Genomic DNA, 72089 nt, shown 5'->3' with positions numbered 1-72089 from the left:
TTTTTTTTTTTTTTTTAAGATTTTATTTATTTATCTGACAGAGAGAATGAGAGAGAGAGCATGGGAGAGGGGAGGGTCAGAGGGAGAAGGAGACCCTCCGGCTGAGCAGGGAGCCCAATGCGGGACTCCATTCTGGGACTCCAGGATCATGACCTGAGCTGAAGGCAGTCGCTTAACCAACAGAGCCACCCAGGCGCCCCCCAAGGTTAGTTGTTTAAAATGGAATGAGACACTTGGCATCTCTTGCCTCTTGGGGTATTAGCACCTTTCCCCAGGTTGTGTATTATTTCACAGGTACCTAAATAGTCCCTGTTTGCCAAAGCCTGTAGGATTATCGGGTAAAAAGCAGCCATATGAAAATGGTCCTTAGAGGGATCTATGTTGTAAACTGTGGAATAAATGACTTAGGGACAACTTTCAGAGTTTTTGGAGCATTTTGGGAAGTTGCCCCAGCCAAGGGGACCTTTCCTGGTGAGGAAGCAATAACAGGAAATAGTTAATTGAAACCTTTATGGGTTACTTACAAGATAAAAAGGATTGTGGCAGAGTCCCTGTGGTTTGAAGGAAAGCGCGTCTGTGTTGTCTACACTGGATTTCTCTGTAGTGATTTGTAAAAGCCAGATCGCGGAGGGCGGTGAGTCCCTCGGATGAATACAGGCCACCAGAGAGGCCAGCCCTGAGCAGTGTGCACCGCCAATGGGGCGTGAAACAGACACATCTCCAGGCTTTTGTTCCATAAGTAGACCAGCTTGGGCAGGAAATTCATCTGAGGCTGCTCCAAATTGGAAATTACAAAATTATGAATGGCCCGTCTGCTCACAGGCCAGAGCCGTTGAATCTTTTGAGTCCTCTTTTTGTAATTGCTTCAGTACATCCAAAAACAACAAAAAACAAACAAACAAAACAAACAAAAAACAAATGACACAAACCCCAAAAAGCAAAACCCCAAATCAGATTTTATTAGGCATTGTTTTCAGAAGAAATAATTAAGGAGAAGGCCTGGAAAAAGAGTTGCTTTACTTAATTCCTATTTTGAGCTATAAATTGCTAGAGAAGGGTTTGTAAAGAACTAACAAAATCTGTAAGTCTAAAAATCCATTAAAACTGACACAAGAAAGGGAGAGATTGTTGAAAAATGACAAAAATCTAACTGGAAGGGAAGTAGTCTCTCTAAGGAGGGGGAGCAGTGTTTGGTGTCCCATAAGCAGCCTCCACCTCCGGATCATTGGCATTAGGGGGGTGATAACCAGCCTGTGTGGTGCTGCTGGGGTTCCAGCACTGATTTCTGCATTATTTCATTTAGTTCTCATAGCAACCTCTGCAGGTAGCTGTTACCCATTTTATAGATGAGCAAACTGAGGACCAGAGACGTTATACAATCTGCCCAAGATCTTAATGGCAGATGTGGATTTACTGTAAAGCAAATGAAGCTTAAGCTTTAGGGCCCCCACTTGCAGGCCCCCTGTGAGTTCAGGAGTCACATAGTGTGCAGGGGAGGAGGGGAAACCAGATTATAATCAGAGAGCATTTCTGTATAAGCATTTCTGGTAAATTGCCTGCAGAGAGCTCAGAAGAAAAGATCGAAATCTCCACGTCTCCAGAAATGTGTTGTGATTTCCTTTTCCATTCCAAAAGAATATTTAATCCTACTCTGAATTTTGTATTCTTTAAGAGCCGCCCCCCCAACTGTAAAAGCTTTGAGCCCTGTAAGGTCTACAACTGCCCTTGTAGATAAATGGTAAGTGTAGAGCTACATTTTGAATTTGGGGCTTCTGATTCCAAGACCTGTTCTATTTTTAGACTATGTAGAAACACAGAAAAGGATGAATAGAATATCAGGTGAAAAAAATCAAAGCAGAGTATGAGAACTATAATTATAATAATATAAAATGTTTGTGTCTGGTAAAAAACTGAAAGGAAACGTTTTCAAGCTAGCAGTGTTATGTCAGAATTTGTGGATTATGAGAGGGTTTTTTTTCTCCCAATTCTCTGAAATGCTAAGTTACTTTAATAGTATGAGACAAGACTGGAACTACAGAAGAATTACTTGCATTTGAATTTTTTACTGGCTTAGTGAATTACAGGGTTACTTGTTCAAATTTTAAGTGTTAATAAAGCAAGGCCAATTTACCAACAGTTGAACATATGAATTCAAATAAATTGCAGCAAGTGGTTTATTTTTTCTCAAGGCCCTGGTATATGATTTACGTTATCTTGGTGGAAGAAGTAATATTGAATTTGATTTCCAAATACCACTAGGTTGCATTTCTTTTTGCAGCATATCCTGACATCCACTATGCTTAAATGAGTTTTCTCATTTACGATGTAGGGCTAATATTGCTTATCCCTCCTCCACATCTGGTTTCTGGAGGTGGTGAAACTGGACAGGGGGTTGGAAGGCCAGGATTCTCATCTATATCTGACACCAGCCTTGGTCAGTTAACGTAACCTTTCTGAATTTGTGTGTCCTCTTTCATAAAAGGGGAACCTCTGAGGTAGCATAAAATGAGATAATGAATGGGTATATGCCTATCCGCCATCAAACTGCCTACAAAGACAAGGCATTCTTGTTGGCCAAATGATGAACTGTTGTATTATCACATCAGGAAAACAAAGTCATTCTAAACAGAAATCCTGCTCAAATTCTCAGAATATATTGCCCAACTAGCAGAGGCAAGGATGATGAGGAGGGCAGGAAACACTGTCTCGTTCACTGCTGTAGTTTGAGCATGTAGTGTGTACCTGGCATAGAGTAAGTGCTCAATAAATTATTGTGGAATAAATGTGCTGTGCGTTTATGGATGAACAATTCAATTTTGCTCTATTCCAGTGTTGGGCTCAATGCTAGAGGGTAATTTTGATCAATGATGATGAGGAATTGCATTTTAGGCAGAGATAATAAGAATGAGTAAAGGGTGGAGAATGGAAAATTGAGGACATTCATAGGGAATGACAAGTGGCCCACTTTGGTTCAAGTGTGGAGCGCAGAGTAAGTAATAATAAAAAAATGCACATTAGGTTCAGATCCTGAAGGGTGTTTAAAATCCTGGAAAGAGGTTGAACTTTATCCTGAAGGAATTTGGGAGCTTATCCATCTCTGAGCATGATCAAAGAAGTTTTTTGTTTTTGGTTTTTTTTATTATTTATTTATTTATTTATTTATTTATTTATTTATTTATTATTTATCAGAGAGAGAGCATGCACAAGCAGGGAGAGTGGCAGGCAGAGGGAGAAACAGACTCCCTGCTGAGCTTAACCTGACTGAGCCACCCAGGCGTCCCACCAAAGAATTGTTTTTATAAACTAGAGCCTCTGTGTGAATAAGATATGGTATGTATTATTCCCATGGAACAATGGGAAAATTTGTTCTGGCAACAGAATGAGAGAGGCCACTGAGGTGTGGTTCATTTAATGACCATTGGCTCTAAGCCATAATGCAGCTAGTAATTAAAACTTATTCCCATTCAATTAACTGACAAATATTCATGAGTACCTCCTGTGTGCAGGACCCTGTGGAGGCTGTGCGTGGCAGTCACAGATGTGTGAGACAAAAGCAAAGATTCACATTGCTTAAAGCTTCCCCAGGGAGATGAACACATACATGTGAAAAGTTTAGCAAAAACTAATGGCAGTGCTTCCTGTGTAAAGGAAGGGGTAGAGATAAAGGGCTTTAAGAGTTCTGGGAAGACTGGGTGCTGGGCAAGAAAAAAACATTGTTACAAAGGTCATTGGAACCATTAGCGTATTAGTCTGCTTAAGCTGCTATAACAAACTACCATACAGTGGGAGGCTTGAACAACAGAAGTTTATTTTCTCATAGTTTTGGAGGCTGCAAAATCCAAGATTAAGGTACCTGCAAATTCATTTCCTGGCTTGTAGAGCACCACTTTCTCTTGTATCCTCACATGACCTTTCCTCTGTGCTTGTGCTCAGATAAAGAAAGGGAGAGAGGTCTCTGGTGTCTGTTCTAATAAGGATCAGGGCCCCATCCTAATGATCTAATTTAATCTTAATCGCGTCCTAGGAGAGCCCATCTCCAATAGAGTCATAATGGGAGTTTAGGATCGCAACATATGAATTTTGGGGAGATACATTTGGTCTATAACAATTAGCAACACTTGAATAAAATTCATAGATTAGATAACAGTATTGTACCAGTGTTAAATTTCATAATTTTGACTATTGTACTATGTTGTATACATGAATATTTTTGCTCTAGCAAATAGTCACTCAAGTATTTAGGAATAAAGAAGTATAATATCTGCAACTCTCTTAGATAATTTAAGGAAAAAGTGTGTGTGTGTGTGTGTGTGTGTGTGTGTATACACATACAGAGAGGGGGGGAGGAGATAGAATGATAAAGCAAATATGGCTAAAATGTCAGCAGTTGGTGAACCCAGCTGCTTGGTTTGAAGGGCTTTATGAAAGTCTATTTTTGTTACTTTTCTTTCAGTGTGAAATCATTTCAAAAGGAAAAGTTAAACAGAAAATGTCTGGGGCAAGCAAAAGAAGGCTTGGATTGTGGAAGAGATAGGAACAAATACTTTCCTCCTTGTTGTTCCCAAACACTGTCCCCTTAGCCTTTGGTGTTGAGGGCCTGTGCTTTGTGTCCATGTCTTATCTCCCTCCTTAAGGACCGCATCGGAATTTGTCTTTGCCCCTCACAGGACCAAGGGAGGGCAGGCAGTTGATTGTAGGTGGTTGATAAACCTCACTTAACTGACTTGAGGTAGTAAATTTAATTTATACTTTTATATGGTTTACTGTTCACCTTCTGAAGGACAAAGTGTATGATGTCACTGGGGAGTCATAAATGAATTTGGGGACTAGGTATGATGATAACATCTAAATTTACTGTAATTACTGAGCACTTTAGATCTAGTGGTAGCTTATTTGTGTGGTGTGAGCCCTTTAATTGGTTTCTTTCACTGAAATTTGTACAATGTGGTTATAAAGATGAATGTTTTCTCAGGTTTGCTGATGGAGAAAGAGTGGCATAGGAATAGTTTCCCTAGGCCATAATACAAATTAAAGGGTAGCAGGAACAGGATAAGAACATAGATTCTTTGGAATTCATTAGACCATTGCAGCACCATATTATATTGCCTGAATTCTAGCATTCAGTTTGGGATTGCTTTGATTAATTTTTTGATCTGAGTAAAGAATTATAAAATGTCTTTCTAATTCCATTGTCTATATGAAAGATGATTCTATCTTGGATGAGGATATGCTCTTATTTGAGAAAAATAGGTGGGCATAATACATTTTTAAGTAAAACAAAATTTAATTTATAGAATAATCATTCTGTGAACACGTTCTTTTTATTTAGGGGTATTCAAATAATAATCCTTCTTTTTAAAACAATGAAGGAGGGCACCTGGGTGGCTCAGGTGGTTAAGCGTCTGCCTTCACCTTGGGTCATGGTCCCAGGGTCCTGGGATCGAGTCCCGCATCGGGCTCCCTGCTCCTTGAGAGGCTGCTTCTCCTGCTGCCTCTCTCTATCTCTCTCTGTCTCTCATGCCTAAATAAATAAAATCTTTAACAACAACAACAACAACAAAAAACAATGAAGGAATCTTTATTTGGCAAAATATACCAGATTCCAAATGTATCTCTTCTCCAAACCCCCAATATTTTTGAAATCTTACATCTAAGTGTTTGGGAACCACTCCTGGGGCTCTTGGATCAAAAACTCCATCTCCAGAGCTTTTTGCTGCAGGGTTCTAGAAAGATCTCTGACTTTTACTCTCTTCCAGACACTTGCTTCTATTGTCAATGTTCTTGGATGGCTTGATAAGAAGTTAGGATTTAGCCCTTGTTGCTATTTTCTTGGCACACTGATATCAGAAACTGCACTCATATTAGTTGGCAGGGTAGTTGATTCTACAATATTGAATGTGAAAGAACATGGTAGTGATAAGTTTCAGTGCACCATGCTGGCGTCTTTCTAGGGTCTGTGATAAAGGAGAAGTTGGTCAGCAATTTCTAACCCCAAATCCTCACATAGAATGTGAGCTGTGGGAAAGAACAAAGGGTCCGTGGGAAACAAGGCCCATTGCACTCTCAGCTGCCACATGGATTTTCTTCTTTGATAATCCAGAGAATATGGCAAGTCAGGATATCTATTTAGTAACAACCACAAGTGCGAGTAGCTGGCTGAGACGATGGAATGGTTGGGTGAGCCGGAGCAGAGGAACCCAGAGGCAGAACGTTTCTGGGCCATGTAATTAATCATCAGTTGTCAGCTACTGTCTTTCCCCTGCAGAGTGAGGAGAGAGAGATGTTCTCATTTGTGATACTTCCCCCCTCCTTTTTGTGAAAACATAAGATGGATTGTGTCCTGGGAAAAGAATACCAAAGTTTTATCATGCTCAAGAATATGATTGTTGTTACAATTCCCATTTATTATCTTAAGAGTTGAGATGAAGTCATTTCCTGAGAGATATAAATTATTACAAAATTGAACCAATGAGAGAGAGAGAGAGTTACAGAGTGTATATTTGGGGATGGAGTTGTGTACATTAAATAATTCATGTTAATAGAAAGCTTAAGATATACATGATTTCCTACCTATAAATAAAATTAGTCCAATTATTATTGTTTGGTTTCACAGCTGTGAATTTACCAAAAATTATTGAATTGGACAAGTAAAATGAGCAAAGTTCGTGGTATATCAGTTACACCTCAAAAAGGCTGTAAAAATGAATTCAGTTTTCTTTGGTATGTGTAATCAAGAAAATATTAACAAAATTAAAAAATAGCAAAATATTTTTAAACAGATATAGCTCAGTTCACACCCACGTGTAATACACTGGGGTTGTGGAGGGATGGTCAAAAGTGAGAATCTGATACTGATCCATATGAAAACCATGAAAAAGTTTTGAATTTTCAGTTTGCAGATTGTTCTGAAAGCTTTCACTCAAGTAACCAGCCCCAGTCTGAACTCAGTGTCCACTGATGACTCCATTAATAATTATACCAGGACAATTAGCATAAGCATATCGTGCGCCGGGTCCCTCTAGCTCAAATCATGTATTTGATAATATGACCAATATTAATATGTAACTCTTGGTGTTTTATAAGCAGGGTTTGAAATCAGAGTTTTGATTTCCTCAATTCTAAAACGGGGAAAACTTTTTCCTCCTTGCCTTCCTCTCTCCCTCCCTCCCTCCTCCTTTCTTCCTTTCCTTCCTTCAACACCTATTTATTGAGCGCCTACTTTTTAAGTTCTGTACCAAGAATTCAGGAAATAAAGTAAAGATAACCCACTCCTAGCCTTCAAGGAACTCCTACTTTAATTTTAGAACAGATACCTAATTACAATTCATGTGCTTAGTGACAGCCCCTCTCTCAGCTCTTTGAAGCAGGCAGACCCCTAAATGAAGTCTTAGAGTCGGTAAATAGGCTTTGGGCAGGCCTGGGAGAAGCCTTTGCCAGCAGCGGGCTGAAGCGCACCGGGAAGGGATGCTTGGAGGTGAGAGACTCCCTGCAGGGCAGCATTCACCCACGCCCTGGCCAACTCCTCCCTCCCCCTGGAGAGCCCCCTTGCTCACAGAGCACCGAAGCGGGGGCTGGAGGCAAATGCACAAGGGTGCCAACCGACCTTCTGTGAAAAGTGCATGGATGCCACAAGCCTCAAGCAGTCCCTCCCTCAGGGTTGCTGCACAATCCTACCCCCTGCACCCCTGGACAGGTGACTCTCCCCCGTCCGAGGAGGTCATGCTCATCTCTCTCCTCAGACTTCCCTTCACGCACAGCTTGCTGCTTTTTATTTGTTTATTTAAAAAAAAGTCTAGAACGGCGTGGAAACACCTCATCTTTGCCCGGCCACGCCTCCCAAGCTGCCTGCATCGGGCCCACCTGTCGCGGTGCTTTTTCCTCCCGGAGGAGGGCGAGCTGGGGGCCCCTCGCCACGGGCTGGACCCTGCGCCTCTGGCTCAGCCAAGCTTGGAGCACTCGCAACCCTCCCTTCTCTCCCCAGAATCCCTCCCTACTTGACCCTTCTTGTCATCCTTACCCCAGTGTGGAAATATCTCCCACCTTTAAAAAAACCAACCCTCCCTCAGCGGACAACACTCTCCATTTCCCGTGTTTCTGCCTTTCCTTCACAGCAAAACTCCACTTCCTCAACTTCCCTCTTGTCCTGATAAAATTCCATCTTGCCAACCATTGTCCAATTTGCTGTCCTAATCTTACTATCTGACCTCTGAGGGACATGTGACAGTGCCTGAGCCTGAGCCACTTCGTTCACGTGGCCTCTGGGATCCTTCTGGTTTTTCTCCTTTCGTATACTGGCTACCCCTTCCTGGTTTCCTTTCCTGTGTCCATCTCCTCCTATGCCCAACTTCCAAATATTGATGTCGCAGGGCCTCTGCCCTGGAGCCCCTTCTCTATATTTTCCTTCAGATGACTTCATCGAGTCCATGGTTTTAGATAATACTCATAAGTAAATAAGAGAGCTGACTCCAGCATTCATTTTTAAACCTCTTTATTATACAATTCTGGAAAATGTGTAAAAGTCAGAAAATACAGATAATCAAAAATAGGAAGAAAAAATCAGCCATAAACTCAATATCCAGAAATAATCAGTTAACAGCCTGGTACATATATTTTTTTCTACATACAGAGATACACACAGTCGTGCATGTACATATAAATTTACATAAAAATATTTTATAAGGAAAGAGGATGATATTATGTATATTATTTTGTAACTGGCTTTTTAAATCTAAGAATGTTTTTCTGGCTATCCTTTGATGCCAACACATACAGGCCTCCAGCATCACCTTTCATCACTACCCAGTATTTTACAGTGTGTGCCTTCCAGTTTCTGCAACCCAACCCATTCTTAATTGTTAGAGTTGCTCCCAAGCTTTTGCTATTTTGCAAAAAGGCGGTGCTGGGAACCTTTGGCAGCTTTGTCTTTGGGCCCTTCTGAATTGCAGTCTGGGATGTTCCTAGGAGCTGGGAATTGCTGAGTCAGAGGCAAGCGCATTTTAATGCACACTGCCAACGCTCCATGGGGTCCCGGGGCTGGTCCGTCCGCTTTCTCTGGCTCAGAGCCAGTCCCCCCGCCTGTCAGGCTTTGGCTGACAAAACGTGCACAGTGCTCGCCTCGAAGCGCAGGCCCTCCGCACCAGGCGCGGCCTTTGTCCTCCTCGCCCGAGCTGTGCGCCAGCTCCGAGTGCCTGGGAGGCCCCGGGCCTGGCGCCCGCTAGCCGTGCGCCCCGTCGGGCCTGGCGGGGTGCGGCCCAGCGCAGGCTGCAGGAACGCACCAAACGGCCGGGAGAAAGGCTGTGGGCGGAGCTGGGCCGGTGGCCTTTGTGTGTGCCAGACACCAGATGGGACGCAATTAGGGACCTGCCGAGCAGGTCAGGTGGCAGGCTCTCCACGGACCTGCTACTGCTGCTGGTACAGACATTTTGGCGGGAAGAGAAAATTCTTTTAAAAACACACGCACACACAGAAAACTTCTCTGTGACAGGCCTTTTGGACAAATGTCTTTTTGACTTTGTGTGTGCTTAGGGGCGTGGTGGCTGCTCAGAACTGGGCTCTTTCCTTCTGAGATAAAAGCCCTTTGCTCTGTCAGATGTGGGCCAACAAATGAGGGGGAGTTTCCATATGGCCTTTCAGGGAGCAGAGAGCAGAGCGATGTTTGCACTCCGGTGAGCGCGGGGCTGGCCATTGTTCAGAGAACTGTTTGAAGGCGAAGGTCGTCAGTGAGGGATGAGTTTGAGCTGGGTCCAGGCTGTGTGCACGTGCAGAGACAGAGGGTGATGGGGAGGAGGGAGGGACACTGGGACCTCCCAGAGAGAATCCCCCGATTGATATCTTAGCCCAGAGTTCATGGGCAGAGCAAGACTTGGCAGGAAGGAGATGTGGCCAGCTCCTTGACCAGGTGTTGGTTTGTAGAGTGTTTGTGTGTGGGGGGGGGGGGGGGGGGGGGGGGAGGGGGCTGGGGAGTAGGAGGAGGTAGAGAGGAGATAAGTGGACAGAGCCTTAGTCTGCAGCCACATGCCCCATGGTCCTGCCACCTGGGCGGGTGGGGGTGGGGGGATCCTATCTCTAAGTCTGCAGCAGAACTGATTACAGTAAACAGGACTTACCCAGGCCTGAGGCTGGGGCACTATTTAGATGAAATGGTAAATGCCCTGTTGTTTAGGTTTGAATGGAGCATTCATTTCTGGAACATTACTGACCTGGACCAGTAGATGTGAAGGGAAATGATATGAAAGTCCCTCTCTATCTTCTGAACATCTGCTCTGCTGATTTGCCCTCTTCAACTCTAGGCGTTCTCTCCAGAAGGCCGCTGTTTGATCTGCGGCGGTGACCCTGAGTCTAACACAAGAGCACACCTCATCGTTTAAGCAGAGAGCAGTGCATGCAGGTGATGACCCTCAGCCCAATGACCAGGGGGACATGAGGCGCTGGGAGGGGTCCGTACTGAGTGAGTCCAGGATAAGAGCCCAGCAGAGGGGTGAAGGGAGAAGGCAATCCAGAGGGACTCCAAAAGCCCCTTCTGACATGTTTGCCCATGGCCAGCCTGCTTGAGTCCACCTTCCCACCTAACCCCACATTTCTATTTTTTTAAAAAGATTTTATTTATTTGAAAGAAAGCACAAGCAGGGGGAGCGGCAGGCAGAGGGAGAAGGAGAAGTAGACTCCGCTCTGAGCGCAGAGCCCGATGTGGGGCTCCATCCCTGGACCCTAAGATCATGACCTGAGGCAAAGGCAGACGCTTAACCGACTGAGCCACTCAGGCGCCCCACTAAACCCACATTTCTAAAAACCATCCTGGGTAATATGCATGGATGTGCATCTCTGTTGGGTTGATGTGTCATTGGTCTTCTAAAAAGAGGGTGAAATCTGTGTGGGACCAGACAGAATGATGTCACCGAGCGTCCTCTTGAGTTTCAGAAATTGTCTCCTGGAAGTGGGGCTCTTCCAGAACACTGCATGGCCGGCATGAGGAGTCAGGAGGCCTGGGCTTAGATCCCATATCCACTTCTTCATTGTGTGACTTTGGCCTAGCCGTTAGACTACTGATCCAGTTTCCTTATTGTTAATCAGGAGAGAATAATATCCAGGTCACAGGGTCAGGGAAAAGATGAAACAAACCCCGTCAAGACTGTGATGTGGCCTTTTCCCAGAGAACCTAACTTTTGCCCCTCCTGCAGTAGGCAGGCAGGCTCTTTTCAGAATACCGGTGTCCTAAGATTATCTTTTTCATTGATTTTTTAATTCTCTGACTCTGAAGGGTTCCACACGGTGGCCATTAATCACATGTGGCTGTTCATCACTTGAAATGTGGCTGGTTTGAAATGAGATGTGCTCTAAGTGTAAAATACATACCAGATTTTGAAGACTTACGACAAAATAGAATGTAAAATCTCTCCCTAATCATTTTTGTATTGGCAACATATTGAAATGATAATATTTTGGATACACTATGCTAAGTGAAAATATTAAAATTAATTTCTCTGCTTCTCTTTGCGTTTTTAGAATGGAGCTTCTAGAAAAATTAAAATTCCATATGTGGAATGCATTCTATTCAATTAGACACAGCTGACGTAAGTATCAGGCAGAAGACTACTTTCTTACTGTCCAGCCCTCATCCTCCCTCATGGCTGCTTGGGTGACACAGTTGTCTGTCTTTGTCTGACTCTCAGGAAGCCCAGTCTTTCTGGCTTCAATGTTTTCTAACACGAGGTTGTTTTGAGGCTGGGAATCTTGCCTTGTTTCTATAAATCAGGAGCCAAAGCAAGGCTCTGCCCTCAGGTTGACTGACACTATTCTGGAAATGGAAGGTCTGGCTCCAAGGCCTTGTGTTTTAGCGCAGGTGATTAGACAAAGCCCAAGTCCAAGGAAAATCGGCCGAGAACTTCCAGTGTTCCTTGCCTTAATTTATCTAGCCATCTCTTTTCTCCTTTGTAAGTTTAACTCAAAGCACAAAACAGTTAAGGCCTGAGGGGATGTTTTGATTTGGTGAGGTCTGTGGCCGTGACTTGGAGAAGGTGTCTTTGAGCAGCGATAAGCCCTGAACACTTCATCAGCAGGGACTTTACCCGACGTGTGGTGGTTCTCCACAAGGACTGAGAGAGAGAGAGGAATAACACTTTCTCACCTCCGCTGGGAAGCAACTGAGCGTGTCTCACTTAGTTCTCATTGAGGAAGTGATTTCACACCAACCTCTTTGTATTTTGGTGTAGGCCAAGCTGAATAAGTTGCATTTTCTTAACGTTACATTCCCGTCTAAACAGTTTAAAATTCCGTTACATTTCTGTTTTTAAGAGGAGTGAAAATGGGAGTCAGGCCAGGGGTGGGGCCATCCAGGCCACGCCCTGCGGGCAGGTCGCCTGCTTCTGCGTCAGGGGTACCGTGGACCTTGGCACCTGGGGAAGAGGCGCTTTCCCACTGGGCAGCTCACACTGAGGCTGGAACTGCTCCCTCCTGGGCACCCAACAGCCTGGTGGACGTGGACGACAGGGAAGCCTCCCCACCCCCACTTCCCAGTGTGTGTGGGGGACGCTAGGGACCCTCCTCCAGCTTTTATATTTTATATGTTTTTAAAAGGTTCTGTTCCAGCTTGGCAGATCGCAGTTGGACAAGTCATTCTGCCTCTCCTTTAAATGAGGGAATTGGCAAAATGGCTCTGCCGTTCTATCGAGCTCCCAAGTTGTGTGATAACGAGAAAGAAGAATCAGCTGGCTCAGGGGAATCAAGTTCACCGAAAAAGGGACCAGATGTTCTTCTTAGAACAGCACATACCCAGAAATAATTACAGGTGAAAGGAGATTGTTGTCAAGTGGGTTTTCTTATCTGATCATCTTCTCCTTTCTGATGGTGAACATGCCCAGTGATAATCATCACCACCCCAGACTTTGATAAATCGGCAGCTTTCATACTTCCTATCATAACACACCTGTGCTCTGTGGCCATCTTCCTGGGAACAGGGCTCATTCCTCTTTGCAGCCTTCAGGAAAGTCTCCGTGGGGGCTGGACTCCGCTCCAGCCCCTGTCAACATCGAGATGTTAAGCATCCATGGACTGCATGGTTTGCGGGAAGCAGGGGCGTGGGGAGAGGGAAGAACACGAAGAAAGGGGATAACATCTGTCTACCTTCAACTGGGACTCATAGGAAGCAGTGGGACTTCCCTACATTCTTACCCTCGCCCATTCACTCCCTCCTCTGCAAAGAATGCCCTGGTGTATAAAAACTCCAAGACACAGATATGGTCATGTTATTGCTCTACTCAGAAATCTTCAGTGACTTCCTGCTCCCACACTTGGGCATTTGGGACCATCTATGACCAAATTCCAGGTCTTCTTTTCCGGCTTGCTGCCTCACACGTCTCAGTCAGATTCTCTCATCTCCTGGGAGAAATCTTCATCTTTGTGCCCCCACCCTTTTTCTGGGCTAGATGTTCTTTCTAAAATGCTCTAATTCCATGTCTGCCTCTTCAAATCCTGACCATCATTTAAGGCCCAGCTGGTTCTGAGGCCTCCTTCCCAAAATCTTCCTGGATTTCTTGAGCCAGGAATTTTCTCTCCCATATCCGAACATTCATTCTCTTTGGTTTGTATCTCTCTTTTGGTATGACTTACTTTCTACCTATTCTTGTAATTATTTCTACACATCGTTGGCCATGCCTTTATATACCTGAGAGCACTTAGCCCCTGTTATGCACTTCATAGGTACTCCGCAAATGCTTCCGGATCCATGTAAAAAATGAGATCAGCACAAAAGGACATGCAATGATGCTGATGAGACCGCTCAGCAGGACAGCTAGCAGGCCAGGTGAAACAGAGACCTGAGAGCGAAAGGCCTCAGACCACCTCCAAGCACAAAGGCTTTATTTTCTAGAACTGAATCTACTGGGAGTGTGCCAGCCCTGCCCGTCTCACAGAGAGGATCTATTTTTTTCTCCTTCTCTTTTCTGTTTTTAACCCCACACACCTGCATCCCTCTCAGATTGAATAAAGGAAGAATGGGAAATATGAGATGCACTTAAGGAAGAGAAGTATGAATTTTGAAAGATTATGTTGTGGTCAGGCTAATTTCACAATACAGGGAGTTTAGTTCTGCGTATTGTTTACTTAAAAAAAACCAACAAAACCCAAACCATATTTAAAGCAAGCTTTAGAGCCGTTTGGACTCTAAACCAGTGCTTCTCAGGGCTGACTGCGTAGACACACCACCAGAGGATTTTACTCCGATGCAGATCCTGATTCAATGGGTGTGGGTGGAGTCTATAATTCTACATTTCTTACAAGCTCCTGGGTGACATCAATGCTCCGGTTGCGTGGACCACACCTCCAGAAGCAAGGATCTACACATAATTTTCAAATTGTGCGTAGTAACTAAGTTTCTCAAATCACTTTGTTCACTTTGAATCCCCATAATATCTGCTTTGTGCTGTTCTTAAGGCACATTTAGCAGATTGCATCTTATTATAGCTATGGTATACATCAAAAGAAATCTCCCTGAAGACAGAAGCCCCAGAAAATACTAGTAAGTCCTCCTCACCCCACCCTCATCTCTTTGCTTTTCATCTGTTTCTATGTTTACCCCATTGCATTATTAAAAGAGCGCTAGGTCTGTCCCACCTGCCTTCTCCTTGGTGTCTTCAGTAGCCAGTGGGCACTCAGCTCATGGTTGTTGAAGAAATGAAGTCAACAAGGAAACTAAATCACTGAAAGCTTTCTGAAGATTTTGTCTGCAGATTTGGGGCCCAGAATTTAGCCATATGCTAAAAATTGGGGCTCTAGAAGCCTGTGTCCTGTTAATCATGCCCGGAAAGCATGTGCCTCCTTAACAAGGCTGATTGGTTGGGCAGGGAGTCTGTCAGTGGCATCTGAGTCACTCATTCCTGAAATAGGACTTCCGGTGTCGAGTGGAATTTCCCCTCTTTCCTGTCACTGGTACATTCGTATGACTCAAGGGGAGTGCACAGGGAGTAGGGAGCTCACTGACTTGGTAGCCATGACATTGAGGGTGGGGCAATATTTCTTAACTACAAGTGGCCAAATTATTTCCCCTTTCAAGAGGAGTTATTGTTGCTCATGTTCATGGAGCCATTGTTTGAAAACATTTTCAAGAGATTTTTTCTTTTCCTACTAAATTTAAAGACAAGCGATTTCATGCTGGCTTGTCTAGTGCTTCAGATACACTACAGCTGTGGGGTAATGGGCCAATCTAGGATGGAGGCAGACACAAACACACTTAGGGGCTGTGTGACCTTGGGCAAATTACTGAACCTCTCTGAGCCCACGCTTCCTCATTTAGAAAGTGGGATTGCTGGGAGGACTACCTGAGAGTACCCGTTTGTGAGAACAGATGCTGGACCTATAGTAGCCGAATGTACAATATCGAGTGAACCCTAATGTAAACAGTAGACTTTAATAATTTACAAATATTGGCTTATCAATTGTAAGGAATGTGCCATACCAGTGCAAGGTGTTAATAATAGAGTGTGAAGGGTTGGGGGAGTATGTGAAAATTCTCTGTACTTTCTGCCTATTTTAGTGAAACTAAAACTGCTAAAAAATAAATTCAGAAAAAGGTTTTTAAAGATAAAGTAAAAGATGCATATGGTAAAAAAAATATTTGGAGTTCAAAGGATATCTTGTGAGGAGTGAGGTTCTCCCGGTGCTTGATCCCCAGCGCACTACATCCCACCCCAGAGGTAATGGATCATTGCCCCTTTAAAAAAGATCCTTCCAGAGATCCGCTGTCCAAGTACAAGCACATATAAATGTAATTGCCTATGCTTTTTTATACAAATGTTGCATGTTATATATGATTTTTCATTAAGAAGAAATAATTTGTAAGACTAATATATATCAGAAAGCAATAGAGTAAGCAAAAATCCTCCAGAAATGGTGGTGACAGGGACAGGGCAAGTGTCAGGGCTGCACACTGGATTTGATGATGGGATGGTTTTGATGCGGCTTTGTCAAATAGTTGTCCTGTCAAAACAGCTGCCTCACAAAATCTGCATGCAAGCAGTCGCTTCGGCCTCTGATCACACAGTAACATGGCAATCATATGAAAGCTGGACATTCTAATGCGGGGTGTTCTCTTCAAAACCTTGGCAAGCAGTTGTTGATTCCGGTGATGTCATCTCCCAAATATTTTTGGAACATCTCCTTTGTAATTGCCCTTCAGAGCCTGTGGGACAATTTGTTTTCTTGTATTTTTTCATAGTGAGAAAAGGGGTCATCTGGTGCCTGAACCCTGAGGGTGTGAGCCTGGGCCACCCGATGGAGCCGCCTGAGCACCTGCATTTGCCAGTGTAGTCACTCTGTTGTTCACTTTTTCTCTAACAGGAGAAGCAGACAAGCCAACAACCCCAGTTTATTTCCACCACCTGCATCGTGGTATTTGTAGATGCAGTGGGTTGCTTTGCATTTGAGAAAATGAATACTAATATGGCAGCTTGATTTGTTTCTGACATTTTTCCTGATGAAATTAAATGAAATCCAGGGAATTAAGGCATTAGACCTACACTGTCCAATATGATAGTTACAAGCCACGTAAAGCTGTTAAGCATTTACTACTGACTCATATGCTATAAACAATTTACCTGGTTATTAGTTTATTGTTCATTGTCTCTCCTTGCCCCCTCATCTCCCCACCCCATCCCACTAAAATATTAGCTTCATGAAGTCAGGGATCTTTGTTTTGTCTGTTTATGTATCTAAAACAGTATTTGCATACAGTCGGCTCTCAATTAATGTTTGTTGAATGAATGCATGAAAGACCTCACCTCTACTTGAAGAGCTTGTACTCTGGATGGGAAGGAGCAAATGTACATATATGAAATGTGCAGAGAACATAGGATATATATTTTTTAGATTGTGTGTGTGGTTTATAAATGCTATTAGAATTCACAGAAAGAAAATAGTGAGGTCTGGGGCCAGATTTGAAGAAAGTGTAAGAATTGGGGGCCTGGAGTTTGGGTGGGTATCAAGAAAGGAGATGGACCTTCAGTTACATGGATTGTAGGTAATGCTCCAAGAGGGTAATTGTAAAGCAGGAGGAACAAAGGGCTGAGGCCTGATTTTGGGGCGACACCTACAGTTACAGCATGGGGGCAGGAGGAGAAACTAGCCAGGAAACTGGGGAAGAGAATATAAGGAGATGAGGAGAACCCAGGGGAGACTGGCCAAGGAAGCCTAGAAGGCAGAGTTGGGAGAAAGGGAATGTGTGATCACGAGGGTTCTGTGCAGAAGCAGGTGTGGAATACAGTCAGGATAAGTTTTGGCCCGAGGGGAGTCAGTATTTGTGATCACTTACTAGCTTTTAAATTACCAGGCTGGTTTTTGGTGTAGTTATTGCAATTTGGATTGTTGCCAGTAGGTGTTGCCCTGCTTAGGTTTGATTGGTTCGTGAATAACTGAGACATCAAAGATCACCCTACAATCCATTCTCTTAACATTTTCCTTGAAAATGTATATCTCCTTTGTAAAATAAACTATTACGAATTTATTCTTTTTTTTTTTTTGAGAGAGAGAGAGCGCGCTCTCGCGCAAGTGAGCAGGGGTGCGGAGGGGCGAGAGAGAGAAGGGAGGGGAAGAGGAAGAATCTTAAGCAGCCTCCATTCCAGCACAGAGCCTGACTCAAGGCTCGATCTGCCGACCCTGAGATCATGACCTGAGCTGAAATCAAGAGTCAGACACTAAACCTGACTGAGCCACCCAGGTGCCCCATGAATTTATTCTTATAAAGAGATACATAATAATCTAGAATAAGTAAATACAGGTTAAATTCCATTGTCATTAACCTCGATTATTAATTATTAGCAGCTGCTTAGGTAAATCTTGCTTTTTCTCTTTTTTTCTAATTTAAAGGAATGTTAACTTTTCTTTCACTTATTAGAGTAAAACCACAGGTCCAGGTTGGCTCAGAACAGTCTCTATGGTACCTCTTATTCTAGCATCCTGTCTGGATTAGCATTTGTCCCAAATTTTCCTTTTTTAAAAAGGAGGTAATAATATGGCCAGTAACGAGATAAGCAGGGCTGGGTTTGGTAGCCTCTGCTGCTGGCTTCTTGTCTTGGCCAGCCGTGCGCGAGACGCAGCGTGGCAACCAGAGTTCTTCCTCCAATGCATGGTTAAATCTGAAAGACAGCGAGGCACACCAGTCCTTTTCTTGAAGTTTTCCAGATGCAGCCTAACCATCGGCTCCTTTTCGAGGAGAGTGTGCGGGATGTTTGCTGATAAAATGAAGTGTTCTTGGACGGCAGCTGTGAGGGATCACGAACGCCCTCTCCTCCTAGGTGGGTGGTAGTTGCTGCTGGACCAGCTGCTGATCACCGTCGGTGACTTGGTGTACCAGTCAGTTGTGCCGGGACCCACGTTTTGGCCTGTGGGATGCTAGAGGCTCAAAGTGCCAGGCTGATAGTCAATGTGGCCAGTGTGAAATGTGGGAAGATACAGGCTAATAGAAGTGGACTGGAGACATGTTCAGGAAATAGGGGCTAAGAAGTTCCTCTCTGAGCACCGCTGCATTGTCTGTGACATTGATTGTACCGTGTGAACCTACATTTAGTTTCTACATCGCTTAGTGTGGTAGGCTGAGTAATGCCTTCCTTCTCCCGAAAATGTCCTAAACGCTGGAACCTGTGAATACATTGCCTCACATGTCAAAAGGAGTTTTGAAGATGTGACTAAATAAGGATCTCGAGATGGGAAGATTATTCTGGTTTATCCAGGTGGGCCTGATGTACTCAAGGATCCTTCTATGAGGGAGGCAGGTCTGAGTCAGTAGCTGATGTTACCACCAGAACGAGAGATTGGAGTGATGTGAGGAAAGGATCGGGAGCCAAGAAATTCAAATGGACTCCAGAAATAGAAAAATGTAAGGAAAATGATTCTTCCCTCAGAGCCTCCAGAAAGAACCAGTTTTTTAAATTTTTAAAAAATTTTGATTCCAATATAGTTAACATTATTATATTAGTTTCAGGTGTATGGTATAGTGATTCAACAATTCTATACATTGGGCGCCTGGGTGGCTCAGTTGGTTAAGCGACTGCCTTCGGCTCAGGTCATGATCCTGGAGTCCCTGGATCGAGTCCCGCATCGGGCTCCCTGCTCGGCAGGGAGTCTGCTTCTCCCTCTGACCCTCCCCCCTCTCATGTGCTGTCTCTCTCATTCTCTCTCTCTCAAATAAATAAATAAAATCTTTAAAAAAAAAAAAAAAAAAAAACAATTCTATACATTACTCAGTGCTCATTATGATACATGCACTCTTTAATCCCCATCACCTGTTTCACCCATCCCCCACCCTCCTCCCCTCTGGTACCCATCAGTTTTTTTGTAATTAAGTCTGTTTTCTTGGTTTGTCTCTTTTTTTTCCTTTGTTCATTTGTTTTATTTCTTAAATTCTACATATGAGTGAAATCATATGGTATTTGTCTTTCTCTGACTTATTTCACTTAGCTTTAGATTCTCTAGACTCATCTGTGTTGTTGTAAATGGCAAGATTTCATTCTTTTTTGTGACTCAGTAATATTCCATTGTATATATAATCATATTTTCTTTATCCGTTCATCTGTTGATGGACACTTGGGCTGTTCCCATAATTTGGCTATTGTAGATAATGCTGCTGTAAACATAGGGGTGCATATGTCTTTTTAAATTAGTTCATATTTGGGGTGCCTGGCTGGCTCAGTTGTTAAGTGTCTGCCTTCGGCTCAGGTCATGATCCCAGGGTCCTGGGATCGAGCCCCGCATCGGGCTCCCTGCTTGGCGGGAAGCCTGCTTCTCCCTCTCCCACTCCCCCTGCTTGTGTTCCTGCTCTCGCGCACTCTCTCTCTGTCAAATAAATAAATAAAATCTTTAAAAAAAAATAAATTAGTTCATATTCTTTGGGTAAATACCCAGTCGTGAAAATACTGGATCATATGGTATTTCTATTTTTAATTTTTTGAGGAAACTCCGTGCTGTTTTCCACAGTGGCTGCACCAGCAGGCATTCCCACCAACAGTGCGCAAGGGTTCATTTTTCTCCACATCTTTGCCAACACTTGTTTCTTGTGTTTTTTATTTTAGCCGTTCTGACAGGTGAGAAGTGACATCTCATTGTGGTTTTGATTTGCATTTCCCTGATGATGAGTGATGTTGAGCATCTTTTCATGTATCTATTGGCCATCTGGATGTCTTCTTTGGAGAAATGTCTGTTCATGTCTTCTGCCCATTTTTTAATTGGACAGAAGGAACCAGTTCAACCAACATTTTGACTTTCACCCAGTGAGACTTATTTTGGGCTTCTGACCTCCAGAACTACAACATAATAAATTGGTGTTGTTTTAAGCCATGAAGTTTGTTGTAATTTGTTATAGCAGCATTGGGAAACTAATACACTTAGAATGCTTTTTTTTCTTTTGCAATAAGTCTTTCTGCCAACAATCAGCTAAGAAAATTAAAAGTTCATGTTTAATGAAAAATTAGATGCTCAGATTTCTGTGTCTCAAGATAGTTAATAATGAGCGTGTAACTTGAACAAAGCGTTTGTCAGCTTTTATTGTCCACTAATGGAGGGCCATAGTGGCCACAGGGAAACCAGAAGGCACACGTCTGCTGAGGATACATCAGTATCTACTTCCAAAGTTTGTTTTAATTTTTTTAAAGATTTATTTATTAATTTTAGAGAGAGAGTGTGTGTGCAAGTGGGGAGAGAGGCAGAGGGAGGGGGGAGAAGAACAGCCTCCCCGCTAAGCACAGAGCTCCACCCACGGCTTGATCCCATGACCCCCGAGATCATGAACCGAGCGGAAGCCACGAGTCGGAAGCTCAACAGACTGAGCCACCCAGGTACCTCAAAAGTTTGTTTTAATTTTAATAAGACTGGGCAGAAGGATGGTACAGCTGCAGAAGATGCATTTATGTATCATTCAGTGAAGCATGACTTTTCATTAGATCAAATGCCATTTCTTCTAGATGAATTTCACTCACTTTTAATTCCAAGTTTTCTTGCATATATTCAAAAAGTGAAACCATTGATATTAATGTGGTGGCTTCGTTGGTAGCAGAAGAAACGTTTTTTGGTAAGCAAGTCCTTTGACTGCATTTAGATTAAAATCAGTTTTAAATGTTTAATCAAGGTACTCAATGAAGGACCAAAGAACTTCAGTATTGAAAATGTTAACAAATTGCAGCTATTGAAAACAAAGTTGCAAACAGGAAGATAGTGAAATTTACCCTTACAAGGCAAAGAGAAATTGAACAGTTAAACATGGAGGGCTTAAGTGTTGTAGAAGTTTTAATTTAAAAAAATCTATAATTATGCTTATGCTTTGGAGGATATTGACTTGTGGGGTCTTTTGACAAAACCCCTACTTTTAATTGAATGAATTTAGATTCTGAAGTGGAATGGAATAACAACTAGAAGGCCGATAATTTTGCAGCATTTATAAAAATATTTGTTAAAGAAATGTACTTTGACCTTAGGAAAAACAATAATATCCACGAAAATATTTGGTCTGAATTATTTACACATTTCAACATAGAAAAAATTAAAACTATGAATCTTTATATTTAGCAGAATTTGTTCTCAGTGTACCAGGTACTTTGGCACATGTAGAGAGTATTTTCCCAACTAAAAATATTGTTGTCCGTAGAGGAATCAATTGAAGATGTACACCATTTAAAATTTATTAATCATAAAATACAACTGCAGAAAATTGCATGCAACTTCATAAAATAAAACTTATAAAGTGTGATAAAAATACACTCTTCAAAATATTTCAATAAGAAAGATATGACTAGGGGCGCCTGGGTAGCTCAGTCATTAAGAGTCTGCCTTCGGCTTAGGTCATGATCTCAGGGTCCTGGGATCGAGCCTCGTGTCGGGCTCCCTGCTCCGCGGGAAGCCTGCTTCTCTCTCTCCCACTCCCCCTGCTTGTGTTCCCTCTCTCGCTGTGTCTCTGTCAAATAAATAAAAATCTTTAAAAAAGAAAAAGATATGACTAACTGATTAAACTACATAAATATGTACCAAGAATTACTTTATTCTTAATCTTCAGATAATCCATATGAATAAATTTTTTTTCTTATTTTGCTTGAATATACATGGTAATTGACTATTTTTTTCTTTTAAAGATTTTATTTATTTATTTGACAGAGAGAGTGAGAGCAGGAATTACCCAATGGTATTTGACTACTTTTAAAGAAAGAATTTTATGGGACTCCTGGGTGGCTCAGATGGTTAAGTGTCTGCCTTCAGCTTGGGTCATGATCTCTGGGTCCTGGGATCCAGCCCCACATCGAGCCCCATATCAGGCTCCCAGCTCAGCGGGGAGTCTGCTTCTCCCTCTCCACTGACTCTCCCCCTGCTTGTGCTCTCTCTGTCTCTCTCTCTCTCAAATGAATAAATAAAATCTTAAAAAAAAAAAAAGAAAGAATTTTACTTTGGAGTAGAATTAATATATAGGTCCACTCATATAATACATTCAATTTATCCATTAAAATACATATTTCAAAGTTTATATAATTTAAATTTATTTTTGTGTTCCCTTTTACTTCCAAAAGTGTGTAGGTCTGGGAGATAAATCAGGTGGTTAGCTAGCTATGATTTTTCTCATTGCCTGTAAGTCCTGGGCCATTGGCTGCCTGTGACCTCTCCGCAAGTCACATGGATTTTAGCCTTTGTGTTGCTTTCCTTGAGAATTGTTGATGGTCTTCCTGCTGCATTACTGCACTTGGGGTTTCGCTTCCTCCAACCCCCTAATGCTACTCTTGATAAAACTAGTCTGCTCATCTCAAGGAAGCCCTTAAATTCTCTTCCTAGGTGTAGTACTTCACATTTCCTCTTCTGGAGGAGAACACACACACACACACACACCCCACACACAGGAGCCTATCTCTTGACTTGGTTCCAATGACTATTTTTTTTTCCTAGCCAAAAATTATTTCCTTGGAAATCATGTCTCTACTAATTTTGGCATGTCTGTTTCCTGTAAGAGTTGTTTTGTATCAAATCATTTGCTTAAGTAACCCAGCAATTACCCAATTCTTTAAAACATGTAAAACAAGTTTTATCTTTCCCTCCTGTGAATATTTAAAAGGTATTTAACAAATTGCCATCAGCAGGGGAATGAGCTTAAATTCTGTTGTCAGCGTCTCGGTGAGCAACAGCTCTGGATACTCAAACACAACAATCAAAGCAAAATAAATTGCTCAATTCTAAAATGTGGTTTTAAGGAGACCTGGTCCAGTGAATTGATCTGTGAGAAACCAATCATTGGAAAATGGTACAAATTTAGAAAGATCTTTTGGATAATGTTTGATAGTAGTTACTTGTTGATGTAAATTTTAATAATTTCAACATGTTTTATAAAATTTTATTTTATGACTATGTATTTATTAAGAAAAATACTTTAAAATATAAGGTCAAATGCAAATGCATGTTTATCCACTATTTAGTTTAGGTATTCTAAAGTCCTTTGCCTAGATTTATGGTTAATGTGGCTAAAATAAATCTGATATGAAAAGTAGTTACTAACTGAGCACTTACTATGTGCCATGCAATGTATTAGTGATTTTTTTTTTAACATGAATTATTTAATTGAATCCTCAAAACAATCCTTTGAGGAAGGTAAAACTATCATTCCTATTTGCAGAGAAAGAAGCTGAGATTTAGAGAAGCCAAACTACTTCTTGTGTTTATGGGAAATTATGGGACTGAAATCTGTCTCAGAGGTGTCTGATTCAACCACATGTTCTAACTGCTGCTTTATAATACGATGGTTAGGATAAATCCAGAGGTAGTCGTAGCCAAAACCAAACCCCAAACCATCATTATCTTCAATAATCAAACCAGGTAACTTTTGTTTGTTTGTTTTTTCTCTCCATTTACGTCCCCCAACTTATTTCAATTCCTTCTGCTCTTTTTTGAACTTTTTAAAGGCCCCCAATCATAGTCTTTTGCTGCTTTCTTTTTAAAGTTTCCTCCAACTTTGTTCTCCACTTGAGTTTATTTTCTCTGGTAGTAGCGCTGAAGAAACTGAATAAAAGTGTCTCAAACTGGAGCTCCAACAGAGTTATCAATGAGAATTTTAAACTATGTGTTTTCATTTGTGATAATCTAACATCTCCCTGGGGATCGGGGTAATTGCCTTGTTACTGAACTTACAACCATCGCTTCTCAGTGTCAGGGTTCTGTCGATGATGCTTATAATGGCTTGGGTGTCATGGCGGTCAGAGCGCCGCCTGCTCACATTTCTCCAGCGTGATAACTGCTGCGTGATCAGCCCTGCATTCCTGTGCCGTGCAGTGAATTAGCTTCAGCAAAACAGTTCAGTCTGTCACATTAAAGTAATGGAATAATTTGGATTTTATTGGTATTTATGTTTTCTATATTCAACATACTTTTCCATATTTTAAGCTTATTTTCCTACCTAATTGTATGTTTGTACATATTTAAGTTGCCCTAGAATAACAATAAGTTGAGTCAGTACTGGGGATACAAGCGATTTTTTTCCTTTAAAAGGGGTCTGTGCATTGCTCATGGTTAAGAAAAACTATGATAGATACTGCTCAACTTCTTCCTTGTATCACGATGTGGAATGCCTTCATCTCAATCCCTTGGGACTCTTTCTGCTGAGCGCCAGTGTGCTAATGGATTAACAAGCTGTTTGCCTTGGATCCTTCTGTAGGTAATGCTTGACCCTATGGGTGGCTTCTGGCAGTGGGGATTTGAGGGCTTCTTGTTGGATCAAGTAAGAGACCGTTTTGGTTGGAGGGTCTCTGGGCCTTTTATGTTACACTCTTGGGTTGAATTTGCCCAAGAGTGAGCTGAGGTCTGCGTAAACCTTTAACGTGTTTCTTGGGAGACAGGGTGACCAAATCCTTATGAAGCTCCATGAATGGACACAGGCCTCATCTCCCTGGACCACCCAACATGAATGTCTAGAAAGCTTGTCTACGGCCTCCAGGGCAGGCACCACCCAGGCCTTGGTGTCAAATTCCCTGCTCCCTCTCAGCCTATCTTGGATACTGGATGTTCTTTCCACATTGCACGACTTGGGGCGGGCAGATGATTTGGGGACTTTATTCTAAGTGAAAGCACCTGGTCTCAGGGGGACCAAGGGAGAAGTCCCTGTGCCTCAGGTCTTCCCCAGGGTCCTTCTTTTCCTCAAGGTGCCATCAGCAAGGGAATGAGCTTAAATTCTGTTGTCAGCGTCTCAGTGAGCAACAGCTCTGGATACGCAAATACAACAATTAAAGCAAAATAAAATATCCCCTCTTTTATCTTATTATAATAGTAAGAATTTATTGTGGGAGGTAAAGAAAACACTGATGTAAAAGTAACAAAAGTTAAATCATCCATAATCCCATATTCAAAGATCATCTCTATGAATGTTTTGGTGTATATTCTTTATCTATTTCTAAATATAAAGTTAGATTACGTCCTGTTTCTATTTTTCATTCATATATCCAGCAAATACTGGTTGAGAGACTCCTGTGTGCTCTTGTTCACAGCAGAGTGAGACACAGTCCTGACCTCTCAGGAATTATGGCTTGGTAGGGGAGATAAGACATTTTGACAAATACCCAACCCCGATTTCAACAACTCCCGAAGCAGCCAGCATGATGCTCTCTGCAGGGTGGTCGGACACCCACCCACGTCATGAACAAATAGTGTGCTGGGGGATATTGGCTTGGAGAGAGATCATTTGTGTGTGGGGGGGATTAATTTGCTAGGGCTGTTATAACAAACCACCACAGACTGGGTGGTTTAAACAACAGACATTTGTTTTCTCACAGTTCTGGAGGCTAGAAGTTTGAAATCAAGTTGTCAACAGGTTTGGTTTCTCCTGAGGTCTATCTCCTTAACTTTCAGATGGCTGCCTTCTCACTGTGTCCTCACATGGCCCTTCCTCCGTGCCTTGCAGCCCTGGGTTCTCTCTTCTTGTAAGTCCTATTGGATGAGGGTCTGAGCCTTACGACCTCATTTAACCTTTAATCACCTATGTAAAGACCCCATCTCTAAATAAGGCTAAATTCTGAGGTACTAGGGTTTGGAAGTTCAACATATGAATTTTGGGAAAGACAATTCAGCCTATAACACATGGGGTACTTTAAAAATTACTTGTCGACCTACTTATTTATTCTGTTAAACCAAGCTTGTGAATCTGCTACAAAATAGGCACAGTGAATATGGAGGGGGACAGGCACACCTGGGGAGCCTACCTCCATCCCAAATATGTCCTCTACAGCCTCCTACTTGCTCAGAGTTTCAACATTTGACTACAGGCCCTGAGCTGTGGGAAGCTATCAGTTTCTTAATATCTAGAAGATTCTCTACAGAGGAATGGAGAAGTTGTTTCCTTAGAGACATACCAGCGTTAATGCACAATCCAGGTGTCCATCTGGTTCTATGATTCCTGGGACTTTTCACTGATGACCACCCACGGGCATTGCTTTATGGTGACACAGTCTCCCCAGCGTATAAATTCTTTAGGGTAGTTTTCCTCGAAGTGAAGCCACCAACATTGTCACAAGAATTTTTTAATTCTGTAATTTTATTTCAACGGATAATTTTTTTTGATTGAAATTTTAGATAGTGAACATACAGTGCAATATTGGTTTCTGGAGTAGAATTCAGTGATTCATCACTTACACACAATACCCAGTGCTCATCACAACAACCGCCCTCCTTGATACCTATCACCCTTTAAGACCATCCCCCACCCACCTTCCTCCATCAACCCTCAGTTTATTCTCTATCATTAAGAGTTTCTTATGGTTTGTTTCCCTCTCCTTTTTTCTTTTCCCCTTCCCATATGTTCATCTGTTTTCTTTCTTAAATTCCACATATGAGTGAGATCATATGGTATTTGCCTTTCTGACTGACTTACTTCACTTAGCATAATACACTCTAGCTTCATCCATGTTGTTGCAAATGGCAAGATTTCATTTTTTGATGGCTGAGTAATATTCCATTGTATATGTATATACCACATCTTCTTTATTCATTCATCAGTTGATGGATATTTGGGCGCTCTCCATAGTTTGATTATTGTTGATAATGCCACTGTAAACATCGGGGTGCATGTACCCCTTCAAATCTATATTTTTGTATCCTTTGGGTAACTACCTAGTAGTGCAATTGCTCGATCATAAGGTAGTTCTATTTTTAACTTTTTGAGGAACCTTCATACTGTTGTCCATTGTGGCTGCACCAGTTTGCATTCTGACCAACAGTGCAAGAGGATTTCCCTTTCTCCACAGCCTCTCCAACACCTGTTTTTTCTTGTGTTGTTAATTTTAGCCACTTTGACAGGTGTGAGGTGGTATCTCATCATGGTTTTGATTTGTATTTCCCTGATGATGAGTGATGTTGAGCATCTTTTCATGTGTGTGTTAGTCATCTGGATATCTTCTTTGGAAAACTGTCTATTCATGTCTTCTTCCCATTTCTTCACTGGATTGTTTGTGTTTTGGGTGTTGAGTTTGATAAGTTCTTTATAAATTTTGGATACTAACCCTTTATCAACTATGCCATTTGCAAATATCTTCTTAACTGATAATTTTAATACAGAGGACATTCAGTTTTGATTTCATAATTCTACAAGAGCAAAAATCTAAAGTTATGCTTGATTTTATGTTTGTAACTAATTATACTACTTTAAAAATAATTTTAAATGATTTGAATTGTCATGGGATAGGTGTGGAGTAAGAGGATGTCCTTCTTTCCTGAAAAGAAATCTACACATTATTGAAATTTTAGAAACACTGCTTGAAGGGGACCACAGTGGACCACAGTAGGGTGGACATCTGTGTTAGTTTGCTCAGGCTGCCATAACAAAGTGCCATAGGCTGGGTGGCTTCAACAACAGAAACTGATAGTCCCACAGATATGGAGACTAGAAGTCTGAAATGAAAATATCAGTAAGGTTGATTCCTTCTGAGGGATGTGAAGGAAGGCTCTGTTCCAGGTCTCTCCCTTTGGCTTGCAGATAGTGGTCTTCCTTCTACATCTCTTCACACAATCTTCCCTTCAAGTGTGTCCAAATTCCCCTCCTTACAAGGACATTCTGTGTTGAAGTAGGGCCCACCCTAATGACCTCATTTAACTTGATTACCTCTGTAAAGACCCTATCCCCAAATAAGGTCACATTCTGAGGTACTAGGAGTTGGGACTTCAATATGTGACTTTTTTGGGGGACACAGTTCAACCCATAACAGCATCATTCCCCTGAAATTGGGCTCCATGTTCTTTGCCCAGAGCTTCTTCTACTAAGAGCACAACCAGCCATGGGGTCACATTTTTTTCCTGGGCCAGGATGTCACAGAGTGCCATGCTCTGGGCAAGGGCCTCCATCACTGCAGCTACAAGTATGAAGCCTTCCAGCTACCTACCCCTCCATTCAGGAGATCCCTTAAGTGAAGAGAGAGCCCAAAAGTAACATAGACCTCTGTTCCAGAAAGGAACAGAGGCAATATATACAGAAATTTTACAGGTAATACAGTGGCACTAAATCCATATCTTTCAGTAGTTACTCTGAATGTAAATGGGCTACATGCTCCAATCAAAAGACACAGAATAAAAAAGTAGGACCTATTGATATGCTGTCTGCAAGAGACTCATTTTAGACCCAAAGACACCTCTAGATTGAAAGTGAGGGGGTGGAAAACAATTTATCATGCTAATGGACATGAAAAGAAAGCTGGGGTAGCAATCCTTATATCAGACAAATTAGATTTTAAACCAAAGACTGTAATAAAAGATGAGGAAGGACACTATATTATAATTAAAGGGTCTATCCAACAAGGAGATCTAATAGTTGTAGATATTTATGCTCCTAACATGGGAGCAGCCAATTATACAAACCAATTAATAACAAAATTAAAGAAACACATTGATAATAGTAGGGGACTTTAACACCCCACTCGCTGCGATGGACAGATCATCTAATCAGAAGATCAACAAGGAAACAAGGACTCTGAATGACCCATTGGACCAGATGGACTTAATAGATATATTCAGAGCATTCCATTCTAAAGCAACAGAAGAAACATTCTTCTCAAGTGCTCATGGAACGTTCTCTAAAATAAATCACATCCTGGGTCACAAATCAGGTCTCAACTGGTACCAAAAGATTGGGATCATTCCCTGCATATTTTCAGACCACAGTGCTTTGAAACTTGAACTCAATCACAAGAAGAAATTTGGAAAGAACTCAAATACATGGAGGCTAAAGAGCATCCTACTGAAGAATGAATGGGTCAACCAGGAAATTAAAGAGGAATTAAAAAAATTAATGGAAACAAGTGAAAATGAAAACACAACTTCAAAACCTTTGGGATGCAGCAGAGGTGGTCCTAAGAGGGAAGGATATAGCAATACAAGCCTTTCTCAAGAAACAAGAAAGGTCTCAAATACACAACCTAACCCTACACCTAAATGAGCTGGAGAAAGAACAGCAAATAAAGCCTAAACCCAGCAGGAGAAGAGAAATAATAAAGATCAGAGCAGAAATCAATGAAATAGAAACCAAAAGAATAGTAGAACAGATCAAGGAAACTAGGAACTCGTTCTTTGAAAGAATTAATAAGATTGATAAACCCCAAGCCAGACTTATCAAAAAGAAAAGAGAATGGACCCAAATAAATAAAATCCTGAATGAAAGAGGAGAGATCACAACCAATACCAAAGAAATACAAACAACTATAAGAACATGTGGGCGCCTGGGTGGCTCAGTCGTTAAGCATCTGCCTTCGGCTCAGGTCATGATCCCAGGGTCCCGGGATCGAATCCCACATTGGGCTCCCTGCTCGGCAGGAAGCCTGCTTCTCCCTCTCCCACTCCCCCTGCTTGTGTTCCTGCTCTCGCCATCTCTCTCCCTCTGTCAAATAAATAAATAAAATCTTAAAAAAAAACAAAACGAAACTATAAGAACATGTTATGAGCATGCCAACAAATTAGGCAATCTGGAAGAAATGGATGCATTCCTGGAGACTTATAAACTACCAAAACTGAAACAGGAAGAAATAGAAAACCTGAACAGACCCATAACCACCAGCAAGGAAATTGAAGCAGTAATCAAAAATCTTCCAACAAACAAGAGTCCAGGGCCAGATGGCTTCCCAGGGGAATTCTACCAAATATTTCAAGAAGAATTAATACCTATTCTTCTGAAACTGTTCTAAAAAATAGAAATGGAAGAAAAACTTCCAAACTCTTTCTATGAGGCCAACATAACCTTGATCCCAAAACCAAAGACCCCACCAAAAAGGAGAATTATAGACCAATATCCCTGATGGAACATAGATGCAAAAATTCTCACCAAGATACCAGGCAATAGATCAAACAGTACATTAAAAGGGTTATTCACTACAACCAAGTGGGATTTATTCCTGGGCTGCAAAGGTGGCTCAACCTCCGCAAATCAATGTGATACACTACACATTAATAAAAGAAAGGACAAGAACCATATGATCCTCTCAATAGATGCAGAAAAAGCATTTGACAAAGTACAGCATCCTTTCTTTCTTTTTTTTAAAAAAGATTTTATTTATTTATTTGAGAGAGAGAGAGTGCACGAGCAGGGGGAGGTGGAGGGGCAGAGGGAGAAGCAGACTCCCCACTGAGCAGGGAGCCTGATGCAAGGCTCAATCCTAGGACCCTGGGATCATGACCTGAGCCAAAGGCAGAGGCTTAACCTACGGAGCCACTCACGCACCCCATACAGCCACTCAGGCACCCCATTCCTTTCTTTCTTCTTTTTTTCAATTTAAAAATACTTTATTGCTAAAAAAAAATAATGCTACTCATCATCTGAGCTTTCAGTAAATCATAATCTTTTAAAAAAATTTTTTAATTAACATATTATGTATTACTTGTTTCAGGGGTACAGGTCTGTTATTAATCAGTCTTACACAATTCACAGTGCTCACCATAGTAAATACCCTATCCAGTGTTCATCACCCAGCCACCCCATCCCTTCCACCCCCCTCCACTCCCGTAAACCCTGTTTGTTTCCTGAGATTAAGAGTCTCTTATGGTTTGTCCCCCTCTCCGGTTTTGTCTTGTTTCATTTTTCCCTCCCTTTCCCTATGATCCTCTGTCTTGTTTCTCAAATTCCTCATATCAGTGAGATCATATGATACTTGTCTTTCTCTGATTGACTTACTTTGCTTAGCATAATACCCTCTAGTTCCATCCATGTCATTGCAAATGGCAAGATTTCATTTTTTGATGGCTGCATAATATTCCATTGTATATATATACCACATCTTCTTCATCCATTCATCTGTTGATGGACATCTAGGCTCTTTCCATAGTTTGGCTATTGGACATTACTGCTATAAACATTGGGGTGCACATGCCCCTTCAGATCACTACATTTGTAACTCTGGGGTAAATACCCAGTAGTGCAATTGCTGGGTCGTAAGGTAGCTCTATTTTCAACTTTTTGAGGAACCTCCATACTGTTTTCCAGAGTGGCTGCACCAGCTTGCATTCCCACCAACAGTGTAGGAGGGTTCCCCTGTCTCCGCATCCTCACCAACATCTGTTGTTTCCTGACTTGTTCATTTTAGCTATTCTGACTGGTGTGAGGTGGTATCTCATTGAGGTTTTGATTTGGATTTCCCCAATGCCAAGGGATGCTGAGCACTTTTTCATGTGTCTGTTGGCCATTTGGATGTCTTCTTTGCAGAAATGTCTGTTCATGTCTTCTGCCCATTTCTTGATTGGATTATTTGTTCTTTGGGTGTTGAGTTTGATAAGTTCTTTATAGATTTTGGATACTAGGCCTTTATCTGATAAAGCATTTGCAAATATCTTCTCCCATTCTGTCGGTTGTCTTTTGGTTTTGTCGACCGTTTCCTTTGCTGTGCAAAAGATTTTTATCTTGATGAAGTCCCAATAGTTCCTTTTTGCCCTTGCTTCCCTTGCCTTTGGCGATGTTTCTAGGAAGAAGTTTACAGCATCCTTTCTTGATTAAACTCTTCACAGTGTAGGGATAGAGGAAACATACCTCAATATCATAAAAGCCATATATGAAAAGCCCACAGCAAATATCATTTTCAATGGGGAAAAACTGAGAGCTTCTCCCCTAAGTTCAGGAACATGACCAGGATGTCCTCCTAGCCTCAGCAATCAGACAATAAAAAGAAATAAAAGGCATCCAAATAGGCAAAGAAGTCAAACTCTTACTCTCTGCAGATGACATGATACTCTATGTGGAAAACCCAAAAGACTCCACTCCAAAATTGCTAGAACTCATACAGGAATTCAGCAATGTGGAAGGATATGAAATCAATGCACAGAAATCAGTTGCATGTCTATACACTAACAATGAGACAGAAGAAAGAGAAATTAAGAAGTTGATCCATTTACAATTGCGCCCCAAACCATAAGATACCTAGGAATAAACCTAACCAAAGAGGCAAAGGATCTGTACTCAGAAAACTATAGAACACTCATGAAAGAAATGGAGCAGACACAAAGAAATGGAAAAACGTTCCATGCTCATGGATTGGAAGAACAAATATTGTTAAAATGTTTATGCTACCTAGAGCAATCTACACATTCAATGCAACCCCTATCAAAATACCATCAACTTTTTTCACAGGACTGGAACAAATAATCCTAAAATTTGTATGGAACCAGAAAAGACCCTGAATAGCCAAAGGAATTTTGAAAAGGAAAACCAGAGCTGGTGGCATCACAATCCTGGATCTCAAGCTCTATTACAAAGCTGTAATCATCAAGACAGTATGGTACTGGCACAAAAACAGACACTTAGATCCATGGAACAGAATAGAGACCCCAGAAATGGACCCTCATCTCTATGGTCAACTAATCTTGGACAGATCAGGAAAGAATATCCAATGGAAAAAAGACATTCTCTTCAACAAATGGTGTTGGGAAAATTGGACAACCACATGCAGAAGACTGAAACTGGACTATATCCTTACACCATACATAAAAACTGACTCAAAATAGATGAAAGACCTAAATGTGAGGCAGGAATCCATCAAAATTCTAGAGGAGAACACAGGTAGCAACCTCTGTGACCTTGGCTGCAGCAACTTCTTGCTAGACACATCTCCAAAGGCAAGGGAAACAAAGGTAGAATTAACTATTGGGACTTCATCAAGATAAAAAGCTTTTGCACAGCAAAGGAAACGGTTGACAAAACCAAAAGACAACCGACAGAATGGGAGAAGATATTTGCAAATGACATATCAGATAAAGGGCTAGTATCCAAAATCTATAAAGAACTTATCAACCCAAAGAACAAATAATCCAATCAAGAAATGGGCAGAAGACATGAACAGACATTTCTGCAAAGAAGACATCCAAATGGACAACAGACACATGAAAAAGTGCTCAACATCACTCAGCATCAGGGAAATCCAAATCCAAACCACAATAAGGTATCATCTCACACCAGTCAGAATGGCTAAAATTAACCACTCAGGAAATGACAGATATTGGCCAAGATGTGGAGAAAGGGGAATCCTTTTATAGTGTTGGTGGGGATGCAAGCTGGTGCAGCCACTCTGGAAAACAGTATGGAGGTTCCTCAAAAAGTTGAAAATAGAGCTACCCTATGACCCAGCAATTGCACTACTGGGTATTTACCTCAAAGATACGAATGTAGTGATCCGAAGGGGACACCTGCACCTAATGTTTATAGCAGTAATGTCCACAGTAGCCAAACTATGGAAAGAACCCAGATGTCCATTGGCAGATGAATGGATAAAGAAGATGTGGTATATATATACAATGGAATACTACTCAGCCATCAAAAAACCCAACATCTTGTCATTTACAATGACGTGGATAGAACTAGAGGGTATTATGCTAAGCAAAATAAGTCAATCAGAGAAAGACAAAAACCATATGATCTCATTCATATGTGGAATTTAAGAAACAAAACAGAGGATCATAGGGGAAGGGAGGGAAAAATAAAACAAGATGAAATCAGAGAGGGAGACAAACCATGAGACTCTTAATCATAGGAAACAAACTGAGGGTTACTGGAGGGGAGGTGGGGGGATGGGGTAACTGGGTGATAGCCATTAAGGAGGGGAATGAGAACTTGGTGTTATATAAGACTGATGAATCACTGAACTCCACCTCTGAATCTAAATATACTATATGTTAATTAACTGAATTTAAATTAAAAAAACCACCAAATATTTATTGGGTTCCTACTTAACAAAATTATCATTTAGTTAACACCCCCCCGAAATATATTAGATAATTGGCTATCCTTACCATATATATTATTGTCCCTATTTAATAGGTGAATAATCTGAGGTGAAAGCCTCAGATTATATGCAAAGTATGATCAAAACAATTCTCCCTCTTTCCCCCTTGCTCACCATCCCCTTGAGTTCAGGCTGACTTGTAGTGTCATTTCTAAACCTCTTGACAAAGAGTCCAGACATCTTGCCCAGGAATGCTACCTGCTGTCACAATAAGAGAATTCTCCCTGAACTGGTTTCTTTGCCCTTTCCTTCAAGTTTTTTGTAACTGACCTACCTGTGGAACGCGCTCAAGCCCTTTCCCTTTCTTGGCAAAACTTGTCCTCATCCTTTCAATACCCACCTTAGATGTCCCTGACTCCCTCAGTCAGATGCTCACTCCTTTACTTTCCCTTAGCCTCTAAATGCCTCCACTATGACTTGGATCATGCGGTTTTTTGAATTGGTTTATTTCGGTATCTTCCACTAGACTGTTTCAGTCTTCAAGAGCAAGGACTGTCTTTTCATTTCTGCCTTCTCCGTGTCCAGCACAGTTTGCTGAATGATCAGTTCCTCCTGTCTGAAATCATCCTGCTTTCTGATTTTAAGCTTCTTTAAACTCCTGGTCTTTTCTCTTTTTCTTTCTGACTGCCATCACGCATTCTCACGTCCGATTCCCTGAGCTCACTTCTGCTAGCTCGTATTTCCTAACGTCCTCTTCTTCTTGCTTGCCCAGTAATTCCAATATAGGCACCGTGACATTTGGTGTTTCCCTAGGATAACTTTTGCTTTTTGTTGTCTTACAGGGAAGGCAGAGATTGCAGTATTAAATTGTGGAGGAGGATGTTCTTCTTACGTCCCTGTCACAAATCCAAGTTCCATGTGAGGGAGGTGCTGTCATTCTGGAGGTCCTGTGCAGATGACTTGGGTGGGAATTAGGCCCATGGTTTTTTACTCACTGCATTTCTAGGCAAAGTAAGGGCCCTAGAAATATTCCGAGGCTGGGGAAATGTTCTCACATCAAGAAGCCTACCTGTTTTATTCTGTGCCCTGCCCACTCCCAGCACACATGATGCAGGAATTTTATGTGAGGGAGCCAGGGCACTGACCTGAACACCCCGCACTGTTTGTGCTGTTGCCCTGGACACTGGAACCGCAACCACTCTCTTTGCCCATCAGCTCACCTGCTGAGTAATAGGCTGGAACATCAGGCAGCATTTCCTCCCTTTGGAAATTAGCTGTGGTTCTGGTCAGGAACACTGGAGTTTCTACCCTTCTCTTGGTCCTTAAAATGAAAGACTATCCAACAGAAATGATATTCAGAAATGTGGAAAATATCCATGCCCTTTGCCCTGAACCCAGAGAAGCAGATAGGTGCCATCTTCATGGTGTGGAAGTTGTAGAGGGATGACACTCTAAGAGCCAGGTCAGTCCCAGGCTGAGGACACCACCATTAGACTTGGCACTTTCTCGTACTTCCCTCCCTCCCACGACCTTTCTCCATCAGTATTAACTAGTTCCAGAGAAGTCCCTGCATTTGGAGAGGAAACGCAGACTACAGTGACCATTTCTTCTTTAGAGTGATTGTCTATTGCAATCAATAAATTGTGATGAGCCCCTGCAGGCCCCTGCAGGCAGGAGCTGTGGGAGCTGTTTGCTGTGGAGGCAGGAGTGTAGTGTCTAGGCAGTGGGAACCTGAAGGCCAAGGCACTGCTGCTTAGGTTACCTTTTCTGCTATTAACTCCCAAGTGGAGGCTGGAGCGCGTGAAGCGACCCAGGGAGCATATACCCACGAGGAGGGAAACTCCACTCCCTGGGGAGCACAGAGCGCCTGGTATTTCTGGACAGTGTGGCCTGGGTGTGGCCAGACTTCCCCCCGCCAATCCTTACTCTAGTGCTTCTAATGGCAGGAGACCATAGCGGTATGCTCTGGGGGTCTCCAACCTGAGAGCAAATTTTCTTTTGAGGCTCACGTTTGGTTTCTGTGTGTTTTCTAATTAATTTTTAGACATTTTGAAACAATCCCAAACTTACAGAGAAATTGAAAGCACAATGCAAATAACCTTTTTCCTCTGTACCATGTAAAAGTCAATTGCCTATGTATTTGTTTTTTTTAAAAGCAAAGTATATTTTATTAACCTTTTTTGACTTTAACAACCAATGTAATGAAAGTTTAGCAACATTTTTTCTTTTCCTTTTTTTATAGTGAGAATTCAAATTTTTTTTTAAAGATTTTATTTATTTATTTGAGAGAGAGAGAGAGAGTGCTCACAAGCAGAGGGAGAGGGAGAAGCAGGCTCCCTGATGAACAGGGAGCCCGATGCAGGGCTTGATCCCAGGACCCTGGGATCATGACCTGAGCCGAAGGCAGACGCTTAACCGACTGAGCCACCAAGGCATCCCAAGAATTCAAATTTTTAAATTATTTTTTTCTTGGCTATTTTTTTCAGTTTTATTGGGATATAATTGACTTGTAACATGGTATTTATTTAAGGTGTACAATACAATGATCTGATATATGTATACATTGCAAGATGGTCACCATGATAAGCTTAGTTAACATCCATAACCTCAAATAGTTACAATTTTTTTTCTTGTAATGACAACTTGAAAATCTCTTCTCTCCCTTACATATTTGTGTTCTATGAAGATACCACCTCAATAATACTGGTGGCCTTCTGAAAAAGGCACTGATATTGAAAGGGAAGGAAGGATGCTTTCATTTTTTTAATGAATAACTTTGGTATTGCTTGATGTTTTTTCACAGTGAGAGCATATATATGCGTTACTAGTTTGTTTTAAAAGTAAATGAAAAAGGGATCTCTTGGCCTTAGCACTATCTTCTTGGAAACCTCTGTGCCGTGAGAGGTTTGTGGAGGAAGAAGCAAATGCGCAGGTTGAAGTGAACAAGAAGAAAGACAAGGCAGAGTCCAAGTAAACCATTAGCTTGTGCCCTCATGGAAGCCACAGCAGAAATAAGGAAAGCCAGAGGCCAGGGGTGCTGGTACAAATTGTTGGATCGCATGCCTACTTTCTAGAACTTGATTCAATGGATCTAGAACAGCCATCCACTTTTGAGAGACCCACCTTGCTTACACCAAAACAGTCCGTTTTGGTCCTTTGCCCTGGACCTGTGACTTTCGAGACTAATTCTGTTTTCATTTGTGGCTGAATGTAACAGGTATACAACAAATCATCTCTTCTGCTGTCTTAGCTAAAGAAAAAAAAGTAAACAAAAGGTAAAACTAGTAATGAAAAACATTTTAAAAGAGTAAGTTGCTGGCATCATGAGCCCCCTTCAAAGACATTCCCCTCTAAAACCGCAACAGACCCACCCAATCAGGAAACTCACAAGGATACCTGCCTGCCATCTCTCTGCATAACCCACTTGAGTTTCTCCAGTTGTCCCAGTGGTGTCCTTTATCTCAAAAGGATCCAGCCTGCCTTCTTTCTGGGTCACTGTGGTTCTGCCCTCTCACCCTGCTCTGCTGGGCCAGACTACCTTAGGGCTGAGCTGTTTAGGCAGGGAAGAGCAAGAGGAAGAATGAATGTATATATGGTTTTATCTCATATATAAAATAATGCATTATATATATTACATATTTTACGTAATATATGTAACGTATCTTGTTGTTTGGTACAACACATCCAAAGACACCTTGGGCTTTAACTGAAATATTTGAGTGAATTTTGCCTCTTTGGGCAGCTGCCCCTTTAAGGCAAGCTGCAAGGCAAGTGTGTTTGTGTGGGGGCAGTCCCCTGTGCCGGGGCGTGTGGCCCTTGTCCCTAGTAAGGCCCCTGAGAGCACTGCACAGATTGGACAACCACGTGTAGTGGGCTCTGGAGTCAGATTGCTGGGGTTTATGTTCAGGCCTGCCACCCGTAGCCGTGTGGCCTCACACATGCTACGGACTCTCTAGCCTCTGGAAATGGAGAGAGTAAAGGAAAGAACTCGATTATAGCCCTGTTGGAATATTGCATGAGCTCAGGCACTTTAAGCACTTAGCACAGGGCCTGGCACATGGTAAACCCCCAAGAAGAGTTTGCTCCTAATACACCTGCATTTATCTTAACGTAAAGAAGTCTACCACACGGTGCTGGAGGGCCGAGGAAGATATGTCTCGTTAGCCTGGGCTTCGGGTAGCGCCTGGCACACGGCCCCGGGCCACTCACTGCAAGTGAGTTTTTCTCCAGTTTCTGAAGCCAGAATGGCTTTCTGCCCTTCCTCTCCTCAGGCTGGAGAAATAGAGAATAAAGAGCCAGAGCATCCAGGCATCCCTTCCCTTCTCCACTTCCTACTTCTTTCCCCAATCTCCACCTCTCCCCACATCCTGAGGATGAACAAAATAGCAGATGGGGGAAGTGAAACAGGACCAGGTTGAATGGTCCCGGCAGCACCCGGCTCCCCCGAGGCTGCCGAGGCAGCACGCTGACGGCTCAGAGCCTGGCCAGGGCCCCCGAGAGAGCCGAAATGACGAACAGCTTTGGCTCTGTTTTGGTTCATGTTGTGGCAGGAGGGAGGAGCCTGAGGTGAAAAATGCCCCCCCCCGCCCCCCAGCCTCCATCCCCTACGCCTCTGCCCTGGAACGGTGGTTTCTCCAGACGGCAGGAAAAAAGCTACCTCCCTGCTCCCAGCCCACTTCCAGACTGGCCACCTGCTCGCTCTACAGGGCAGGCCACTCTGGGACTTTTTGTGACAAACAGTCTCCTGGCTTGTTTGGGGATGTGGGGTTTGTGTGAGAGACTGGGGAGCCTGCTTTGCTGATGAGGTCACTGTTCCTTGAGCTATTACCTTGCTTTCCTTGGCCAAAGCAAGCAGCAGGAATGCCTTGGAGCAGTGTTTGTTTGTGAAACAGCAAATCCCTGCCTAGTTACGCCCAAGCAGGCCAGCTTGCCTCCAGACCCCAATCCCTCAGTGGTTCTCCCGTCTTCAGTCCTGTGGGTACAGGTGTCTGTTACCTGCCTCGGAACCAAAGGGCTGGAGCTCGGCCGAGGCAGGCTGGGCAGGGGCCTGCTTCCCTCCTGGAGCGGAAGGACATGGGCTGGCCCTGTGGTCTCCTGGGCCAACGTGCTTTGTAGATTTCATTTGCAGGCTAATTTCGCTGGTAGGGAATATGGGCAAAGGGCCAGGGCAGCATTTGGCAGGGAGGGGACATCTCCTAGAGAGGGAGAGCTGTTTGAATTCCCAGGGATTGCACTGTGAATTCCTGCCCTCCAGTTCCTGCCTGTGGGCCGGTGGCCGTGGCCCGCACTGACCTGGCCCGCGGGCAGCCATCTCCGGCTGCAGGCACTGACCCCACAGGCACACCGGGGGGAGCAGGTAGCCTGGGTCCCTGCCAGCCGGGAGTTCCTGCCTGCCCGCTGCTGACGGGCCTGGCCCCGCAGCCTGGCCCCAGGCTCTGCAGACGATTCTATTTTAGGTTGCTGACTAGCTCTTCAGCCCTCATTCCTGTCTCGAGCTTCCTGAGTCACTTCTCCTCACTCCCCGCTCTGCTTCTTTCTGAATGGAGTCGATTAGCATAACACCATATGTTAGAAGAGCAATTCACAATTGATAAAGCCTTTTTGTGCACCAGTTCCTTTCTGATCTTTCATCAGCCTGTGAGGTCCACCAGGCAGGTAACTTAATCCATGTTTCACAGATGAGCAACAATGGAGGCTTAAAGAAACTCAGGCAGTTTGATCTACGAGATACACACACACACACAGGCACACTGCAAGTCATTGTGGAGTTGAGTCTTAAGAATCAGGCTTCGCGTCTTGAGTCTGATGCTCACCCCTACCACCCTACATGTCTCGGTGTCCACGGTATAGGGCACTGGCAAGTGAGACCCTGCAGGACCACCTGTGGTGGCCATTTCTTTTCTTCTTGATGGAGGACGCTTGCTTCTGGGGAGCATTGCACTTTGAATTCAAGGCATTTAAAATACTGATGGGGGATAAGCAGAACTCCAGACAAAATAGAGAAAGTAGCCTGAATTTTTCCCCCATCAGAGGCCCTTAACCCCCTCCTCTCACCTTATCTCCAGGTTCCTAAGAAATCCTTTCCTCCATTCCTTGGAGAAATAAAGGATTGATAACAATTTACACTGTTTAAAGGGTTACCCCTCCGGACCTTAGCTCACCTTACAATTATGCGGTCTATGCCTCAACTTACGAGACAGGCACATCCAAATGCATTGTCTCGTGAAAATGGATTAGGGAAATCTCACTAAAATGGAGTCAGGAGGTTCAACGTGGGTAGCTCTCACACCCTTCCACTCCTCATCTATTGCTAATCCAATAGGAAAAGATGGATTTTGCATGTGGCTACTACTTGACTACCCCAGCAAGAGGAAGGAAAGCTTTCTTCCTCCCTTGGCAACAACCCAGCCAATGAGAGACAGTTATGACTCAGCCAATGGAAAGCCACTATACTTCAATCCCCCAGTTTACTCCAATGGGCTTGTCGTTTAAAACAGCCCTTCCAACTTCCTGCTTCCTCTATAAAAGAGCGTTTCTCTCCTTTGTTTCCTGGACTTACCTATGGTTTGGTGCAGTTTCTCTGTCCTAGATTGCAATTCTCTGCTATTCCTTAATAAACCCATATTTGCTAGTAAAATAACTGGCAGTTTTATTTTTAAGGTTATTAGTCTCCAGGGGAAAGTACAAATTTTTAACAACTGGCAGAGCATGGACAACCAATGAGAACAAACCTGGGTCATAGCACTGGGTGGGTCTTGGAGCCCCCTCTGCCCCTCCATAGTGCTAGGCATTACCTACAGCTGCTGATCCACGGGGAGGTCTGCAAGAGTCCCGGGAGGGGGGCTGGGCAACCAGGGCCAAGGGGGGTACTTTGGGGAACTCTGGGCATTGGCCATTGCCAGCTAGTGCCAAAGCACTCGGACATTTCCACACATGCACCACCATACTTGTGCACACCATTGTATATTAATGTCAGTTGTCTTGTTTAATCTTTTCTAGGACATGTGGAAGAAGATACTACATTTTCTGTTCAACGATGGAGGAAATTGAATCTCCATGACATTCAACAGCTTCTCAAGCTCTCACAGCCAGTGAGCTTCTGGCAGTTGGAGAAGTTCAGGGCATGGAGTACCCAAGGTGGGAGGCCCTTTGTGAGATAGAGGAGGTGAGGGCTCAGACCCCACCAGATGTCAGGGAGCCGGGGGTGGGGAAACAAACAGAAGGAAAAGGTATGTGTGTGTGTTGATGCTGACTGGGAAGATGAAAGAGGGTGGGGGTGGGCAGACATTGAGAAACTGGGAATAAGCCTGCCCTCAACACAGGTTGGCTGTGGCCAGAACTAGCCCTGAGCGAAACAGAGAAATCATTTTCATGGTTTGCATTGCCTCTTGCCCTGTATGTGGGTACTGTCACCCAGAGAATGTGATCACATTTGGAGCACTAGCCGTGGCATTTCATTTTAGAACTAGCTGTGTCTTGTTCATCAGGGGCTGCTGATTAGCCACTGAGGCCTGCCCCCCACTGCCTGCGATTGCCAGGCTGGGTAGCCTCCTGAGCTCTGTGGATTGTGACGTGAGCAACAGGCTGGTGCTTGTTAGAGTAGGGCCTCTCCCTGAAGAATGCTGGGGCCCAGGTGGTCAAAGAGTAGGAAACTCAATTTGCTCTTCTGGGGATGGAGTCTGAAATGTTAATCAGCACTTGCCTAGAATTCCAGGTACCCCCCATCCTGCTATTTGGGGCTGGGCAGGATTCAGATTCCTGGCCCACCCCTTACCCTGTTCTTCCTGGAAAAGCACAGACCCTTCTTAGGCCACCAGGCAAAGGCCTAGCTGCTTGCCCCCTGGGAGGGGAGTTGAGCCTCATGGCAACCTGTGCACCAGCGGCCCTGCCCAGGCCTCCAGGACTGGCAGCAGTGTGGGAAGGGCTTATGATGTGAAGTGGTACGAGCCTCTCTCCTGGGTTTTCCCACAGACCCCAGCTAGGGGCTAGGAGCCAGGCTGGCACAGGCCCAGCTGCCCTGTCCAGGAGCAAGCCCCGTGTCAGGTTTCTTCTGCTGCCACTCCCTTTGAGAGCACATGCCTTTCCCCAAACTATATGCTCCCTCCCAACAAAGGATATTAATAGGTGCGAGTCTTGCCCCAAGTCCCGGGTGACCCAAGAGACCCCCCCCCCCCAAATAAAAGACTTTTTTCTAGGCACGTGGCCTGTCTGCAGAATGAAATCTTTCTTCCCGTGCACGTTGGCGATGCATTCACCACAAACCTCTCAACAGAGGCTGACATTTCTTATATTAAAAAAGAAATGCAATTCCTGAGGATTAGAATCCTTGGGAGAGTTATCTTCTTGTGTTTTTCCTTGCTTGTCCCTAGGTCTCTGCCAATTTAGAGTCAGAGACAACATGTCACATGATTCCTTTTGAAATTGGGCTCTGGCAGCCGCGGCTCAGCCTACCCACTGTCCATCTGCCTGCTCTGAAGGCGACTCAAGCCTTTGGGGGGGGAGGACTGCCAGAGAGCACACAAGTCAGAACTGAAATATTTGACCGGACTTGGTCCTAACAGAGGCGATTTCATTACCCTAAATGTCCTGGAAACCCTGTTGCCTCTGGCGCGAGAAGGCTCCAGGCTCCGTCATCCTGGACAGCAGTCTGAGCTAGCCTTGGCGCCCTTCTGCAAGTGGCTGTAATGTGAGTCACAGGGCCAGTCTCCAGGGAGGCTGAACATGAGGTGGGCACAGAGGAGAAAAGCTCTGTCTTCCCTGGCCTCAGGGGAGACAGGCCAGCAGGCTGGGATGGCTACTGGGCCCCATGGGATTTGTGGTGGGGACTGAGGGGTGGGCATCAGGGAGGAGGATGAGCCCCGAGAGGACAGGTCATGCCAGGCCGAGCCCCGTCAGAAATGGCCCCGGTGTTGACTGTTGGGCAGGGCCCGTAATATCAAAACCAGACACTGCCTTAGGACGGAAAGAACATCCTGGATTCTTTCTCACAATCCTTTTCATTTAGGTAAAGGAACAGTGAGGTCCAGATTCATAATTCTTTCCCTTGGTGAAAGCCTTCTCTCATTCAATGAGGGAGCCTCATACTCTTGTGGTGGTTTATTGATGTTACAAACAAAGCATACTTTATTTTTATTTGAACTGGTCAGTTAAAACATTCTATGCAAGGCAAACACTTCATCATGAAATATTTAAATTAAAAATAAATAAGTTAGTTGCATCCTACAGAAATCTCCAGGTGCCACATACAAATGGAGGACATCAGCTATAGACTGAATAAGTTGAAATAGTTTTAGGATACTCTGATTGATATAGGTCCAGCATAAATCACCTGCTTGTCCCCTAACTGTGCTCCAGGCCCCATTATCTATACTGTGCAAGACTATGAGTCTGTTGAGACTAGGCCCTCATCGAAAGAGCACTTGATGCCCAAATCCCCAAATCATGTTCCATCGTGAGGATTGGGTGCTGAGCATCTAAAACAATGACTGAAGGGCAGGGATCAGCAAGGTGAAGGCCCAGAAGCCCAGGCCTCTTATCCCTCCATGCCTCCTTACAGTTCACCTGGAGACGTGGAAACGGGTAACTTAGCAAAAGGCGACAGAGTGGTAGCCTATGAATAACGGTTGAGACTGGTAACGTGGCCAAACTCTTCATTGTACCAAGACGTGGCGATTTCCAGCTGAGTCTTAGACTAAGTTTCACCATGGAGTGTCTGATTTTGCTAAATGGATTGGATTAATTTAAGCTTCTGAATTAGAACACCAGGCTTCTGGGGGCAGAGTTGAGGCTACGGATGACAGATATGCAGGACATGTATCACTAATGGCCTCCACGGGTCGGCATTCCTAACTGACCACTGCACGCCTGCGTCTCAGACTCCGCCTCCACACAGCACTCTGGGCGGCCTCTGCCAGTCATCTGTGTTTAGCATTTGAGGTGAACATTATTTACTAACCTTGATCCTTCTCTATGTTCTGAGCTGTTCTGTGTGAAGGAATAGATACAAACAGCAGGCACTGAAGCCTGACACCCATGTGAGTCAGGCACCTCGAGACTAATCGTTTAACTGCTTTAAACTGTCGTCTATGAAATGGAGAAGGACACCTAACTCAGAGTTGTTAGACAGGGAGAACAGACGTAAAGTGCTCAGTGTCATGTCTGACACACGGTAGGCATTTAAGAGATGAGAGCTGTCGTTATCATATTATCATCATAAGTCTATCGATGTTAACAATGGGATTGATGATGACATTTCCATTAAAAGAAGGAAAGCACAATATTATATATTAGGTTGAACCATGTGAAATTGATCAGTTGTTTCTGACCTACAGAGATGGCAATTTCTTCAAGTTCAACCCAATACTTAATGATGTATTGCATTTAAATCACTTACTTTTTCCAACTTTATCACATTTTTCCTTTCAAACATTGCCCCCAGAGACATACTCCTACCCCTCAAAACCTTCCTCAAATCAGTTGCTAAAATAAGCAAAGCAATGTGTCTGGTGGACTCGAGGCCCTAGTACCCAGTTCCACTAACTGTCTCTCGTAAGGCCTTGGCTTCCCCATCTGTAGACTGGGAATAATTGTGCTTTCTTTAACAGGGATAATGTATGGGAAAGCACTTTCAAAAGTTAAAATCATTTTGCTAGTGCAAGGTATTATTAATTTCACTAGACTCTGCCACTTCAGAAAACATTAGCATTCAACATTTAATTTTTAATCATGTTTCTCTATAGAAAAGCTGCATGTAAAAGAATAGAGAATTCATGCAATCATGCCAAATGGTCAATACTGATCTTGACAATACTGTCAAATGGATATTAGAACTATAAGTAAATATATAGTACTTTGTCATTAAAAATTGTACCTTGTCAAGATGAAATAAATGTGGTAAGAGGAATAGTTAAGAACCACGGTGTTTACAAGTGCCTCAAACGTCAAGCTCTTATATTTATACCAGAAATCACACACATTAGAACAACTCACAAGGAAGACTGAGGGATTGCCTGCTTCCTTCCTTGGAGGTCTTTAAAATGGGTTGGGAAAGTTTGATTGTGGTGTGGTTTTGCTTAAAGATAGGGATATAAACTCTATGACCTCCCAAAGCCACTTTCAGACCAATGGCTTTCTTGATTCTAAGAAGGCACACTTTTCTTTTGCCTTCCAGGGGAGTTCCTTGCTTGTACCCTAAACCAGGGCTATTGGTTAGTAAGAGATGGTGATGTGTTTGGACCAGCTACTAGCAGAGGTGAATGTGGCTCAGTTCCAATCTGGAAGTTTTCTCCCCCATATGCAGTGAACTTTGGCCAACTCAGGACACCTGGGGAGGGTCACCTTTAGTCAGCCTCAAAGGCACTGTTGGTAGCTCCCACATATTCAGACTTCTTCTTGTGCCTTGTCCACATTTTCCGGAGGATGCTAGGGACACCGCAGGAAGCGCTTCCTGTCAGTGGTAGGGAGGCTTCTGCTCCCTGGGGAAGGGTCGGATACTCTTCCGTCATCTTCTTGAGATGTCTGGATCTAAAGAAAAGCCAGGGGTAGGGAGGGAGGACAGTCATTTCACAGAGCCAAACTTTTAATTTTTGCCCTCAAGGAGTAGACCAAGCTCTTATTTCTCCTCTGCTCTGTGACCAGGATGGAGGGTCACTGTTGGGACGCACATATGGATGACTCTTTTGGGGGATCTTCACATGGGGTGAGGGAAGGAGGTGGCTCTGGGCACAGTGCTTCATGGATCTCAAGTTCTGCTCTTGTCCCAAGTTCTCCTTTCCCACCCCTCCCACTTCTAGACCAACAATCTTGATGGAAAGGGCAAGCTTCCCAAAGCGTAAAGCTATAGAAAGAGCCTGAGCCCTGGGGGTGCATCCTCACTTCCTCTCCCTAGGTGAAAGAAATGGCCTGACTTTTCAAGAGCCAGCCTCCAGGAACACATGGAAATGAGAATTTCTGAGCTCAGAAAGAAAGGAACCGTGGAGAACCCTCTGGACACAGCTATATGGAACAGAAAGGTGGGTCTGTGCCGCTCAGTAAGTTGTGGGCTTACTCCAGCCTTCAGCAACAGCTACTGCTGCTCAGGACCATTTGCCACTAGACCTTCAAACAATCCACATGCCTTTCTGACTTTTCTCCAATTAGGTCCCAGTACATTGAGTGACTTGGTTTTTATAATTCTTTCTAGATGATTTTCTTTTATCTACAAGAGCTTCACATTGGTCTCTTCCTCCTTAGAATCTAAGCTTCCAAGGTGTGGACACTTGGGTTGATATTTCAGCCCACGGTCCCTCTGGTGTGCACATCTCACATGGTCCCAAGGACGTGTCTTTCCAACTGCTAGATTGTAGGTTTCTTGAAATATAACAGCCACAGTTTGTGCTAAGTTCTTCACATATCGTCCCATTCCGTTCTCACAATAATCCCTCAAGAGGGGTATTATGATCATCCCCCCATTTTTTGTTTTTGTTTGGAAATAAGTGAGGGCATGGAGGTCATAGCAGGTTAGTGGTGGCGCTGGGCCAGCAAGCAGCTGGGAGTCAAGAGCCCACACCCTTCATCACCCCCTAAGCCCCTTTTCTACTGTGTGCAGTATGGACGATGGTGGTGGGGGCATAAATGTGCATGCTGACTTGAGTTTCAGACACCCGTTTGTCATCTTCTAGTGCAGCCTGGAAGGTAGTGGGGGAATTGCTGGGGGTAGGGGAGGGGACTATCTACTTCTGCTAGTCTAGCTGCTGGTTCTGGATCAGAGTTAACAGTAACGTGGGGGTTATACATTTGGTTTGAAACTTTTGTATCTTACTTATTTCTTTACCTTTGGGCAGGGGCCCTTCACCTAATTCACGAGGCATTTCTGACACCACTGTGCCTACCAGGAGGCTCTCAATATGACCTGTGATTACATTTATCTAATTAACCAAAAACCCTCCCGAATGACACTTCTCCAAGTCTAAAAAGTGGTGTTAATGAAGTGGAAACCATCAAAAACACTTCAGCTTAATCCTAGGGAAACAGTTGATGAGGCGCTACAGAGACCCAGGATTATTGCCCTCATTAAAAGGTAATTTAAAGCTGGCATGGATTTTGTGTTAGCATCTTGAGAGTCTGTAAGCCAGGCCACCTGTTACTCTTCTGTGGCGGGACCAAGAGTGGGTGGGGAGCCCTGCCGGCAGCGGGTGGGGAGGGTGGGGGACAGGGCACTTACCCTCTTGTCAGAACAGCTCCATTCTCCGAGCCCGTGGCCGCCGCCTCCAGCACGCCGGGGGCTTTCACTGAGATCCGGGCCACCGGAGGAATCTGGGTATTGCAGAAGGGGAAGGGAAGGGGAGGATGTGGCCATGGTCCCAACTCTGGCACTGACTGGAGCCAGTTGAAAGAGGGATGACCCCATCGATCCACCACCCAGGACGATAGTCCTCACACTTTGGCAGGCATTAACACTCCCCTGCCGGGCTTGTGAACACCGTGCGGGGCCTACCATAGTTTCTGATTCAGTAGGTCTGATGTAAGCCCGAGAGTCTGCATTTCTAATAAGTTCCTGGGTGCTGCCTATCCCAGGACCCCACTTTGAGAACCACCGACCCAGAGAACTTGAGAGCACAACTCAATCTTACCTGACAACTCTGTCCCCCCCGCCCCCCCCCCCAACTGCCTGTGTCCACTTTGTTGTCAAATCCTGCAGATTCGTGCTTTGAAAGACTGCCTCGGTCAGTGCCATCCTCCCCATTTCCTCTGCTGCAGCCTTTGGGTCCAGTCACCCGGGACCTCCTTGCTTCGGACCAGACCCACCACTAATCTCAGCCCCCCCACGGATTTACAGCGCTTCCCCACGGCAGGCCGGACTGATGCCAACTCTGGAAGCACAGGCTCCTCGGAACCCGGCTCCCCCTCATCTACACAGCTCTGTTATCCCCCGTGGGTACTGTGACAGCTCCCATCCGAGCGGGGCTGGCCTGGCCTCTCCTCTTGCTCACGCTGATTCCCATGCACAACGAACCCTTTCCTCATGCGCATGCACAGCGCTGCCTCGTGCCTCGGCTTTTCCTTCACCCTCTGGATGGAGCCTCATCTCTGCCTGCCGTTCAAGGCCACTTCTTCCCAGAGGCCCTTCCTCAGGCTGGTGGCCTAAGTTGATTTCTCTCTGCCCTTATGCCCCATGTCAAGCAGTACTGAGTACCTATGTGATATGTTCACCAGTTCTTTCTATGGTTCTCTTCTTGTTTCATGTTTGTCTAGTCTCCCAGTCCTCAGAAAGGTGACATGGTGTGTGTCAGGGTCTGGCACTTAATCCCTTTGGTGGCCCTCTGCAGCCCTCCTAAAGGAGATGGTGAGTGCTCAAGAAGCATGTGCTGAATGGAAAAGTAACTGACGGCCTAACAAGGGCTAAATCCAGAATTTGCTTAGTCAGTGGGCATATGCTATGCTTTGTTCCTTCACCCCAACCCCATTGAAGGCTTAGGGTCACCACATTCCTGGAATGGCTGGGAAATTCCAGGTGGAGGACATCATGATTAACTGTCCCCTTCTCTCCCTAGCTGGCCAAAGTTTGTGGACAGAGTTACTGTGCCACCTTGTGGCCTCTCAGGAGCTCTCCCTCCCCACCGTGCCAACAGTCCAGCCCCGGGAACATAGACCCACCTCTCCTTCTCCAGAGTCCTTAGTTCTCCTCCAGTGCACGTCAGCATTGAATCAGAATTAGTTGTGCAAGCTCTGAATCATTCTCCCACCTTGGGATAAGGGGCCTCTGATGAGCTGCAGGACCCTCAGGGGAAAGAGTCAGTTGTGCTGCCTCTTTGTCACTGAGTCCCCGTGACCACCCTATCCCATCCCAATTCATTCTGGCCTCCCAGATGCAGGTACCTCTCTGCCAGAGGTACTGTGTGAGCCCAGCCCAGGGGCTTGGGGCAGGTAATCCAAGGCTGTGAGCCACCCTCTTCCCCCTGACCTTGGTCTTCCTCCGGCCTCAGCTGAGGGCACTCTTTGAGCTGTCACAGCCTGACGATCTGTGGCAATGGCCCAGCCTCCCTCAGTTTCTCTCGAGTACTAGGTTGGGGCAGGGGGCTCCTGATAAAACAGCTTGGCCCATCCCTGCCCTTTGTGTGGTTCTCCTAGTACAGGGATGACCTAAGTGAGGTATGTGGATTAGATTTTTTGCTCAGACGGGGAGTGAAGGGCTCACTGTCCAGTTTGTTCCAGAAGGATGAGGGGGCTGGCCCACACAATCTCCAGGGTCTTTTCTAGTCCTCACGTGGCACGATCCACCAACCTGGAGAGCTGCTGCTCACGGAGCCCAGGATGCCCGAGCTGACCTCACCTCTAGCCACGATTCCGCCCCTACTGTGCCACCCCAGAGGGTACCCACATACATGCCCAGAAGATGATGCAGGAGATTTTTTTTTCCAGAGTGACCCTGAGCTAGATCTGGATGTGCACCTCCTGATCGCCCTTCAGGGAAGGAAAAGCTGCCACCAGTGGGGCAGGCCACATACCATGACGGAGCGAGGAGGAAACAAAGGTCTGAGCCCAACTCAGGACAAGGCGGATGGGTAGCACTGGCCCCAGAGCTCCTGCCAGGAGGTATCCGGTGCGCACGGCACTTCAGCCTCTGCGCAAGCCGACCTCTCTTCTCCTGTTGCGGGTACTGATCCCTAATACACAGCTCAAAGCCCCTACCCCGCATCTCAGAGTTTGCCTCCAGAGACCCTGACCTGGAGCAGATGTCCTCCAGAGGTGTCTTGACCAGAGATGCCTGGTGTTTTGTGTTTTCACAACGTTTAAGACCCTTGCAGCTCTTTACCGCCATAGCTGCCCCTGGGAATTAGGTGTTTCCACCTGACATATGCCTACCACAGAAACCACTTCTTTCCCCCGTGTTTGAGATGTCCTCTAGGCAATACCTTCTGTTTGCCTAAGAGCTGAATTTCTGGCAAGAAAGAGAACAACACCCAGTGGTGTGCTGTGAGCTGATAGACTTTAGGAGCAAAGCACCCTCAGGTTGGCTTTTCTGATAATCCTCGGGCCTGAAACAAAGAACAGGGCGAGAAGTTTAAAGCACAACAGATAGAACTAACCAGGCTTATTTTACTTACCAAAGACTTGCCATATGCTCGATTCCCACACAGATTTGATGATTTGGGTTCCGAACTCCCCACTGCAAGGTTGAACAGAGAAAGCATTACTCAGTGGTACTCTGTGTTCTACTTCCCCCCGCTTCTGCATCAGTGATCTCATTAGCTGATCAACCACAAGCTGGGAATTTCTAAAGGCCTTTGTGCCAAGCAGCGAAATCAGGCAGTAGGGTCAGGCAATGGGGAAACTGTCGGGTGGGTCACCTGTACCCCTGGCACTCTTCCGGGCGTGGGGTGGGCAGGGAGGGTAGAACTAAGGTCTAATAAGATCATGTGTGTGGAAGCATTTAGTGCTGTGTCTGCAGGCAGTAGGTGCTCAGAGAATGTGCCCTGGGCTTGTCCTTCCTTCCTAAGGTGCCACATCACAAGAGGTTATCAGGAGTTAAGTCTCTACTGCTGGGATCGGTTTTGCTTGCTGATCCTGGACACTCCTCTGTGGAAATGAGCAGAGAAGCCTGCCTGCAGTGGGAAGCACAGCGTCATGATGTGTGAGGGTTGGAGATTATCTGAGTCCTGAGACATTGGCTACACGGGACTTACGTGAGAACCTTCTTGCTATGCCTTTATACCTGAAGCCCGACCTACTTCTGAGTTATCTCTACCCTGAAGTCTGCAGCTTCTGAGAATGCAGGTGTTGAGCTGAGGGAGCTGGCAACAGGTAGGGGAAAGTTGGCTTTCAATACAGTCCTCTCCTTGGGCAGACATTCCAGAACAAGCCCCATCCTATCACACTACAGCAAATAGAGATAAAACACTCCCCAACCCAAGGAAGAAAACATTACAAAGGCAATAAAGTGAAGTTACAAGACTACCAAGATTAAATCATAACGTACAGTGCTCTGGCATAAATAATCATAGCAGCTCATAGTTTTGCGTATTTACTGTGTCAGGCACTGTGCTGAGTATAAAACGCATAAACGTTATCTCATTTAACCCTTACCATAACCCTACTAGGTAAATATAATAGTCCCCACTTTCCAGATGAGGAAATCAAGGCTTTGGAGAACAGTTAGAGGAAGCCAGGTAAGGATGATCTAGGGAATGGCAAACTGCTTTGGGGGTCTTTCAGGGCTGGAGAAATGTGACTGAGGGACACCCTAACCCAATCTGGGAGGTATTTGCCAGGTAGAGACAGGACAATCTGCAGAAGGAACAGGGTCAGGGAAGTTCCGGGAAACAGAATATAGTGGAGCAGTCACAGAATTGCACTGCAGCTCAGGATTTCTGTGTGTATGGATGGGCGGGGACAGGAGTGTGCCCTGGAGAGGTCAGCAGAGAATGGATTCTGGAGGGCCTTGAACATAGTCTGGAGGGCAGTGGGGGTAGGAAGGACACTGAAGCAGAAGGATGGCAGAGGCAGATTTCTGCTTTAGACAGTCCCCTCTGGTAGCCTTGTAGAGGGAAGAGGGACTGGTGGCTGAGGGCCAGGGTTGGATGCTACACACCAGAGATGAAGGGGGTCTGCGCCCAGGTAGCCTGAGGTAGGTACCAAGAGGGAGAGATGAGACATATCCAGGAGTTGACATTGTCAGTGTTTAGTATGTGATGTGGTGGGTGGAGTGGGGTTGGGGAGGACAAGGGGGTGTTAAGGGAAACATCCCAGCTGAGAAAGGAAGACAGGTTTGAAGGAGGACACATTCCGCTTGAAGAAGCTGATTCTGAGGTGCCTGAGGACATCTTGGTGGAGACATTCCATAGGCAGCCAATTCTCCAGGGCTCAGGAGGTGGTTGTCCCCATTCCAGGCATTTGAGGCTCACCTACCCAGGGCTTCATGGTGAGAGAGTTTCTCAGCTGGGTCTCTGCCTTCAGAGTCCCTGCAATTTCCAAGATTCCTCAGAGAATCTTTCTCCCACATGAGAAGGCTACATCATCCAGGAGCCTTCTCCTACAGCTCAGAAAAGAAGCAAGCCCCCAGATCTGAGATCCCTGGAGACACGTCCTTCTGATGGGAGGATGGAAGACTCAGTGCCCAAGCCTTTCCCACGGAAAGCCCTGGGTCTGGCTTTGACTCAGAAACCCTCCGTCTCCCCCAACCTCCCTCTGGAATCTATCAGATTGGGGGAGCTGAAGGAATTGAATCAATGCCCAGCTCAATTTTTTTTTTTTTTTTAAACCTGACTAGCACATTCCGTGCATGAGCTGACTGTCACATGTTGGGCAGATTCTCTCCATTTCATTACTTAGTGTTCTCTTATAGAATAAAAGACTGACTTGGACAGTCAAGCTTCCACAAGCTACTTAGGAAGGAAAGTGACCCCTAAAACTAGATGGTTGGGAAGAAATTACTCTCTGGGGGTGGGGGATAGAGGCATTGGCTAGGAAATTAGAACTAAGATTTAATTTCAGTTCTGTTGCTAATAAGCAGTGTGACTTTGGGTCAAACAGCTTCTATGCTTTCAGTTTCCTTTTCTGTAAATGGGCACGGGGTGCTGCAGATCAGGGCTCTGCCACCTTCAGTGTGCCTTAGAATCACCTGGGGGGCTGGTTAAAGCAGAGATTGCTGGGCCCCACCCCAGAATTTGCTTCAATAGGTCTCAGGTGGGACCCAAAATGTACATTTCCAGTAAGTTCCCAGGTGATTCTGCTGCTCTGGGGACCCCACTGTGAGAACCCATTTGACCGTCTCTAAATCCTTGCTAATCAGTATATTGTTCTCAGACCAACATCATCAACATCATCTGGGGCCCTACTTAGTCCTACAGAATTAGACTCTGCATGAAAACAAGATTCCCAGGTGATTCGTTTGCACATTAAATTTTGAAAAACATGGCTGTAAATCCATTTTATGATTTTGTAGCGAAGATATTCTTTTTCTCTTTCTACACACACATGCACCCACCCACCCACCTATATATAGACACAGAGAAAAATTTATCTCCTCGTAATTTGCAAGGCAGATTGTGGTTTTCCTAATGCTTTCACTCTACATATGTGTATATGTAATCACTTAGCTAGAGAGTATCGCTTGATTTATGCGTTATTATACATCAGATCATAAAAACAGGATCGGGGTGTTACTGATCAAAGAAACCTTAGGGATCCAGTCGAGCATCTCTAAAGAAGGAGAGAAGATGGATAGATGAAGAGATATACTCGGTGAAGTATAATTTCAGTTCTTACAACATACAAAGTTGTTGACAGCTGAATGCCTTGAGAAGGACATCCCAGACTTTCTATTGTGCACTTTTGGAGTTAAAATAGGAATTACTTTAGGCTGTGGACATAACAGAAATAACCTAAACCAGCAATTAAAGGCAAAATACCACCACAGACTTCAGTGGGCTAGGCGCAGATTCCCGTTGAACTGCTTGGGGTGGAGGCCATTTTTAAAAATAGTGCTGAAGGTAAGTCTATATTGTTTCCAGTTTTCAAAACAAATTTGTCCCTAAATTCTTTTTAGAGATTGTTCAAATAGCCCTAAGCCATTCACATTTACAATGGTGAGATCTTAAGTTGGCAGTTTATGAAGAGCCCGTATAATTACATACACAGCCTATGAAATAAATAAGGTAAGCTTCTGTTTCTTCATGAGTCATGTCTACACTAGTTTTTTCTCTCCCCCCCCGGAACATAATGATTTTCATCTCTGGAACCCAGCAGGGCTTCCTGGGGGAGCAAGAAGGCAGATAAAAGCATTTGTACTCGCCCAGGAGTGTTTTTCAGTTAGGTGTTTTGTGTTGCTCTGTAGGTGGGGCCCGAGAGCAGGTGCACTCGGAGCAGGAACGGCCCGCGCCGAGAAGGGGAGGGGAGGGGAGGGGAGGGGAGGGCGCGCACGCCCCACGCCACAGGTGCTGCGCTCACCTGGCGTGATGGAGGACGCCCGCGAGGAGCGCGAGGTTGTTGGAAAAGACAAGCCAGGCCGCAGACCCTGCGGCTGCTGGTCTGAGCGCGTCACCGCCCCCCCCACCCCCCAAGGGAGGTTCCGGGGACTCGATCCAGGGCGCACGTACCGGGTCTGGCCGGGGCCTTGGCCAGGTGGGGCCCCTGCGGCCGCGCGCTGTGCAGCCGGCCCGCCCTGCGGCCCTCGCCGTCGCGGCGGTCGCTGCGGTCGCTGCGGTGCGGCAGCAGCTCCAGGGGCCGCGGCGTGTAGAGGTCTGACTCGATCACCACCTGCCGGGAGGAGGAAGGACAGTCAGCTTGTGCCTCTCCCGGGATCTTCAGACGCACCTTGGGCCCACAGTGAACTATTGGAGTTTTCCTTGCTCCAGCAAATGCTAGCAGCAGTGAGAGAACTTGGGGTAACTGGCCTCCAACAGGCAACCGTTTTATTTCATCTCAGCATGCCAAATAGTGCCATGGTGCAGGATGATGAGGGTTCCCCGGCGGGGGGTGGGGTGGGGGGGTTCCTCACCAGCAGTCCCTTCACAGAGTCAGGAGCCTGGGCCATCAGGCCAAAAATGTCCCCTGCCCTAGGGCCTGACCTGGTTTGGCAACAGAACAGGCTATTTGAAATGATGACAGTTCTGGAAATCAGGGTCTTACAGTCTTTGCGCTAAGCAGACACCCTTGTTCACACAGAGGACAGCCTTTTGAATGCTCTGGCAGAGAGAAGAGCTAGGGAGAGGACCCAGGGCCCAACTCATTCCCAGGTTTTAAACAGAAAGAAGCTGCTGGTACAGCCCCACATGCTCACATTTCCCCCCACCTTGCAGAGCACCCGTGTCAGGTGGAGCTGGGAGATGAACTTCCACTATGTGTGGTTCGCTAAGTGGAAATTCCCGAAAACCAGACAGAATGCTAAGAGCTAAGGTGTTTTCAGGAATGATCACCTGCTGAATAGTTATTTTGGGAAGTACATTAAGAGGAAATACCTCTTTTGTCAGGACCCACCGAAATGAGCCTTAAAAGTTATAATAAACATACTTAAATCATTGAAATAATTTAAATGTAAAAAAACTTGGGACAAATAATACCATATTTTATCTTAATACCAAGAGTAGTGAAGGGAATCTTAGCAGGTTTTTGCTCTTATCCTGCATAGTTTTATACATATCCAGGACGTTGGGGTCATCCATTCTGAATTTCTTCACTCCTTTAAAGCTGGTTGGAATGTCCAATAGTACATGGCAGCTACTCTGAGGTTTGCATCGACTCATTCGCTTGCTCCTTCATCAGATGCCCTGGGAGGGCACGTTCCGTGCTAGGTCCTGGGCACTGGGGGTATCTGCAAGTAGGAGGACCCATCTGAGCTCTTGTTCTCTAGCCTCTGATGGATCCCCCTCACTTGTCCACATAGAACAATTGTGTTGCTTTTGCAGGACGCTGAAGCAAATAAGACTAAAATTTTAAATATATATATAATGGGGTGATATTTTGATTTAATGGAGAAAAATTGGATCTTTAATACTGTTATAATGAATGGCAGGTCACTGGGGGAAACGGATCTGTGTTCACACGTCTCACACCAAAATAAATACCAGACAAATCCAAGATACAGGTTAAAAACAAAAAGACACAAGAATTGAACGTGGCTCAATATAACATTTGTTACATATGAAGAGGAATGATCCCTATGTACATAGAACTCTTACAAATCAATAAAGAAGAAGAAAAGAGAAAAATGGGGCAAAAACCAGCAGCTGGCCATTGACAAGAGAAATACAAATGGTAAACATGACACCACAAACATGAAAAGATGTCGAACAGTAATTAAATGCAAGTGAAAACAGTTGTGTGTGTTTTTTTTCCTTTCAGATTGCCCGTGATGAAGAAGGTAACTCCATTTGTGGTCATGCAGACCTGAGTTCATGCCCCAGTCTTGACACTCAGTGGTTCCATGGAAAGGAGATATTCTTGTGTGTCCTTGTTGTATTGGGGCAGAGCAAATGCCTGTCATCTGTTTTAGTTTTAGTCGCAGAGCTTGCACTCTTTCTTCAGGCCACATATTTATCTACAGCATCAGAGAGCAGTTCTTGTCTCCCAAAGAGGAAACTAGAAGAAGCTGTCACTCTTTGCTTCAGTTTACCACAAATAGTCCTTTGCTTAGAAAACTAATATATCCCCAATTTGGTCTTATCTGGGTTAGGAAATAACTCCTCTCAAGCCTATTTTAGGGCCCAGATTCATTCATTCTGTGCCTTTGGAGAAAGCTGATCATTCAGGAGCATGTAGGATTAGTACCTTTTCTCCTCTGGGCACTGCAGAAGGTGGTTCCCCCCCCCCAATAATTAAAAATATTTATTCCTTTTTCCTCTCAGCTAAATTGAGATATCACTGACACCTATGATTTGGTAAGTTTAAGGTGTACAATGTGTTGATTTGATACATTTATAAGCTGTGGTATGATTAGAAGGTGGTGGTTCTGTTGGGCTGGGGGCAGCCCTGGGTCCACCCTGCACAAGCTCAGTGGGTGGTCCAGCACTGACCACCCAGCACTAACAGTCTGCTCTCCTCCTTACCTTCCTTCCCCTGGCCCGTGCTCTGCTGTGTTGCCCAGAATACTGGAATTTCCTAGGTTAATGGTTGTTTGGAGCCCCAGTCCCCAGTATTTGGCCTAAGGGCTCTCCCCTGGAATGTGACCCTCCAGGTTGAATATGAGAGACCTGAGCCTCATTACTGACACAGAGCTCTTGGCTATCACAGGTATTTCTGATTTTATTTTCATTCTGTCAGCATCCTTCTGAGTGAGGAGGAGTGAGACTGGTATGTTTTCAGACCTACTTTGTACAAGGAGAAAGTAAAGCAGGTAAAGAAAGCCTGCGGAGTCCATGAGGGAGACCCAGCATTTCCTCCTCTGAAAGGGAAGCAAATGTTCCCTTTCAGGAACAGGAAACTCCACCTCCGCAATCGCAATCGCTTCTCTGCACTGTGGGGTGGCAGAAGAGAACGGGAAGGGGAGAGCCAAGAGGCACTAGCTGCTCAGCCCTCTGCTAGAGGTAGGAGCGACCAGGGGATGGGGATGAGGCTGGTTACTTCCCAGATCATGACTTAGGGCCAAGTGCCCCTTCAGGGTGTCTTCTCCAGTCCCCAGAAGATGCCAGTAGCAGGAAAGGAAAGAGGAGAGGTGCCCAGTTCAGAAGATTTCCCTTTCTTAGCTGGTCTTGTACTTGGTTCTCATTTCCCACAGTAACAGAAGCTCTGAGAGGGCTCCGGGGGGAGAGGGTTGGGCCCACACCAGGAAACAGACAACTGAATGGATGGCTGTGGACTTCTGAAAGCCTGGGCTATTTTCTGGTCTCTAGGACACAGTTTGGGGCGGCTGCGGCTGCTGGTCTTAGAACAAGCTGGTCTGAGAGCAGGCTCTTTAGCGGGCCCCCCACCCCAGTACAGGGGTAAGACAAGGGAATGGGGAGAGGGAAGGGAGAGGTGGGTTTAGTGTTGGATTTGCCTTTCCTAGTCAGCAAACTGCCTTCCGAAAGTAGGGGGGATGTACTAGAGCAATAAATTGATGCTCCCCTGCTGGTCTCGGGTTATTGATTAGAATAACGGAAGTCATGGGCTAACATTCAAGCCTCAGAATTCCATCCACTGACATCTTCAAGTCACACTTCTGTTTGTTTGCCAGCCTAGGGGGCTGGTAGGGAGTTGGAAAGACAGGTGAGACCTAGGTGATGGAGAATCATCATGATTTAGGGCTGATGGGATCCATAGCAATGTTCTAGCCCAACTCCCTAATTTTACACATAGGGAAACTGAGGCCAAGAGAGGTCATGTGTCTTCAGGGTCACAGAGTTATAAGGGACAGAGCCAGGATGAGGGTTGTGGTTTTATGACTTCTAGGTGAGTGCTCTTTATAAGACCCAGAGAAGTGCCTACATCCAGATAAGAAATTTCAAGTGCAATCAATCACTCAGTGCCTTTTGAAAAATCAGTAAATTTCCAGGCCAATTTCTCCCCGATCAGGTTGAACTCTGGGGAGAATGTGACATTTACAATCTCATTTCTTCATCTTTCCTGGTGGTGGTACCGCTGCTCATTATGATGGGGCTGGGAATCAGTGGCCCCTGGGGGGGCCCTGACTGTACCCTAGGGATGCTGTGGCACTAAGGATGGTTTAGAGACAAGAGATCTTTGTAAAGGAGGGACCCTGACTCCACATGGTAGCTCAAGGACAACAGACACAAATAAGAATTTCAGGACAAAGAAAGTCATAAACATTGGTAGATTCAAGCAGTTAGACAAAATATGAATGTTTTCCTTGGGAACTCAAAGGCAGCCAAGAGCCAGTCGGATCAGAGACAATTCTTTCTTTTAGGACTCACTTCCCTCATCTTAGGTAGACTAAGACCTTTCTTGTCTTTTCTAATTTGAATGTTCTGTACAGCTGGTGTTGAGGTTTGCAAGCAAAGGATGAGTCAGGCTGTTAGGGGAAACGAGAAATTTAGAGGAGAGCTCAAAGGCCAGAGGGCATTATTAAGTTGTCTCACCTGGAGAAAGATTGCATCGGTGAAGACAAGACCCAGCTTCTAATTTTTTTCTTAAATCAAAAGCGAATTTTAATACGTATTCATATACTTGAGTCATTTTTTTTCTCTGAGTAAAAATATTTTGGAGAGGGAAAGTCATAAGCCATAAACATAACTGTCTTTCTCAAAAATTTCCACTCCCAGGAAACCTGAGAGCATGGTTCTACAGTGCTGGCTGAAGTCAAGTGGCTCTTCCAGAAGGCTGTGTCCCGTATTTTGGTTGCTTTGTGTATCTCATCCCCATGTGGCTTCATCACCACCATCTCAGACAACTGAGAGTTTTCTCCTTTATTTAAGTTCGAAATCTCCTGAGGATTTTCTTCCCTAGAACCTACTTAACTATTAGAAAGTATGGTGATTTAGTTTCCATTTTAAAAGCTTTTGTAAATACTGTTCTGTCCTTATAAAGCCAGTAGATAAAGGTATTAGGAGTCATTCAGACAGGAACATTGTTTAGGGTTAGAAATTCAAGGCAAGAACTTGGTAGAACTAAATAGTCCCAATTCCCAAGGGATCTTTCTGGAGTCATGAATGATTTGTGGCTCCTTCAAATCTAGAGTAATGCCAAACTCAAGCCCCTTGACCGAAAAGTCTGTTGTGAAACTTTCCTTAAACTGAAAATTACCCACAAACAACCCCTTCCCTTTCCATTTTTAAAAAGATTTATTTATTTTAGAGCTCGAGTGCGAGTGGGGGAAGGGACAGCGGGAGAGGGAGAGAGAGAATCCTCAAGCAGCCTCCCCACTGAGCACAGAGCCCGAGGTGGGGCTCAATTCCAGGACCCCAAGGTAATGAACTGAGCTGAAATCAAGAGTTGCCTGCTTAAACGACTGAGTCACCCAGGCACCCCTCCCTTTCCATTTTTGGTAACACCCACTCCTTGAAAGTCAGGAGCATTTTTCTTTTAGACTGTGGGCTTAAGTTTTCAGGGACCAGGAGAAAGGTAACAATCTCTTGCCCTACCACAAAGAAATTTTCCATCCATTAAAAGCCCTTTTCTTTCCTTTTTTTTTTTTTTTTTCTTTTAAGTAGGCTCCACTCCCAGCACAGAGCCCAAGCCAGGGCCTGAACTCATGACCCTGAGATCAAGACCTGAGCTGAAATCAAGAGTCAGATGCTTAACTAACTGCACCCCCAGACACCCCTCTTTTCTTTCTTAATATAAAATATTCTCAAAAGTCATTAAAAAATACATACAACAGAAAAATGTACAAAAGACATGAGTTAGGAACCTATAGAGAAAAAAATATCAAAATCCCTGAAAAGATGAAGAATGATATCAATAATTAAAGAAATGCAAATTAAAACAAGATATTTTCACCCATCAGATTGTCAAAGATAAACAACATTGATGACATACAGTATTGACTTAGGTGTTTTGGTAAGGGTACTTTAAAACACAGTTGCTAAGAATTTGGTAATGGCTATAAATTTTTTTCAATGTTCATATCCTTTGAACATTTTCTTTTTTTTAATTGAGATATAATTGGCATATAACATTAAGGAGTACAACGTGTTGATTTGATGACCAAGCATTTTCATATTTGTGAATTTATCCTCAAAAACATTTGCATAAGAGCATGAAAAATATGTTCAAGGATATTGCTTGCCGCATTGTTTTAGTAGAATTTGGTTAAATAATCTAGAAAACTTCAGATGTGATTTGGGTAGAAAATTATAGTACATTCATATAATGGCATGGTATGCAGCCTTTATAAAGAATGAGGTAGATCTATAAGTATTAATTGGCATGTAAAGACGTTCAAGAATTATAGTTTAGTGAAAAAAGCAAATTGCAAAACAATATGTTATCGAACAATGGAGCATAATAGTGATATGTTAGTATATGGGAAATTTTCACTTAAAAAACGCCAATACTAATTGAATGCTTGGTTTGTGTCAGGCTCTGGACTAAGCACTTTACATGTATTAAATCATTTGTTCTCCAATGGTTCTTGAGATATGTGCTCCTGTTTTTCCCATTTGAACACTAAAGCAGTTGAGTTCCAGTATGGTGGGCAACTTGCTCAAGGTCACCTAGCTAGAAATGGGTAGAACTGGAGTTTAAGTCCAGGCAGTTCGACTCTAAGTCTGTATATCTAACCATTATGTTCCACAGCTTCTTAGAATTTTCTATTATATTTTATATGTTCATAGTATTTGAAATTTTATAATGGGCACATACTACTTTGGGAATCAAAAAAAGGAATGTTTGTAAAAACAACAATGACTAAAACCCCATCTCATTCCCAGGATGCTGAAAAAATTCTTTTTAATGGAGAAGAGGCCTTCAAAAATTGAGATACTTAGAAAATCAAAATGGTGTTCCATGAAAAATTGTGATAGAAATAAAAACTCCAGCATAACCAAGAGGAAACAATTAGCAGTTAAACCTTTTCAGTGAAAGTACAAAGATGGATTGACAACTTTTGTATAAAGAAATCTGTAAGTAAAATGAGAAATTTACCTCATCCTTTGGTTCTAATGACATGTAAACTAATTTTAAGGTAATGCAAATGCTTATTAGAGTAGCAAAAGATAATGTAAAAAAAAAAATGAAAGTCAATGTTAGTGAGGTTGGAGGTAAATGGAAAAGCATTGCTAGAAGCCTGGCAACTGTTTAGAATTCCTGGTAATATGTGACGAAGCTGTAAGCAGAAATCATTTTTTAAAAAAATCACTATTCTCCACATCTAGCATAGTGTCTCTTACACATGGTAGGCATGAAAATATTGGATGGAGGAATGGATCGATGGAGAGATGAAACTATTCTTGTCCTTTTACTTGTTAATTTACCGTGGAATTAATCCAGAAGAATAGTATTTTGTACAAATTAATTGCAATGCTATTTATAATAGTGAAAAAATGGAACATCACAAATGCCAACAACAGGAGAATACCTCAGTCAGGGATGCTATACTCATCGTGGACTCTGTTTAAATAAGAACACAGTTTTTTTAGAGAATGAGATTTACTCTATGTGTCTGGGGAAAATGGCAGAATAGGAGAGTCCAATTCAAGGCTGTTCACTGTCTGGTGGACATTTGTCAATTATTTTGAAGTGGAAGACAGGAAATCACGCAGCCCCAACATGCCATAGAGAAAAACTTCCTGGCTATTGAGAGCAGGAAGAGGAAGTGAAGAAGCTAGATGCTGCTTTTGTAATGAAAACCAATAAAAGGGATCAAAATTGAAGTTGTCCTTACATTCTTGCTCAAGAGGTGTTGAGAGCTTTTGACTCTTCTTCTGGCTGGACTGGACACTGCAAAGAGAGAGAAAGGAATGGTTTTAGAGAACACGGGTGAGGCTGATGTAGCCTCAGAGAGGGTTTGCACCTGGAGTGGGAGGGGCGAGGAGGAGGGGAAGTGGGGAGAATAGGCAGGGTGTAATTACAATTTTAGATGTTACTTGGCTGAGTGCACCAAAGTTCATAACAGCATTGTTCACAATAGCCAAGTGGTGGAAACAACCCAAATGTCCCCTAACAGATGAGCCGATAAACAGAATGTGGTATATACACACAATGGAATATTATTCAGCCTTAAAAAGAAATAAAATTCTGATACATGCGGTGACATGGATGAACCTTGAAAACATTAAGCTAAGTGAAATAAGCTGGACACAAAAGGACAAATATTGTATGAGTTCACTTATATGAGATACCTAGAGTATTAAACTCAGAGACAGAAAGTAGAGCAGAGGTTATGAAGGGGTTGGGGGAAGAAGGGAATGGGGAGTTGTTATTTAACAGGTATAGAGTTTCAGTTAGGGATGATGAAAGTTCTGGAAATGGATAATGGTGATGTCTGCACAACAATGTGAATGGACCTCATGCCACAGAGCTGTACACTTAAAAAATGCTTAAATGGTAAATTTTATATCATGCATGTTTTACTACAGTAAAAAGCTTTAAAAAATCAATTAAGCATTAAAAAATGTTGGTTGGAAGAAGGTGTGTATTTTGTTGAAAATGGAGATACTCAGGCATCTCTTTTCCATATTGCCGCTAGAATGATTTACTCGGAACTGAAATCCTACCATGTCACTGCCCTGCCTAGAACTGAGATGACTCCTTGTCACATATGGGATAAGTGATCAGATGAGTGCTAGGTGATGGTATTTTCTGCAGAGCACCTACAGCCGTGAAACCTGGAGTCCAGTACACTAGTTAGGAGGGTTCCTGACTCCCTTCACTTGAATGTGAATCAGAACTGGACCACTTGCCACTTATGTGACTTGGGCAAATAACTCATCCTCTCCACACCTTCCTCTCCTCGTCTGTAAGACAGTGGGGATTAATAGCACCCACCTCAGAGGGCTGGGACAAGGATGAAACGAACTAATTTTTATAAAGCCCTTGGTCCAGTGCCTGGCAAAGAGTAGGTTCCCAGGAATCAATGGTGGTTATTATGATTGTCCTCCATCTCTGCAAGCTGAAGGCAGGTGGAAAGAATAAGTGATAACTTCTAGATCCTATAGCATTCCATTAGGATTTCTCTTTCTGGAGTTTTCTCCATTTCCTCCTGCTGTTCTCCGATTCCTCTCCCCAACCCCTCCCCATTGTTGTTTATCCTCAAGAGAATTATTTTGAATGCCGTGGTGCTGTTCACCCTAGAATTAAACCCCCTCTGGTGTGTCTCAGGAAATAACTTCCGGTATAACTTCTTGGTAAAACCATAGCTTTTACTTTTTGTATTTACTGTGAAGTGTGTCTATGAATTTTTTTCCCTTAAAGGGCTCTCTTTCTCTCCAGAAAGTAAAAATCCACACTTGTCCTCAGCTATAGACTTGGTATCTATGTCCCATGCCTTTAAAATACTTAAGTAACAGTCTAACACTTGCTGCTGCCATATTTTTGTGAGACATTAAGATGGCTCAGCTAAAAAATACATATAAATATTAAGTTGAACCCAATATATACATGTATGGGTGTGTTGGAAAGAAGGATATAATACAACAATAGAAAGGTAATAATAGCTCACATTGAGCTTCACCAGGTGATGGCTTACTTGCCTTATCTCATTCACTCCTCGTAGCAACTCTGTGAGCCAGGTACTCTGCATTATCCCTATTTTATTGGTGGGGATGCTGAAGTTAGGGGTCCCACAGTTGATGGTGGAACAAGGCCCTATCCTCTTATCCATTGGCCACACTGCCCATGCTGCTGAACCTGTGCTCAGAAAATGTCTTGGCCATTTTTGTCATGCTAAATGGTAGCATTGGGGAAAGGGCATCCTAGGGAGAACTATAACCTTGTTAGATAAAATGAAGCCACCTTCTATTTCTGTAGGTAAGGAATGTGGGGATGTATTGAAGAGTTACCCATTTCTCTTATAAGCAGTGACTTAAGAAAAGCTAGCATTGTCTTCTCTCACTGAAAGCCCTCTGCTTGATAGCTTTGGAGAAAGCAAGATGAGGCAAAAAAGGAAGTGCGAGGAGGTGAAATTCTTCCATTCACGGTCTAAGGTAAGACTGCAAATACTCCTTTTCTAGAGAACAGCTTCCTGAGCAGTGAAATGTCCATGAATACCAATGAATACTTGGTTTATGACCAGGAGATGGCCATGAATGAAAATGGCAAGAAAGAAATACAGGATTCAATATTTATCTTTGAACATAGTCATTGCTCTAAATATGGAATAAAAATAGACATCATTTTGTAAGTGATGTATTTAATGGTGCTTACTACATGCTGGGTACTGTTCTAGATGCCTTATATGTTTTTTTTTTAAAGATTTTATTTATTTATTTGACAGAGAGAGACTCAGCGAGAGAGGAAACACAAGCAGGGGGAGTGGGAGAGCAGGAAGGACCCTGGGATCATGACCTGAGCCAAAGGCAGACGCTTAACAACTGAGCCACCCAGGAGCCCCAAGATCCTTTATATGTTTTATCTGTATTTCAATTTCCTCCCCCATAATAACCCTGGGCAGTAAAGTTGAGCTCTCCCTTTTACAAAAGTAGAAACTCTGGCCCAGAGAGATGAAGTAGACTGCCCAAAGTCACACAGTGTAGAAGTGACCACAGTCTCTTGGCCACTATGCTAAGCAAATGGAGTCAAAGGTCCTGTTTCAAATGCTTTTATTCAGGTGAAGTGTGACATTGCTCCTGAATTGTTGAATAAGTTTTTAATTAAAAAGGGCTATTCAGCTTTGATTTGTTTCTTCCTCTAAAAATTGTTAAATGGAAAGAAATAACAGGAAATAGACAAAATTTAACATTTTCATATTTGCTTCCAATTTGTTTTTTTCTCATGTAAGAGAAATAAAATATTAAGCAAGTTTAGATTCCCTTTCTACTCTCCCCTTATTCTTCTTCCACGCCTCCCCAGGGCTAGTAAGATCACTAAATTTTCTGTATCTTTCCAGCCTGTTTTCATACTCTTTCTGAATATGTATCCATAAGTTGTTTTGTATTGCCAGATATAGTAATTGTTATCATACATATAAAATTTTCATCCAGCCTTTTCTATTTTTTTCCACTCAACATTATGCTTTTGAGATCTGTATCCATACATATAGATCTAGTTCATCCCTGTTGACAACTGTGGAATATTCCATAGTATGATGACACCGCATTTTACCCCCTCCCCTCCTCAAGGACATTGAAGCTATTTTCAATCTTGCCCTCCTAGAATCAATGCCCCTGTGAACATCTGTGAGTAAGAGTATCCAGAAGTGGAAGTGCTGGGTCAGAGGGTCAGCTTTGACTTTCCAGGTACTTCCAGAGTCTCCAGACAGAGTTCCAACTCCTGCACATGGGCAGACTTCTCGCTCTTTTTTCTCTCTCTATGTGGCAATGGATGTCAAAAGCTTTATTTATGTTCTGCTGGCTGTCTCTTTGTGACCAGGCTGAGTCTCTCCCTCCCCCCACCCCCCAGTAGTGGCCCTGTCAGTGGCTGACACGGGAAGAAGAAAGGGATTGTTTGAACAGGGGGTCACAACACCAGCAAACATCCAGCCCCCTTCATTCAAGTCTGACAATGAGACCGGGGCTAAGCCAGAGTCCCAGGCTCTCCCAGCAAGGCAGGGGCCGTGGGGAGAGAACAGAGGGGCAGGAGAGAGGGCTGAGCTTTGGAGGGGGTGAGGGAACTGTCCAGTAACCAGACACCTGCTGTCCGCTGAGCTCGCACACAAAGCCCTCCCTGGGACTTGACACCATTCACCCCGAGCACAAGAGCTGACAGAGTCACACGTTTTGGTGACGCTAGTTCCAGGTGAAGTTTGGGAGCGGGGCCCTGGGATCTGTGTTAGAGGCCAGCCCTGGGTCAGGGCATTATTTGACCACTTTATTAGACTTCAGGCCACTGCCGGGAGTATTTCTCCTCACATCTGATGGCATAGTTAGAAATCATACTTTTGAGCCAGCTGGTTCTCATTTCAGAGCCCACCTGCTCATTGGAGAAGAAGAAAGAATCTTTCTAGCTGCCCTGGGAATTTTGTTTTCATCTCTGTTTCCTAAAACAATGGCTTGCTGTCACTTTCATTCGCATATTGGGTTACCAGTACTGAATTAAGTGGAACTGGGAGCATTTAACTGCCCTCATTCCCCCCACCCCTTTGATAGATTGTTTCTCAATGACTGATGTTTATCCATGTACCTCCTTTTCAGAAACAACAACAACAATAACAAATACCATCACAACAGCAAGCGCATCAACCCCTCTGAGAGACCTGAGGATAAGCCATAGTAAAACAGCACGTGATTGTCCTTAACCTCCGGCAGAAGGTGCCGCGGTGAGGAAACCGTCAAGGGCAATTTTACTCACCCTTGGAAGGGATCACGGTGGTGAAAACTTCTATATTTTCATCACTGCAGCTGTAAATCTGATGCATCGTTTCAGCCTTCTCTCCCCCAAAGTGCCGGGAACCGGAAGCCTCTCTCTGAACCCCTAGTCGCGAGGTTTCCTAATCCAGTCTGGCTCGGGGATCATTGTGCAGGTCCACAAAAGACAGGCTGGTGCTGTGATCTCATCTCATTCCAGAGTCTTCACTGCAACATTTTCTAATCCCATCTGTCTTTTTTTTTTTTTTTTTTTATGAATCCTATTATTGTAAACCTTTGATTGAGCTGGAGGCTTCAGTCCCCTCCCAGCCAGGATGTATTTAACATTTTTATTTTGCCGTGTCTGCCGCAGTGATTTTGGAAGTCTTTTGTGAAGTAATGATGAAGTGAAATCGCCGACCCGGTTAGCGCCAAGCTTGGCTGGAGAATTTCACCGAAAAGGAAACGTGGATTTTGCTACCAGCAATTACCCTTTTCATTTCGGAAAGGAAGGGGGCTTTTTTTTTTTTTTTTTTCCTCCAGAAGAACTGGATATTCAGTAATTTGTGGTGTGTTAATTTGGCATCCTTCTAAGTTTCTATTTTAAACAAAAGGACTGTTTCTCCAGAGCCTTTTCCCCTCATGCCAGTACATGACAAGGCTGACATTTCTAGAGAGCGGTCTGTTTAGCATCTCCTTGTACAACCCTCAGGTGTTTGCAGAGCAATGGTAACAAGCAGTGCCCTGACACCCAAGGTGGCACAGGAAGATTAGATTTACAAGAGGATTGTATTTTTATTACCCTAAATATCCTAATATATATTATCCTATATATTCTATTATCCTATATTTATGTAGAATAATACGTATCCTATATTTTGTCTTATATATTCTATGTATACACACAGAAATAAAGTATGTCTGAAATGTATGTGTATTATGTCAAACCCACTGTCTTTCATTACGCCATGACAGATTTATTTCTTCATGTTGAAAGTGATGATGTAATCATATTAAAAATGATAGTTGGCATTTATGAAATGCTTGCTAAGAGCTAGGAAGCGTGATGTGTAATCTCATTTGATGTCTACAACCACCCAACGAGACTAGCCATTATTTTTGCCGTTTTATAGGTGAGGAAACTGAGGCCTGAAGAGACTGAGTAATTTGCCCAAGATTAAAATACCTAGTTTCATGGCAGAACTAGGATTTAATCCCTAATTTGACTCCAAAATCAATGTACTTAATCATTAAATTATACTCCATTCTTTACTTCCAAAGCCTTGGCCCCTACTTTTTTTTTATGATGTTCTGTTAATCACCATACATTACATCATTAGTTTTTGGTGTAGTGTTCCATGATTCATTGTTTGCGTATAACACCCAGTGCTCCATGCAGTACGTGCCCTCTTTAATACCCATCACCAGGCTAACCCATCCCCCCAGCCCCCTCCCCTCTAGAACCCTCAGTTTGTTTCTCAGAGTCCATAGTCTCTCATGGTTCGTCTCCTCTTCCGATTTTCCCCCCTTCATTTTCCCCTTCCTACTATCTTCTTTTTTTTTTTTTTTTAACATATATTGTATTATTTGTTTCAGAGGTACAGGTTTGTGATTCAACAGTCTCGCCCCCTACTTTGAACCTGGGGGTTCAAAGCCCATCTTAGACTTGGACTTGGTGTCCACCGCTCTTTCTATAGTAGACAAATTTGGGGCATTTACTCATCAGTTAGTTGTCAATATTACACTTATGTCTCAGAATTGCACCTAGCCACAGAGGATGGCTCTGGGAAGCCATGCTTATTCTCTCTGAATTTGTCCCCTGGACCACATTTGACTGGACCAGGGTAGACACCAAACCCAAACTGCTGCCTCCTGGGAACAGAATTTGGGCCTTAGGCTGGGGCCAGAGGGAAGGTATAAACTCTAAATATCTAGGTGGTTCTCAGGGTCAATGGAGGTGAAATTGAGGGGAAGCCAGTGGAAATAAATGGAACCGATGGTCTGGACAGGGCCTGAGGCCTGAATGCAAATCCAGGGTAAAGAGTTTTAGCTGGGGGAGGGGAGCAAGTACTTTCACCCTGATGCATACTTGGTGGGTCTGTGGTTACCTGTACAGGTGGGTGAGACCCAGTGTGAGGGATGGGGGGTTGGGGGTAAGCCAAGTACTGGAAAAGTGAGGGCTGGGTGTGGAGAACTGAGAAAGAGCATAAAGAGGCAGAGATAAGGGAGGGACAGAAAAATGGTCCAATTTGATAGTTTCCAATGAGATACCTAGGTCTCTATCTGATAAGTTTCCTTTTTTGATTAAGTAGGTTTTGGTCATTTTCAGGTAAAAAGACATGTCTATAAATTTTATAACCTCCACAGTGATTACATTTTTAAATAATAGAAAATTTGGAGGAATATCTAAATAGAAAGCAAGATCCAAAATTATGTTAACAAACTGAAATTATGTTAACAGACTGTAGGTAATAAAACATACATGGAATTTAATAAAACTAAATATAAACATTAACCTTTACATTAAAAAATTATATAATACAGAATTGGGGTGACCTGGTTTAGCAACATTTTATTAAAAAGAAACCTGGAGTTTTGGTTAACCACATGCTTAATAAGAGGTAATAGTAAAGAGTAGGGGCTAAAAGACACAAACATAGTTTCAAAGACCTGATACTAAATTAAAATTAAGAATCTTCTAGGGTAGGGGCGCCTGGGTGGCTCAGTCGTTAAACGTTTGCCTTCGGCTCAGGTCATGATCCCAGGGTCCTGGAATCGAGTCCCACATCCGGCTCCCTGCTCCGCGGGAAGCCTGCTCCTCCCTCTCCCACTCCCCCAGCTTGTGTTCCCTCTCACTGTGTCTCTCTCTGTCAAATAAATAAATAAATAAATAAAATCTTAAAAAAAAAAAAGAACCTTTTAGGGTACCCAGAAGCCAATCAGGGTCACCTGGATTTAATCTCAAGGAATCCTGGCTGGATTAGGTATTTTTTTAAGACGGCCCAAACTTAGTCAATTAGAGTATATTGTATTATGTTTAATGAATAAGCCTGAAACACAGAACTAAATAAGCTAATGTAACGAAACACACACAGAGAAAAACAATTCTTAAGAAATAATTTTTACCTGTTGCAAATATTTTTGAAGTAATAAGAATAATACATGCTTATTTTAACACATTCAAAAATTATAGATGGGTATACAGAAAAAGTGAAATCTACTTCCCCTATTCTAGCCTCACTTCCTAAAAGCAATCATTGTTTACAGATTGGTGGTGCATTTCCAGATTTGTTTATGCTTATTTATATATATCAGCATATATATAAATATATATATATAAATAATTTAAAAAATAGAAGTGGAGTCCTACTACACACATATACATATGCATGCATGCACTCATTCATGTGTGAACATTTATAGTTCCCATTTTTAAAATAAATGTGCAGAAGACTACTGCACTGTAAGAATTTGTCCACTCCTTTTTAAAAAAAGATTTTATTTATTTGAGAAAGAGAGTGGGCATGGGGAGGGGGAGGGGCAGAGGCAGACGCAGACTCCCGCTGAGCAGGGGCTAAACTTGCCTTGGGGCTTGATCCCAGGAGACTGGGATCATGACCTGAGCCCAAGGCAGACACTTAGTGGACTGAACCACCCAGGTGCCCCTGTCTACTTTCTTGATAGACCTATAGCTTATTTCCATTTTTAAAAATTAAAAACAATGCTGTGAAGAACATCCTTATATATGTATCCTTATACATGTCTTCTAACTTTTTTGTAGGCTACGTTTCTAGTTGTGAGAGTGGGTCATAGCATAAGGGTGTTTAAAATTTTGAGGGATTTTTCCACATTGCCTTCCAAAAATTCTGCATCCGTTGACACTCTCACTAATAGGATATGAGGGGCTTATTCCCCACACCCTAGGCAATATTGATTATTAATTTTTTTGCCAAAATTATACTGCTTGGCTTTTGGGCTCTGAGCCAAGAATCTTGATCATATTAGATAGTTACGGAGCTCCTTGCCCAGAAACCTTACAATCCATGAAGGGGAGGACAGCTGAGACCTCGTTTTGGAATATAAACTCTATAATCTGTACGCAACAGTTGAATACATACCATACCTGTGAGTCCTAGCGGCCGCCCCTGCCAGGGCAAGCCGAAGCCTAAGTCAGGCAGTCTGTCCTGGTCTGGGTTCCTCTTCTCTCAGGTTCTGGGAAGTCAGGGATGAGGACTCTACACTGTTGGCATGTGGATGCCTACTTACTTTCAATTTTAAAATTCTGTTTCTGCCCTGTCTCAAAGGGCAGGCAATTAATGTCAATGGAAGACTTTATTTATTTATTGCATGCTTGGCTACCTCTCTGCCTGGCTAACGGGGAGGGCTGAGTGGTGCTGCCTGTGTTTCTCCAAACTCAGAGTTCTGGAGATCTACCCTCACAAAGATGCTAGCAAGTTTCATTTCTGTTGAATCCTAAGCAATGCTTCTCAGTCTTTAATGTGATAGGAATTAGGGCCTTGTTAAGATGCAGATTCTGATTGCATGGCTCTGAGGTGGGGCCTGAGAGACTGAGTTTCTAGGGGGCCCCCTTGAAACCCTGGTTGTTGGCACCAGGGCACACTTCGGAATTAGAGCAAAAAGTTCATTTTAGGAGAGCAGACGTTCCTGACCCAGAGGCACTAGCATTATGAGGAGCTCAGGTCTCTCACCAGACTGTTTAAATATGATTCTCCAGGGCCAAGGCATAGGTATTTAAAAACACCCCTGATGATGATAATATGTGGCTGGGGCTTGGAAGGAGTGAGGTGGTTCTCAGATTGTCTTCAGACAGCAGCAGCATGGGGCGGGCGGGGGGACGGGGAATGTATTAGACATGCAAATTCTCAGGCCCACCCTGCCTCCTAAATCAGAAACTTTCAGAGAGAGCGCAGCAATTCTTGTTTTAACAAGCTCTCCGGGGCCTCTGACCTTCGCTAAAGTTTGAGAACCACTCTTGACAGAGCCATCCTCCAAGATTTGGACTCATGGTTCTTTTTTTTTTTAAGTTTTTTTTCTAATTTATTTTTTTATTATGTTCTGTTAATCGCCATACATTATATCATTAGTTTTTGGTGTAGTGTTCCATGATTCATTGTTTGTGCATAACACCCAGTGCTCCATGCAGAACGTGCCCTCCTCAATACCCATCACCAGGCTAACCCATCCTCCCACCCTCCTCCCCTCTAGAACCCTCAGTTTGTTTTTCAGAGTCCATCGTCTCTCATGGTTCGTCTCCCCCTCCGATTTCCCCCCCTTCATTTTTCCCTTCCAGCTATCTTCTTTTTTTTTTTAACATATAATGTATTATTTGTTTCAGAGGTACAGGTCTGTGATTCATCAGTCTTACACAATTCACAGCACTCACCATAGCACATACCCTCCCCAATGTCTATCACCCAGCCATCCCATCCCTCCCACCCCCCACCACTCCAGCAACCCTCAGTTTGTCATGGTTCTAAACCCTGATTGCGCATCAGACCTGCTAAGTAAGCAGCCTGATAAAGCCTGGGCTGCACCCCCATTTTTTTCTGATTCCAAAGATCTGGAGTGGTTCCTAGGAGTGCGTGGCTTTAAAAGCATC

At 43.8% G+C, this 72089-nt stretch overlaps 1 protein-coding gene across 1 annotated transcript; it reads right to left on the bottom strand.

Moving 5' to 3' along the window:
* Positions 1 to 43258: 43258 nt before the first annotated feature.
* Positions 43259 to 67164, bottom strand: VXN (vexin). Its single transcript, XM_032421761.1, has 6 exons — positions 66474 to 67164; positions 61912 to 61967; positions 54251 to 54410; positions 50261 to 50322; positions 47377 to 47468; positions 43259 to 45698 (listed from the first exon to the last, which is right to left on the bottom strand). Exons 1-6 carry the CDS (start codon positions 66538 to 66540, stop codon positions 45515 to 45517), a joined length of 621 nt encoding a protein of 206 aa, XP_032277652.1. The 5' UTR covers positions 66541 to 67164; the 3' UTR covers positions 43259 to 45514.
* Positions 67165 to 72089: the final 4925 nt, after the last annotated feature.

This window comes from Phoca vitulina, unplaced genomic scaffold, assembly GCF_004348235.1.
Source record: "Phoca vitulina isolate PV1807 unplaced genomic scaffold, GSC_HSeal_1.0 scaffold25, whole genome shotgun sequence".
NCBI lineage: Eukaryota > Metazoa > Chordata > Mammalia > Carnivora > Phocidae > Phoca > Phoca vitulina.
Note: the sequence above shows the minus strand (reverse complement) of the source record. Positions and strands in the feature narration are given on the sequence as shown.

Coding starts and splice junctions, on each gene's coding strand:
- VXN (XM_032421761.1), bottom strand. CDS start 66,540: ATGCATCAGATTTACAGCTGCAGTGATGAAAATATAGAAGTTTTCACC. Junction 54,411..61,911: donor AACACCTCTTGAGCAAGAAT/GTAAGGACAACT, acceptor TCCTCCCGGCAG/GTGGTGATCGAGTCAGACCT. Junction 45,699..47,376: donor GGAGCTGTTCTGACAAGAGG/GTAAGTGCCCTG, acceptor GCTTTTCTTTAG/ATCCAGACATCTCAAGAAGA.